This window comes from Populus alba, chromosome 1, assembly GCF_005239225.2.
Source record: "Populus alba chromosome 1, ASM523922v2, whole genome shotgun sequence".
NCBI classification, from domain to species: Eukaryota; Viridiplantae; Streptophyta; class Magnoliopsida; order Malpighiales; family Salicaceae; genus Populus; species Populus alba.
In genome coordinates this window covers 10,803,463-10,872,866 of record NC_133284.1, presented here as the reverse complement: position 1 = coordinate 10,872,866, position 69,404 = coordinate 10,803,463, and the positions used below count along the sequence as shown (strand labels likewise).

The 69,404-nt window shown below is 33.1% G+C and overlaps 10 protein-coding genes across 19 annotated transcripts; 6 read left to right on the top strand and 4 right to left on the bottom strand.

Moving 5' to 3' along the window:
* The first annotated feature begins 8,518 nt into the window (after positions 1 to 8,518).
* Positions 8,519 to 10,621, top strand: LOC118036102 (MYB-like transcription factor ODO1). The gene is made up of 2 exons (XM_035041807.2): positions 8,519 to 9,012; positions 9,666 to 10,621. The coding sequence occupies exons 1-2, from the start codon at positions 8,750 to 8,752 to the stop codon at positions 10,213 to 10,215; spliced, it is 813 nt and encodes a 270-aa protein (XP_034897698.1). The 5' UTR covers positions 8,519 to 8,749; the 3' UTR covers positions 10,216 to 10,621.
* Positions 10,622 to 14,647: 4,026 nt separating this feature from the next.
* On the bottom strand, positions 14,648 to 16,475 carry LOC118036086 (uncharacterized). Its single transcript, XM_035041786.1, has 2 exons — positions 15,728 to 16,475; positions 14,648 to 15,606 (listed from the first exon to the last, which is right to left on the bottom strand). The coding sequence occupies exons 1-2, from the start codon at positions 16,473 to 16,475 to the stop codon at positions 14,648 to 14,650; spliced, it is 1,707 nt and encodes a 568-aa protein (XP_034897677.1).
* Positions 16,476 to 19,099: 2,624 nt separating this feature from the next.
* Positions 19,100 to 20,664, top strand: LOC118036101 (uncharacterized). Its single transcript, XM_035041806.2, has 2 exons — positions 19,100 to 19,254; positions 19,818 to 20,664. The coding sequence occupies exon 2, from the start codon at positions 19,851 to 19,853 to the stop codon at positions 20,391 to 20,393; it is 543 nt and encodes a 180-aa protein (XP_034897697.1). The 5' UTR covers positions 19,100 to 19,254; positions 19,818 to 19,850; the 3' UTR covers positions 20,394 to 20,664.
* Positions 20,665 to 22,559: 1,895 nt separating this feature from the next.
* On the top strand, positions 22,560 to 26,487 carry LOC118036100 (uncharacterized). 5 transcript variants are annotated; one of them, XM_035041802.2, is made up of 4 exons: positions 22,560 to 22,786; positions 23,609 to 23,764; positions 23,915 to 25,585; positions 25,955 to 26,487. In XM_035041802.2, exons 3-4 carry the CDS (start codon positions 23,920 to 23,922, stop codon positions 26,308 to 26,310), a joined length of 2,022 nt encoding a protein of 673 aa, XP_034897693.1. In that variant the 5' UTR covers positions 22,560 to 22,786; positions 23,609 to 23,764; positions 23,915 to 23,919; the 3' UTR covers positions 26,311 to 26,487. The 5 variants fall into 5 exon arrangements, with proteins under 5 accessions (XP_034897693.1, XP_073263323.1, XP_034897695.1 ...); XM_073407222.1 differs by having other exon boundaries at positions 22,995 to 23,764; XM_035041804.2 differs by lacking the exon at positions 23,609 to 23,764 and having other exon boundaries at positions 23,918 to 25,585.
* Positions 26,488 to 32,001: 5,514 nt separating this feature from the next.
* LOC118036099 (flavonoid 3'-monooxygenase CYP75B137-like) lies at positions 32,002 to 34,789 on the top strand. The gene is made up of 2 exons (XM_035041800.2): positions 32,002 to 33,128; positions 34,068 to 34,789. Exons 1-2 carry the CDS (start codon positions 32,190 to 32,192, stop codon positions 34,686 to 34,688), a joined length of 1,560 nt encoding a protein of 519 aa, XP_034897691.1. The 5' UTR covers positions 32,002 to 32,189; the 3' UTR covers positions 34,689 to 34,789.
* Positions 34,790 to 38,944: 4,155 nt separating this feature from the next.
* LOC118036098 (flavonoid 3'-monooxygenase CYP75B137-like) lies at positions 38,945 to 41,067 on the top strand. Its single transcript, XM_035041799.2, has 2 exons — positions 38,945 to 39,993; positions 40,346 to 41,067. The coding sequence occupies exons 1-2, from the start codon at positions 39,049 to 39,051 to the stop codon at positions 40,970 to 40,972; spliced, it is 1,572 nt and encodes a 523-aa protein (XP_034897690.1). The 5' UTR covers positions 38,945 to 39,048; the 3' UTR covers positions 40,973 to 41,067.
* Positions 41,068 to 42,203: 1,136 nt separating this feature from the next.
* LOC118036097 (amine oxidase [copper-containing] gamma 1) lies at positions 42,204 to 45,935 on the bottom strand. The gene is made up of 4 exons (XM_035041798.2): positions 44,492 to 45,935; positions 43,895 to 44,008; positions 43,100 to 43,647; positions 42,204 to 42,695 (listed from the first exon to the last, which is right to left on the bottom strand). The coding sequence occupies exons 1-4, from the start codon at positions 45,833 to 45,835 to the stop codon at positions 42,485 to 42,487; spliced, it is 2,217 nt and encodes a 738-aa protein (XP_034897689.1). The 5' UTR covers positions 45,836 to 45,935; the 3' UTR covers positions 42,204 to 42,484.
* Positions 45,936 to 47,296: 1,361 nt separating this feature from the next.
* On the bottom strand, positions 47,297 to 50,842 carry LOC118036096 (amine oxidase [copper-containing] gamma 1). 4 transcript variants are annotated; one of them, XM_035041796.2, is made up of 5 exons: positions 49,430 to 50,842; positions 48,684 to 48,797; positions 48,027 to 48,476; positions 47,848 to 47,945; positions 47,297 to 47,679 (listed from the first exon to the last, which is right to left on the bottom strand). In XM_035041796.2, exons 1-5 carry the CDS (start codon positions 50,732 to 50,734, stop codon positions 47,466 to 47,468), a joined length of 2,181 nt encoding a protein of 726 aa, XP_034897687.1. In that variant the 5' UTR covers positions 50,735 to 50,842; the 3' UTR covers positions 47,297 to 47,465. The 4 variants fall into 4 exon arrangements, with proteins under 4 accessions (XP_034897687.1, XP_034897688.1, XP_073263236.1 ...); XM_035041797.2 differs by having other exon boundaries at positions 47,297 to 47,676; XM_073407135.1 differs by having other exon boundaries at positions 47,848 to 47,885.
* A 6,672-nt stretch (positions 50,843 to 57,514) lies between these two features.
* LOC118036095 (small ribosomal subunit protein uS8z/uS8w) lies at positions 57,515 to 59,221 on the top strand. 2 transcript variants are annotated; one of them, XM_035041792.2, is made up of 4 exons: positions 57,515 to 57,655; positions 58,315 to 58,452; positions 58,538 to 58,698; positions 59,018 to 59,221. In XM_035041792.2, the coding sequence occupies exons 2-4, from the start codon at positions 58,320 to 58,322 to the stop codon at positions 59,114 to 59,116; spliced, it is 393 nt and encodes a 130-aa protein (XP_034897683.1). In that variant the 5' UTR covers positions 57,515 to 57,655; positions 58,315 to 58,319; the 3' UTR covers positions 59,117 to 59,221. The 2 variants fall into 2 exon arrangements, with proteins under 2 accessions (XP_034897683.1, XP_034897684.1); XM_035041793.2 differs by having other exon boundaries at positions 57,526 to 57,655; positions 58,312 to 58,452.
* A 1,388-nt stretch (positions 59,222 to 60,609) lies between these two features.
* LOC118036094 (uncharacterized) lies at positions 60,610 to 67,467 on the bottom strand. Of its 2 annotated transcripts, XM_035041791.2 has the most exons (8): positions 67,214 to 67,466; positions 66,411 to 66,536; positions 65,265 to 65,363; positions 64,463 to 64,605; positions 62,985 to 63,093; positions 61,869 to 61,976; positions 61,284 to 61,424; positions 60,610 to 61,182 (listed from the first exon to the last, which is right to left on the bottom strand). In XM_035041791.2, the coding sequence occupies exons 1-8, from the start codon at positions 67,283 to 67,285 to the stop codon at positions 60,724 to 60,726; spliced, it is 1,257 nt and encodes a 418-aa protein (XP_034897682.1). In that variant the 5' UTR covers positions 67,286 to 67,466; the 3' UTR covers positions 60,610 to 60,723. The 2 variants fall into 2 exon arrangements, with proteins under 2 accessions (XP_034897682.1, XP_073260052.1); XM_073403951.1 differs by lacking the exon at positions 65,265 to 65,363 and having other exon boundaries at positions 67,214 to 67,467.
* Positions 67,468 to 69,404: the final 1,937 nt, after the last annotated feature.

Genomic DNA, 69,404 nt, shown 5'->3' with positions numbered 1-69,404 from the left:
GTAAAAGTTTTTTTAATTTATATTTTAAATTTTATATATAAAAAAACATATTAAAGCAACCTACATATCTTATATTTTTTTTTTAAAAAAATTATAAGTGCGGGATAAATGACTAGTATTTTCCGAACGAGGGGATTGTAAGCAATGTCCACAACATTATATAATCTTCTCTGTTTTCCCCCCGAAAAAATACCCTCTAATTAAATCTAAAAGGAACTTAAAGGCAGCAAGCTCTCTCCTTGATTTTAATTATTGTTTATTGAAAAGAAACTCCCTAGTTTGGATGATCTCTTCTGGGATTAAGGATTCTTGCATTGAAATCGATTATCCGCTGGAAATTGGATCGCCTTTTGAAATGAAATTCTTGCGTCTCTTCTTGAACCATTGTGCAAGTCACATCGATTCTTATCCAATTCTTCCTTCTAATTTCATCTCCTTCTCTCATTGCTCCAATTAAAACTTCAACATAAATATATGGTTTTCAGATACATCAATTTATTGGTTGAGTGGATTTAATTACAATCATGGCGCTGTTTAGATTTTTAATTAATTTACTTTGCAGCCATAAATTACATTATGATAATATCTATCAACATAACTTGTTTTGTAAATTTAAAATTGCAAAACACTTTAAGGTTTTTGAAAGTTTATATGGTTATTAATATTAGGAGCCTTAAAATTAGTAAAAGTGCTTGCAAGTTAGTCTGAATATTTATATTAATAATAAAAAAAAAAAAAAAAACTATAAAAGACTTGAAATTTAAGAATCTCATTAGATTGTAATTAGAAATGATGATTCTTTTCATAAAAATAAAAATAAAAATAAAAATAAAAATGATACACATGTTTTGGGCAAAGAGCCAAACTTAAAAAAGAGGAAAAAAGATGGCTGAAACGTAAGATTGCTTGTAAATAACGTATTTATTTATTTATTTATTTATTATTAGTACTACTTCATTTCCATGTCATTTCAATGATTGTGTTTAATGCATATGTTGGAAAAAGAAATTGTTTTAGTAAATAAGTTTAAAATTACAGTATTGCACATGTTGTTGCTTCAAAAAAATGCTTCTCTAAAAGGCCGACAAGGAAAAAGACACGTCACCCATTGGGTTTTGCCGACCAATCACATGTCCTTTTTGCGTCAAAGGACTAGAGGTCAATCTCAGATCTTGGAATTCTTTCATCTCAAACGTCTGCTCAATCTTATTCTCTGGATTGAAGTTGAAAGAGAAACGTATTTCTCAATAAAGAGCAGTTTTTATCAATTTTAAAAAATATTTTTGAATAAATTATTTTTTTATGTTTTTAATATATTGTGATATTAAAAATAATTTTAAAAATATAATAAAAATATTATTTTAATACATTCAAAAATAAAAATTATTTCAAAAAAATCCATTGACACGTTCTCCAGCACCTCCAAAATCTCCTTGAGTACCTCTACTTTAACCCTTTTCTATGTGAGCTCCTATACATTCGAGACATGGATCATCGATCGAGTACATTCGTATCGAGAATATCCTTGCCAAGACTACTATGTTAATTAGCCATCAAAACTGTATTTCTGAGGATGTGTTTGAATAGAAAATTAAAGTAGAGTAGATCAAATAGAAATCTTCATAAAGTACGTATACTAAAATTATGGAGATCAAATAGACTTTCTTTAACATAAAGACTCAGCTACCAGGCTAGCCCGCGGCCATGCAATCATCCATGCGAATTAAGGATGGCCTAGTCTTTATGTTAAAGAAAGTCTTGACACCAATCTCATTGCGAAGAATTGACCAGAGATTATGTTAGGGAAAGTCTTGACTCAAAGTTTAAGTGAGAGCAAAGACCAAATCTACCAACCCTAACAAGCTTGTTTTAATTGGGCCTTTACCGAAGTTTACTTTCGACAAGTACATCGAACTCCCTTATCTTTTCTCCACCTAACATGATCGGCTTTTTGAAAAGACTTTTTATGTGCCTTCGAAGAAAAAATGTAGCCATTTTTCAGCTAAATCTAACCCATCGAGAGATGCTGTAGCGTTGCAATGTACAGGTCATAATATCACTGCTTACTGAGTTGAGTGTTCGGACCTCTCGAATGCCTGTAGTTTCAGTCGGATGAGCGAGGTCCCCTCTCTAATGCGTGCTCGAGATCTGTTTGTTGCAACATTGGAAACAAAAACTTTCTAACATCCATGGCATGCCAGCCAACATACAGGCTTTTTTGGCTAGATTTCCTTTTTCTTTTTTTGATTTTGTATTATAAAACTTGATGTGTTTTCTATTTTAATGACGGGGATATTGCTCCATAATTATGCAATAAGGCATTCTAATGAATCCCTCAATTGTCTTCACGACATAGCAATGTTTTTAGTCAAATTATTTGGAAAGTAATTGTTTACTAAATGTTCCCATTAATTGGTAGTTCATAAGTCACTGTGATGTTTGCTTGATGGTGTTTTGAAGTATGATTAATGTGCTCTCCCCTTTTGGACCCTTGTCGGAAACACAAGTGGGATAAGTGGATGCCGACACGTAATTAGCAATAATTTAAAGTAATTAAGGCAGTACTTAAACATGTGATTTACTACATATAATATTATTTACTTCAGCTCACTCTATATAATTCTGGTTAAGAGATTCCTAACTGATCACACTCTGATTTCCTGATATTTTTTCTTAGAAAAGGGGAATCGTTTGTAGTCATAGTATTACCAGACGACATGCGCTCCACTGCAAGTCAGATTGAATATTACATGTTTGAATAAACTGAATGAGGGATATCATTCAGTTTTTACTAGATATATATAGGTCAATTACGCTACGCTTCGGGTTGGGTAAATTTCCCCCTAATATAAAAAAAATGTTATAAATTACAAGACCAGATATGTGTTAAATGTAGAGGATAAAATTAAAAAAAAAATTAAAAAGAAAAAAAGAAGAAAGAAGCTAGCAAATCCTGAAGAAGTTTCTAAACCTAAACTAATATTCTAAATTCACAACCTATAAAATAGTAGACCTATATTTCATCAAGAAACTTAATTTTTTAAAAAATAAAATTTTAGAGTATAAAATAAGATAAAAAAGGAATCAATCCAAAAAAAAAATATAAGGCAAAAAAATTAGCAATCAAAATAACAATGATTAAATTAGTAGGAAAAAAACTAAAAAAAATAAAATTGTAAAAAAAAAATTAAAAATTATCTCAAATAAAACAATTAATAATAAAAAAATTATGAATTAAATGCGAAGAAATAACAAAGTAAATGATTGTTTTTATTTTTTTGCAGGGTCAATATAAAAATCAAGAGGGAAAAAGGAAAAAAAAAAAAAAAAGAAGAATCACACGTGCCAAATCAAATTTCTGTTTGGGACACACGCTGTCCAAAGAGCCCATAAACATTTTGCAACAAACACTGGTCATCTTTTTTTTTTTTTTAAATAATATCTATACAAAATCAATTGATGAATAACCCCTTTTAACATCCACACTATTACAAAAAATCTAATATTAAAAGATACAATGACCTTTGGATCGAAGCTATAAAATTTTTGACTTTAAGGGAAATTGTGTCATGTAACTGCTTTTTTTTTTTTATATATAAAAAAAAAAGATAAAAGCCCCTAGATCTAGGTCTAGAAAACTTTGCTTTTAAAAGTGGTTAAGTAATTTTACTACGCTGAGTAAAAACACAAAGACTATTCTTAAATGATGTTTTGACCATTTATAAAAAACTATTCTACCCCCAATATACGGCTTGGTGATTTTGAAATGAAGGGAAAAATTACTGCTTTGTTATTATAATTCACAATAAATTTAGTCAATTCAAAGTTTGAGTACTTTTTTTTTTTAATGGTTAATGTAATTTTTTTTTAATCTCAAGACCATCGACTAAAACAAAGGAGAAATAATATAAACAAACTCTGAAGAATATAGTTTAACTGGTCAGATTTTTAATTTATTTTCTAGAAATTATTAATTTGAGTCCTACAAACCTCAGAATTATTGAAGGCTTATATGATTATTAATTTTAAGACTTGTAAAATTAGTTGAGATACACGCACTTAATCAAGATATCACGTTAATAATAATAATAAAAAAATAATGTAAACACAAAAGAAAACCTTGGCCATGATATGCAAAATCATTATATAATTAATAAACACACAGAAGAGGAAAACCAGCATGAAGGAATTGAAAAATGTTTGGAGCAATATCTGGTCGTTGAGGTCATCATGAACTCACAACTGCTACAAGTATCCAGTTGTGTGGCTACGCTTAAACCAGACAGACCAAACCGCGCGCACAAGCAATACCACCCTCAGCTACCTTACCACATGGCATAAAAGTTGGTTCATACTTGTCTCTACCTGTATATAAATATTAATAAATTTATTATCTCTATATATATATTCTCTAGCTAGTATACCTACAAACTGGCAAGTTTGGTGACATGCAGCTAATACCTGGCTATTCTTGCTACGGGAGAACTTCGACGTGGTTGATTTTGCATTAGGAGATTATAATTCGATAGTTGGGAGATCCTGAGCACATAGCAAGTGTGTCTTGTTTCACACTTGCATGAACCAATGATGATGATCATCAGCACCCAGTGGTCGATTTTCTATCACCTCTCGAAAGCATGTGTTAATTACACGTACAAAGACAAGTAGGACAAAACATTTAAATTCAAGGTGTACGTGTTGCCTTTCAAGTCACTTGAAGCTTTCCTTTTAAATATTAACACTTGGCAATTCTAAAACCGAGGACCGGACTCAGATTGAATCTGTTACTGTGGGCGCGAGTTAATTACTCGACAGCTTGAGATTAATGTATAAAATAGAGCCTATGGGAGGCAGTGGATAACCCAAAAAAAGAGGGCGTTGGTTGTTCATGACAACTAAGGAAGGGGTGTTGGGGGTAAAGGGTCCACATTTGAACTAAACTCACCTAAGCCAAGAGATAGAAGTCAGAAAACCAGCAAATTGGATCATGAACTGCCCCAGAATCTTACCTATATGTATGTATGTTTAACAAGACAATAATCTAGACATCGCAAGGTCAAGATGTTGATTTAAAGTTTGACACGGAGGTTCCTCTATGAAGACAAGTGTGCCAGGCCAAGCCGAACTGGTCCCATAATCAAACAAAGGCTTACACAACTTGATTGTATATAGTTATCGTATGATTTCCATCCAACTAATAATTAAGAGAAAAATATTAATCATTGGCTAGGATTTGAAGTGGTTTGGCCATTCAATTAACCTTGAACTAGATTCATGTATCGATCGAACAATCTAGAATTACATCCAAAGCATACAAATACGTGGCAATGGGAAATTAAGTAATGGTACGTACAAGTATTAACATATACATGGATGATGTCCGTGTGAAGTGAAACTACACAAAGAAAATAATTTTCTATGTTGTTTTTATCAAAATGTGCACGCATGTGTATGAGAGTGATTGTAATATATGCTTAGCAGCTAATAAAGGTAAAAGTGATGAGAGTAATATAGCTAGAGTCCTGGTAAAGATCAATATTTGATTGCAGCGTTAATAAATAAATCCTAGTTAAGTAAGCTAAGTAAGTAATTATCGTATTGGAATGTAGTTAATTACCTAAGCTAAACTAATGGAAAGGTTTGACGTGAATTCTCTTAAACAGATTATCTTTCTTTTCTCTATGAAAAAAAGAAAAGAAAAAAAAGGTACGTAGAGGATACAAATGCATGTCTCGATAGAAATTGAAAAGAAGCATGGATGCAACACAAGGTTTCTCTCATGGAATGTCATTAAGCTATTGATTGTAGAGCTTAGAAGATAAGTAGATTTGACAAGTTGTTTAATTACCATTGTGCTTTGATAAGGAAGCAACTCGATCGTGTGGAAATTAGAATGAAAAGAAATATGTTTCTTGACAAGTTTCACTTAAATATACGTTGTCTTTAGACAAAAGTAACACTATTTTTCAAACGTCAAATGATGTCTTTTCTCTCCCGAACACAACATCCTTTTTCCTGTTTAGCATAGTCGGAGGTGTAAAATTGAGATTAATGTAGAAACAATAAGAATTCAATTTTCAAATTTTGACTAAAGTTGTGTACTTGCATTTGAACTCATCGTGGAGATAGGCTTCTATCATGTGCAAGACACCTAAGTACTAGAAACCCTCATCGGCTCAATCTCCATATATTATTATAGGATACGTTACCAAATAACTTCGCATCTAGCATGGATGGTAAATGTAAATATTTTTGTAAAGTCATTTTGGTGTAACTCAAGTGCCCTATCTTTTATACGAGCATGCAATTTAATTCTCCATTCCTTGAAAAAAATATTCTTATAAACCTTACTAAGTGTGTGTGTGTGTGTTAATGAATCTCCTAATTATGATACAAGGAAAATTTTAAAGAGCACTGCTCAAATTACAAATGAAAAAAGATTTGCTTGAAGCCCTTCAAATCCCACCAAAGTCACAAATTAGTTGGTCGGATTTCAATTTCAATGACGTGATTTTCCCCAATCATATCGCATTTCGCTGCAATATCTTAAAAGTGCCCCCCTCGCTATTATTTATGCTTTCCAATTACAAGGCACAGAATTGATCGTAATTCTTCTTTCAACTCTATAATCCTGCATATTAGGAAATGGAAAGCAGCTGTAAAAAGATGGATTGGTACTGCTGTGACTTGTAGTCGAAAGGTTAATCAATACAAAAGGAATTGATCGTTAATGGCTTTCAACACCGTCACAATTGCTCTTGTAAACTCAACAAATTGAAGATGGTATTAATTAGGGCTCTTTCTACGAAGACGTCTATATATATATATATATATATATATATATATATAGAGAGAGAGAGAGAGAGAGAGAGAGAGAGAGAGAGAGAGAGAGGAAGGGGGGGGGTATCTTGAACTAGATCCCTATACAAAATAACTTACATCCTGTTGTCCATGACGATCAATATTCGTGAGCATAGAGAGTTGATACATAAAAAGCATACCTCTTGGCTCCATCCACTTTACCAACTTAGCCATCCAATTAATTGATTTGGTCGAATGTTTGTCAGAAATTTTTATTTTGGAAAAATGATTTGCTAACACTACTCTGTTACAAGTATTTAGTAACAGCGTAGTGTCACGTGTTTATGACTAAGAAGTTGTTTGATTTTTTTTTTCAACACATGTTTATGTATGTTTTAAAAGTATATTTAAAATGAAAAATATTAAATTATTGTTTTTTTAGTGTTTTTGATGATTTTAATGTGATGATGTTAAAAATAAAATAATAAAAAAATTATTTTGATATATTTTTAAATAAAAAATATTTTTTAAAAATATCTTGTATCACAATATTAAACGTATACTGTAAGGCAGATTTTTAAAAAATTTCAGGGTAATTGTTTGGTTTAGTCCCTCTTGTCAAAAGAAAGAATAAAAGTAATTATTTTATTTAAAAAGTTTTAATTAGGATATTTTTATGAATTTTTTCTTTTCCTTTATCAAAATTAAAATACATCTCTTTCCTTTGTTTCTCATAAAAAAAAACAGACTTTTAGAAATTAAGAAATATTTTTAAACTCAAAAGATCATATAAATATTGCTCCATTGAACACTTTAATAAAAATAAATAAATCCATTAAAAATAACTTTTTTATTTGCGGTCACTCTCTTCTTTTTACAGTCCTCAATCATCTCGTTTTCTCTTCTTTTCACAGTCCTCAATTATCTCTTTTTCTTAACAGTTGGGTATCCAACTGTAACATAAATAAAATTTTGGTAATTATTGAAAATATTAGGGATTGAAATAGGCATTTTCTTGAAAAGTTGCTAATTCTTTAGGTATTCAGAATAACCATCATGTCAACTCATCGATTACCTAAATTTTATAATTTTTTCTTATGCAATATCTCGACATGACATGGATTTACAAGAGGTTTTTTTTTTTTTTTTAATAAAAGCTAATAAAATCACAATATACTGCATTTGAGATAAACTATACAGCAAAATATCAATTCTATACCATCTAAAAATTATAGTATACTGAAATTTAAGACATTTGTGCTATATATCACCTATGTCTTTCACTCTAGCTACTATTTCTAGATAGCGCGCTGTTCCTTATTTTCATCCAAAGGAATCAATACATGATGCAGTACATAGGTTTTGGTCAAATATTTATCAAATCAAAACCCATCTAAGAGATTTGTGTGCAAATCCAACGGTTAATGTCATTAATGCAAATTAAGACACATTACCTCGTAATTAGCAAATGGGATAACAGACTACAAATATTACAAAGGACACTTGAACGTGGAGATGACGAAATAGCTGATGGAATGGTGGAGTAAGAGTGCATTCAGGGAGTGGGGTTGTGTATGAAAATGGGAAGAGTTTCTTTTTCTTTTTTCTTTTTTCATTTATTATGTTTTGGGCTGTTTTGATGGGGCTCTGTCCTTGGGTCATTTATCATTCTCTTTCACTCATGTTTTGTGCACTCGCATAAACCAGAACAAGCCATTCTAGTTCCCATGTCCCCTTCACGAACCAATGGTGGACCCTGGAATCTCTCTCTCCCCCTCCATACATGGGTGTGCATATTTATTTATATATAAGCACTTGGGGTGGGAAATATAAAGGTGGTTGTGGGGCTTCGAGTCTTTACAAGTAATAACAATATTGGTGAGGGTTAATCTGTTTTAGTGGTGTAAGCTTAGCTATAGTCAGCGAGCTAGCTAGTGCTGTGTGCAGTATGGGAAGGCAACCTTGCTGTGACAAACTTGGGGTCAAGAAAGGTCCATGGACAGCCGAGGAGGATAAAAAACTCATCAATTTCATCCTCACCAATGGCCAGTGCTGTTGGAGAGCTGTCCCTAAGCTTGCAGGACTCCGACGATGCGGCAAGAGTTGCCGGCTTCGTTGGACTAATTATCTTCGCCCTGACTTGAAGAGAGGGCTTCTTACTGAAGCAGAAGAACAGCTGGTTATCGATCTTCATGCTCGTCTTGGCAATAGGTTAGATCTCTTCTCCATGTTATCTCCTTGTATGTTGATGATGACATGCATCAAAGCATACTGTTTAAATATTTTGGTTGTTTTATTAATGGTGTCTGGTGGGTGGTGTGTCTTCGTGGACATGTTTTTCTGCTAACATATGCGGAGGACGTTAAAAATATTACTACTGTGAACAGCTTGTCTTCTATCAGAAGGTTGAAAGATCAATATGCACTACATTTTGAATTGAAGTGTTTGACACGGTAATTAATTAACTTGTAGGCCATTGCACTTGAAGAAAATGCTCCTAATCGTGACCTTAATCAGATTTCCAAAAGATATGATATGCTTGATTGTGATAACATCTCAGGTTTTGAGCAACCAATGGTATCTGAAACAAAATATATCTTGTTGTATTCTTATGACCAAAGAAGGAAAAAAAGTGGAATACATGACATGGTCATAAAGTTTCAATAAAAAGTGCAAGAATAATTATGCCACCGATCATGGTATTATAATTAAATTATTCATCATTTCTTATAGTTCATTGCCTGCTTATATTACTGCTTCCTTAAGATGCAAGTGATGGATAACTTTTAATGAATTTTTGGTGTTTGATTTTGAAATTGAAGCTAAATATAGTGTTGGGTTTTTTTTTTTTTCTAATTGATTAGGTGGTCCAAGATTGCAGCTAGATTGCCAGGAAGGACAGACAACGAGATTAAGAATCACTGGAACACTCATATCAAGAAAAAGCTACTCAAGAGGGGAATCGATCCTGTTACACATGAACCCTTGCACAAAGAAGCCAGGCCTGAAGAAAGTTCATCGTCTCATGCTGATATTTTGCCGGAATCCAGTAACAACAATGTTATGCAAGAAAATGATGGCATCGTTATCAATTCGGACGATAATCCAAGATCACCGACTGAAAATTCTTCTAGTCCAGAGGATTCGATCTTGTTAGATAGTATTTGCAATGATGAAATGTTACTGAATAGCTTGTGGGTGGACGAGCCTCCGCTAGTTGATGCATCATGGAACAATATAATTCCTCCGGCCCCGGCGAATACTAACGACGACACGGGTTATCCTTCATGGGAGGAAAATTACACATGGTTATCGGACTGTCAAGATTTCGGCGTTCACGACTTCGGGCTCGAATGTTTCGACAGCATGGAATTGAGCGCACTTAGCACATTAGAGATGGAACACAAGCACTAGATCATACGTGTGAACGCTAGAGCGATGATGAGAAGATTTTACAGTGTCAAATATGAACATGTTACAAAGTATCATGTGTAGCTGAAGTAGGTTTCTCAGGGTTGAATTTTATCTCTAGTATGTTTCATCAGATGATAGTTATTACCGGGTAGGGTCGAAGTAAACCGGTCGTGTTCAGAGGTTTCTCACCAACCCAGTCAAACAGTGATATCAAACCAAAATCATTAAAAATGTGACATTTATTTGTGCTTGACAGATGTTGTAATCTCATATGTAAGAGATAGGGACAGGCTCTGCCATATATTGTCAAAATGCTAGTGGGGTTTTCTTTTACAGCATTATAATTATTTGTAAATAATGTACATACGATGGAAATAAAGTGGATGCTGTTATTGAGTTTTTTTTTTTTTTTTTTGGCGTTTAAGTATGAAGAAAGTGATTAAGCCAATAATTTCACTCTTAATCTTTTGTTGTTAACTAGCCTGGACATCTTTGATTTTCCTTCAATGCTAGCTACTGGTCTCGACAAGGATTTCTCGTTACCCCGCACATATAAGAATTTACTTCCGCTCATATCCATAGGGAAAAAAAGGCAACTTTATGGACGTACTCATATAGTTTACACTAAAGCAGTTGTATACTTTATACCATAAACGCTGAAGTGTTGAACACTACTAGATTAATAGTTTTATTGATAAAAAAATTTGTTCCTATTTATATTAATATTTTATTTATAATTATTTTATTGATAGATTCATGAACAGAGAAACCATCCATTAAAAAAATTGATAATTTCTAGTTTGTTAACAAATCTATCATTAATAAAAATAAATAAATAAATAAACCCATAGCTTTACTCGTGTGATGCCCTCTCCAAGACACGAGTAATATAAAATTTCTTCGAAGGCTTGATGCCCCCTTCCATATTACTCGTGTCTTTGAGAGTATTGATTGTGCTACAAAATAATCAGCAACTTTCTTGAGTGGCTGGTATATACTAGATAATAAGATATTCCAAGAATGATGTTATATATTCATTTGATACAGTGCCCCTTGTGGCGTGGCAAGGATATGCCTCCGTAGTCTGTGCTGTGAAGATAAATAAAACTTGAATGGGCACAGACTCCATCAATCTTTTTAAGAGCTTGTCACCTCATCATCATTCAACAGATATTCCAGAGAAGAAATGCACTTGAACAGGATGTTTGCACTAATATAATTGCACCTTAAGCAACAGTCTTAATCATGATATCTCTCATCTTGATATGCCCATCAGCTTTAGTTCTTTGGTCGAGCAAGTTATCAGTTCTAAAAAGCACTACAGCCCGCCCGATCAATTCACCCCAGAACCTCCCGACCAGCTACCGACTGATCAGAATTAAGATCTTTTGGTATGCCCCCTTAAAAAATAATGGATCAATGGCCTCTTTATTTACTCTTTTGGATTTGATTTAGTTTCTTTTAGAACAATAAATTTGGTTTAATTGTTTCTGTTGATGATTAAAAGTTTCTGCAATGCCACTGTTTTTTTTCCCCCTTCATGAAAAGCTCACAGATTGTGCTTTTAACGATAAAGCCAAGCGAATAACCACTTCTTTTACAGGAAATTATTACTTCTTGATGTGTGAAGCTAGCTAGAACTGATCAAATTAATCAACTAGCTAGATTGGAAACAAAACCGGCCATTGACAATTTCTTATCCCTGACAAGGAATGCATGATTTAACTTAAGAAATAATACCTGAGTGTGTGTGCAAACCACTGGTCAGTACATTGCCAAAGTCCAAAGCTTTCATGTCACCATGAGCTTGATTGAGAAGATTTTATTTTGAAAGAATGTCTTTGCAAATACAGAAAAAGAAATAATAATCTAATTGATCGTTTTATAATCTTGACTTGATGGCGACATGCCGATAGACCTCAAATTCAACATATGTAACAATCAAGATTCGATGCTTTATAATGAGTTGAAGAATGTTATCATCAAAAAGTTAATTGCAATTTTTATTCAGTGGATAGGAAAATACCAAGCCATCAAGTGTGAGCAAGAAGTTGTTCCTACCAAGTTGCACAATCATGATAAAAGGGTTTGTGTCAGTATGAATTTTCTTAAGAGACAAGCCAGGTCAAATCTTGCAATATAAAAATTACTTATGAAGTCACATAATTAAACCAAACGTTTGCCCCTAACAATTCACCTTAAAGTTGGGGAGGGGGAGGGGGGGGGGCAAAAAAGATTCAGGTGCCGTCCCTGGATCTTCATTGATACATGTACACCATGATGTAAATCGTAATGGGAAGATGCTTTTAGCAGCAAGGGCGTTGGGGTTTGTCTTGTTGGAAACCACCATGGCTCTCTTGGTACTTAGAAAACCATGGTACTCGATCGTGAATATAAACCTCGTGACACGAATATTGTTTTTTTTTACTGGAAAGGAGCAGGGAAGTATGATCTCAACGGAAATAAGAAAAATCTCAAGGAAAAGATTCAGATGAGTGCTTGAAAAGGGTGTGGAGGATGTGAAGACCCTGCACGTAAGATTCTGATCAAGCTCCACTGAATAGTGTCATATATTGGCCTTAAAAAATGAGTGATTGCGAAGTGGAATGTTGAATCATGAGCTAGAATTGTGTGTATGTTTTGATATGCTTTATATATATATATATATATAAACACAATTTAGCTGATGATGTAGCAGCTTTCAAGAGTTCTTCTGAAAAAACAAAAGAGTCCACATTATATAACGAGGGAAAGGAGCCCATCCCCTATCTCCGTGATGTGTATGCGCCATCTAATTGTAATGTTATGGGACTCTACAGTCAAGCGAAGAGCGCAGAGTTTGGACAGAACTGGAAAGAACCATTAAGTACCACCACACACCAATAAAAATGGAAAGTAGTGAGGATGCTAACAAGACAAGAAAGGTAAGTTTATCTGACCAATAGAATATCATAAAGAATTTGATATGGCTTGCACAAGCTATACAGTACCCATGCCAAGATACTACCTTAAAGAAATGGTTATGATACATTTCTGCTGTGATTAGGGTTATTTTTTGTGCGAGATCACTGGTCATTTTGGACTCATTTCTGACCACAACAACAGTAATAATTAAGGAGAGCCTTCTGTTGTAAACAGCTAGAGTCAGGACTCGGAACCTATGGGTCTCTGGCATGAACTGTTGTGTCTCGGGACATCATGAGATCACAGATGACTCGAGGAAAAAAATTGTTTGGGTTACCAAATAGTAGTAGTTCTCAAGCCTGCTTCTGTCCGTTACACAAGCACGAACCTGGACCCAAGGCCAGATTGGAATAGGAACCTCGATCCAAGGCTCGATTGGATGTTTAATTGGACTATTCATATCATCGATTTGGCCAAAATCTAGTGGGATCAAATATTTTTTTAAAAATAATAATTTCCTTGATGATTTGTGTTAAGCCAAAGTAAAAGAAATGTATTAACACCCCAAATATATCTTACCTAAAATAAGCTGTATTGTTTAATTGTTTGATGTATGCTAAGGTGTTATTGTATTTTCTAATTGTTGGTTTGTCTAATATTTAAGAAAAATCCTTTTCAGTAAGGAAATTCTTATCTTATCGAGTAAAAATCTAACCATTCTAATGTCTATATAAAAAACCAATCTTGTTAATATCGGGAATACATCTTATATATAAGTATATAATCTTATATACTAAAAGGTTTTCAACTTTAAACAAGATTATTAATGCAATAATGATTATCGATTTCAAACAAGAATATTGATGCAATAACAAATTTGATTTTAAAAAAATGACACTTAAGACACTTGAGAAAACCTTTCTAAAGACTATTTAAGTGCTTTGATAATTGTCCATTTACAAGCAGGGGTGGAGCCAGGAATTTTTTTTATCCTGGGCTATGATATAAATACATAAATTATTTTTTAAGATTAATCATTCACTTGAATATATAAATTTGTCAAATTAACAATAAAGTTTTAATTCAAATACATAACATAAAATATATAAAAAATAAAATTTAAAGTACATAAAATTCAAAATAAAAATAAACTATACTATCAAAGTTGCACACTTCGATGTTTTATAGAATAAAATTCATTTATGATTGAATCCGAATCAATATCTTCAACAAGCTCTCGTTCAATGTAAATCATCATAGAATCTGCTAAGAACTCCTCTTCCATTTTATTGCGAAGCACAATTTTAACATATTTCATAGCTGAAAATGCCCGTTCTGTAGTGGCAGTGGAAACAGGCAAAGTCAAAACAAGACGAATCAACCTGTCAATCAAATGATAGTGCCGCGACTTATTTGTTTCAGCTAATCCTCAACATAATTCAGAAATGGTAGACATATTCTGAAAGCTCTCATGATGAATCACATCAATATGATAATGCTCTAGCTGAGATCTCAAATAATACATCTCTTATTCATTGAAATCTTCAGGATAAAATTTCTCAGCAAGCTTGTAAATAGCATCAACTTTAAATGATTTAAAGTTGTCTTTAGGTTCTAAAGCAGAGCTAAGTACAAGGAGTTCCACTATCTCATCACTGAATCTAGAATTTAATTCTTCCAACTGAAAATCTATTGTTGAGTTAAATATATCATAATGATAATGCTGGTAAACTGTCACCGAACCTTGTTGTTGACATGAACGACCTGTAGCCTTTTTATACGAAGCATTCATATGTGGTATGTCAATCTCATATTTTGTGCAAACAAATTGCACATTTTCAAGGAGAAGATCAAATTTGGCATCTCTCAAAGTTTGAAGCAATGCTTTAGTAGTTGATACAAGATCCATTGCATTTAAGATGTCAAGAGATTTTTGCTGCAAAGCTCGACAAAGTAAATCAGTAATCCCCATTATTTTATGCATCAAATATAAGATGAATATAAATTCAAAAGATTTCATCACAATCAAACAACCACCAGCTTCTCCACGTATAGAATTAGAAGATCCTTCTTGAACCATACTTTCAAGCACAGTAATAGTTGCACCATACATGTCTATTAAGCTGCAAATAGAATCAAAATGAGAGCTCCAGCGAGTAGTTCCACTTTGATGTAAATTACCAATTTGATTAGCCCCTCTACCAGTCTCACGTTCTCCAGTAGCAACCATATGTGCAATTTCTATAGCCTGAGCATAATGTAACTCGATATGATGTTTGGGAGAAGCACAAATAAGGTTGATAATGGTTGTCAATTTTGAGAAAAATAACCAAATAGAAATCTCATTTCCAGCTGTTGCAACTAATGCCAGTTGTAGTCGGTGAGCAAAACAATGTACATAATATGCATAAGGACAATCTCTGAGAAATAGAGCTTGTAGTCCATTCCATGCGCCACACATATTGCTAGCACCATCATACCCTTGACCTCGCATATTAAAAATATGCAAGTTATATTGAGCGAGCACATCACAAATTTCTTTTTTAAGTGTTGAAGAAGTAGTATCTGAAACATGCACAATACTAAAAAAAACACTCTCGTACAAAACCTTGAATGTCAACAAATCTCAAAACAATAGCCATTTGTTCTTTATTTGATGCATCTTTGGCTTCATCAACCAAAATACAAAACTTTGCATCTCTAACTTCTTCACAAATCTTTTTCCTCACTTTGTTCGCAAGAATATGCAAAATCTCTTTTTGAATAGTCGGCGAGGTATACTTTGCATTTTTCGGAGCTTTTTCTAAGACAACATCATCAATGTCAACATTCAGTCTCCCCATAAGTCTTATCATCTCTAAAAAATTACCTCGATTATTAGAAGTTGAAGATTCATCATGACCTCTAAATGTGCATGCTTGTAAGCTAAGCCATCGAACACTTTCAATTGTTGTCATAAGTCTCAACCGATTTTTCTGAACTTCTTCAACAGTTTGCGCATTCAACACTTTATCAATATGTCTACTTACTTTCATTAAATCTCCAGCAGATTTCACAGCATTATTATGTGGTGAAGTGGGACTTCCCACATGCATCAAAAGTGCACATCTAACTCCATCATTAACCCTCTTCCAACTTCTAAAGCCTTCGGTGGTGAATGTGAGATGACGAGGCACTTTGTTTTCAAAGATAAAGCATGAAAAACAAAATATTGCATCCTTTGATGGAGAGTACTCTAGCCAAGGAAATTGATCAAACCAAGTGTACTGAAATCGACGATACTGTCTCCCTGATTCAGTCCTTGGATACTCTGCTAACTTAGGTTGACATTTTGATATAACCTCTTCTAATTTCATCTTGTTGATTAATAGGATGTCTCCACACTGGAATTCGTAACCCAGGATCTCGTTCAAGAGTATTAACATCAATTTCAACTCTTTGAGATTTGAAAAGGGGTTGTTCACTATGATTTGACACATCAACATTGGAAGGAGAATGTCCTTTACTGGTTGGTGTTTGTTCGTTTGGTTTAAAGAATGAAAACAAAGTTTTTCCTCTCTTGTTTCCTTGATTTTCCATTATAATTTATAACCTATTCAAGTAAAAAGGATTAGGGAAGTCAGATGCAAGATGAAAAGATACTAATGCCACAATAAAATATTTATAAAATACAAAATATACAAGGATAAACTAGTGATGCAAACTACTAGGAGATTTGAAGAATTTAACTTTGAAATAACCAGTAAATTATTAGTACTAGACTACTAGTATGTTAGCATGCATCCATTTCTAGGACACAGTCTACTGTTTACTCTACTAACAATCTACTATAATGAATATGAAACATTGAATTCAAAATGAAAAGTCATGGCTTGTAAATTCTTACCTGATGATTTTACACTTTTGTGGCTCTCTGTATAGATTCTTCTTCAAAATCCAAGCTAAAACTATATATTGTTAAGAACAAAAATAGTTAAAACTTCAAGTTATTTAAAAAACATGTGAATCAATTAATTATTTATATTTAGATAAATTTACTGTAAAGTATAACTAATTAATTAGTATTGGAGGAGAAGGTTGGTGGCTAATTACTTGGGAAAGTAAAGTGGCGGCTGATGGCAAGTAATTAATTTGAATTGCAAGGAAAAGTGGGATGCTAGGTTTGCTGTAAAAGATGCTATATGTTTGCTGTAAAAGATTGGGAAAATGGGACATAAGCTATGTAAAAATTAAAAGGAAAAGTGGGCTATTAATTTTTTTTTTACCCTGGGCTATACCCTCCTTAGCCTTGTAAAAGGCTCCGCCCCTGTTTACAAGTATGGATAAGGAAAGGTCTTCAATCTTGGTCTTGTAAAAGAATTGTGATAGGTTTGATCATGAAACTGTGAAATAATTGAGTTTAATCTTAGACTCATAAAAGAATTTGGTTAAATCCAAACCTATAAAAGGATTGAAAAAGGTTTTTAATCTTTGACCTATTAAAAAAGATCGTGTAAAAGTTTGGTTTCACTTTGAAAAAAACCTATGTGTGATAGTAAATATTTAAACTGTGGTTTAAAAAAAAAAGTAGATAATTATCCGAATCTCTATAAAAATCTTAGTAGACACTCTTTTAACTCTATCTACTTATTTATTATATTGATTATTTTGATGCATTTTTAAGTTTGCTTCTATTATTGTTTAAGCTTATTTGTATTTATCATTATATTAGGCTATATATTATTTTAAGTCAAGAAGATTTATTTTTAATTGGTAACCTAATTCACCCCCTCTTTACCTAGACTTTCACCTTTAACTTATGCTCTGCTTTCATAATGGTAATTTAATTATACTTGTACAAAATTCAAATCTATAGTAGCCTTTGACTTATACTTTGCTTTGACAATGTTAATACAATAACATTTTATTTATGCTATGCTTTCACAATGCTAATGAAGCATTCCATATTTTAACAACTAAATTCATTTCCATTTAAACTTTTCATTTTTATAGCCTTTTATTTATGGTTTATGAATTTTATATTTGGCTTGCAAAATAGGAGCTAGAAATATACAACACGAAGACATTTATTAGTCCTGGGAGGTTATTCATGTCCCAATTACAAAGGAAGCAAATAAAGCATTACTTTCAAAAAAAAATAAAAATAAAAATTGGAGGTATGCTTTCTACAAGAGAAATTAAAAGCTTTTTCTGGTAAGTGATATTTGAAGTTTTATTTTTTGTTAAAATTATATATTGGTTTTTTATTAACATGAGTGTTTGGGTCAGTTATGTGTATCTCGATTAATTTTACAAACTTTAAATTTAAATATTATATAAATTTTAAATAATTTTAAAAATTTATAAAATTTAAATTAATAATTTTTAAAAATTATATTTAAAATTTAATCAGTTAAGGATAGCTATACTGAAGAATTGATATAGTTTCCTTCTGTTACAAGACGTAATGGTTTTCTTTACTACTGACAGATGCAAACGATTTTGGCTGGTAGGACTATGACATGGAAGGAATTGACCAATAGGAATTAAGCTTTGGTAAATTATTGGAAAGAGGAGGTTCCTTAGCATTTAGAGAAATTGATTGGAATTAACTTGTTGGCCTGGGAAAGTATGTTCACTTACTAGAAATATTTTATCATAATATTTTAAACATGATTAGATTAACCTATTTTAATCAAATTTTTCTTTAATTTATCATCTTCGTGATGAAATCCCAATAATCTCTCCACTTCTCATAATGCTTTTGTAGTACATGGTCAACTTTTAAAAATTAATTTTATAAACACCAATGTTATTATCCTCTTTCATTTTTGTTCTTTGTTCTTCATATCTCGGAGATACTCTTTAACTTTTGCCAAAAACTCTTAAATCATCTCAAGGACTAATGCCATCACTTGAAATATCGTGTTAAACTACAGGGACTATGTTGTAATTTACTCTTAAAACCAAAACTGGAATGACACGTCGTTCTAGAAGTTAGAGGGTCGTCTGACAGTTCCAGAACCCCTAAATTCAAAGAAGGACACGACATCGCTTTCTTATGGAAGGAAGCAGACCATTCTAGTGAAGAAGAAACCCGAAATCGAGGTGAATCGTGATCGAGTGCCGATTCTCTGCTTTCACTTTTTCTCCCAGGTCTTTTCATTTGCAATCCTTATTTTCTTAATCTCATTATTTACCTTTAGTAAGTATCGCACTAACTGAGAGGATAGAAAGAAATCAAAACCCTAGAATACATTGATTGAACCATGATTATGGAATTATGTTCTTGTCTCCTTCTTGAATGTGATTCCTTGATGTTGCTGGGTTTCAAGTAATAAACATCTTTTTTTTTTGTTAGAAATCAATTCATTTCGCCATTTACGAAGTCATACATTATAATGAATTGTGTCTTGCACATTATCCATTGTCGTGCCTGGTGGGTTGCCTTCGATTCGTGTTTAAATGTACGTTCTTAGCAATTGATTAGAAGGAATTCCTTGTTCCTTGATTGCTTCTAGTCATTAACGAGCTCCCCCCCCCCTCTAGATTCCTGCAATCTGAAAGCATAATTTTATGTTGCATATGCTTAATCTTTCCATGTGCTTTTGGTTGGCTTTGATGTATTGAAGAAAGTTTTCATATATATTTAAAAAGAGTAGGCAGGAGTTTGAATTATTTGTTTCTAATCTAGCACAAACTTCTATTGATGTTTTCAGGTTTCTTTGTTATATTTTTGGGGAATTGCTGTTATGGGTGATTTTTCTATTCAAATTACTCCAGAACTTGTTAATCGATTTGCTAATGATGGGGAGAAATTAAAGAAGAAAACAAAGAAGACTAAACCTAAGACCCAACGAGAACCTCCCCTGCCCAAACCTAAGGTGAATGAGAAACAGCTGCATGATGATTCTGAGACACGCAAAAGGATTGCTTCTCCAGGATGGCCAGTTCAAACTCCAATGTACCTGCCAGTAACCCAACCTGTACAGCCTGCAAATGCTGAGTTGGATGAGATTCGATCAGTCATTCGAGAGAGTGAGAGGGTTCTAGAAAAGTTGCTGAAGCAGGAGGATAAAATGGTGCAGAAAGTTACAGAAAGAGCCAAGGATCTTCGTGATAAGGAATTCAAGCTTCCATACCAGAAGTCTATGCCCTGTTTGGCCGATTATGAAGCTTGCAAGGCATGCTACAAGGAGCACGCTAATGATATTTTGAAATGTGCCCCCTTCACTAAGAGTTATTATGAATGTGTTCGCAAAGCTAAGCAGCAACAGAATTCAGCAGATAAGTAGACTTTCTTGGAAGAACAAATTCTGAGGTGATATACATGATTCCAACCCAATTGTGGGTTTTGAGAGATGAGAGAAATACATTTTTGCTGTGAAAATAAGCAAAGCACTAATTACCCTTATCGGAATGTAAGCTGTGCTGCTATGGTACATTTAGAATTTTGTTAGAACAATTGTTTGTCACAAAACAATGTTGAAATTCTCATGGCAAGCAGTGCCATGTTAAAATTTCTTTTGGAACATGTGAGTGAAAGTTGACTCCTCTCGTGGTGAATCTCAATTTGGCAATATGCAAATAATTCAATCTCATCATGGAGTGTATTCCTCATATTTGAATGAGTATTCCAATTGACAAATCTCTCTGTTGTTGATCAATTATATAACGAAATTGGAATCGAGTCTGTGGTATGCAGAATTTTCATGTTCCAATGCAGCTTCTTCAGTAGCGAATAATTGGCTGGACCCTCGTGGTTAAATGATAATCTGGACATGTTGATGGAAAGTGTAGCACATAGGAATTCATTTCTCTTCCACTTGATATTATTTCTTGAATTCACTTTGCTTTTCTTAATGTTGTCCACCGTCTAGCAGAAGGCCAGATTAGCTTTCTCGTTGAGTGAGCATTGGGTGGAATGATGAAATACTAATCTTTTTAGAGATGATAATATGGCAAGTAAACTTCCCCAGCTATACTAATCCTTTTAGAGAACATCAAGGTGCTATGTGATGTTATTGTAGTAAAGTTTCTTTTTGAAAAAAAAAATAAAACAGAATACATATGATTGAACTATAACATTTAATTTTGTTTGTAAACAATTTTATAATTAAAATAGAAATTTGGAAACAATATAAAAATATTTTTTTTATTGTTAGAGTAAATTTAACTTGGCTATAACGAGAATCACCTATCTAATATTAATGCTAAACTAATAAAATAAGAACAATAACATTTTAAATAAATTAATATTAGTATAAAAATAACTTATATAAATTTTTTTAAATATAATTGTTATTAATTGACTCAACTAAGTAAAATTGTACACCTTCACATTAATACTATAACTATTTTTATAATTATCATACTATTCATAATATCACATCATCACCATCCATTATTATCACTGCTATTTATCAATAAAATAACAATTATCATTAATTTAATAATACTTTATTACAACTGGCACCTTCACAACCACAATCATTTCAACTTCCAGTACAAATTTTTTTTCATCACCATTCTTGTTCCACTTTCACTACTATAATTAAATCATATTATAATCACTAGATTTTTATATATATTTTTTAACTATAATATATTTAAAATAATAATAAAATAAACGAATTTTCAGAAAAGCATCAACAACAAAACAAGAAATATTTATTTTGGTTTTATGATATATATATAAAGTGATAAGCAATACCAATTACCTCATACAAAAACTTGAAAAATATAATGAAGTTTCATTGTTTTATATCAAAAGTGGAACTCTTCTTCTTCTTTTATTTTTCAATTATACTCTTTTTTTTTTATTCTTCAAATTTTTTTTAACAATCATTAGAGTTATTTGTTAGATTATCAAGTTAATTAAATTGTATCAGAATAATTCTAATATAATTTAATTTTAAACCTGATTTAAGTAAGAAGTTGAGTCAAGAGATTTATTTTCGATCAATTTCATTTTAATTTTTTTTTAATTTTATCCTCATATTTTTTTATCGATCAAATATGATGTTTTTGAATTAGTTAGGTTAAATGGACCACACCAATACAACTTTTACAAAGTTTAATTTTAAAACTAAGCTAGGTAAGAAGTTGGGTCAGAATATTTTTTTTATCAACTTCATTCTCAAGCTTTATTTTACTGACGGACACGTTATTTTTGGACTGGTCAAGTCGACTATATTATGTTATAATAACTCTCACATAATTTAATTTTATACATATTAAATAAAAAATCAAATTTTAATTGACTCATTAGAATTAATTTAATAATAATAATATATTATTCTATGTATACTATATATTTATCAAATAATATTCTGTTTACTCTATATTTTTTTTTGACGTTAATTTTATTTAATAGAATGCGCAGCATAGAGCGGGCCTGTAAATTTGTGAGGCCGTGAATAGAAATCACAAAAACACGAAGAATTGCTCTGCTCCTATTCCAATTCCAATAGGAACTGTTTCTGTAGTACACGTCAGCATAACAGGAGCCACGCACTAATCACGTGAAAGTAGTAAAGACGATTTCAACTAATTTATCGGCGTTGTTTTCCATTTCCTCGTTTCTTACCTTCCTTCCAAATCGCCGATCCACAATTTTCTCCAGATTCCGACCAACCCCCGAATTTTCCTCTGTCCACCCTCCTTTTCTTACAAGAATCGGATCCAGGTAACAACAAAAGGAAAATAATTTTTTTTTTCTTCTTATCTTTACTAGCTTTCTTTCTAGATAAGGATTTACCACCCCTTTTGTTTCTCTAGCTTTCGAGTTTTTGCATTTCATTTTTGTTAATCTTGTAATTTTTTTGATGGTACTCTAAGTCTGTCAAGTGTTTGTACTTAAAGAGATCTAACAACTTGAATTCTATCGTATATAGAAAAATAATGGAAACATTTATCAAAAGGAAAACAAATGGAAAAGAAGAAGAAGCTATATCACCAAGAATTTACGAAGTTGTGTACTTGTTAAAAACTGGGATTTTATGCGGACTGTTATGGTGTGGTATGATCTTTTTCACAAGTCAGTCAGTGTTTAATATGCAGCGTTAATCAAAGGGTTTTTTGTTTTTTTTAAAAAAAGAGTTTATTGCCAGTAAAAAAGGGATTTTTGTTTTGTTAATAGAATTTTAAGTTTTCTTTTTCTGAAGAAAATGAAACTGTCAAGGTTAGAAATGTGAAAAATATGAAGGTCCAGGTTTATCAGAAGATGGTATATGTGAGAATATTGTGTTGGAGCTACCAAATTAGAGTGAAACATTTTTGCAGAGTCAGTTTTATTAATTTGCATATAGATTATTTGCAGCTAAACAAGCTTTTTGGACGATCAGCATTTATTATTATTCTAAACTTGATGTCATCTGCCAGTTGTGCGAGTTACATCTGTGAAAGCAAGGTCTTAACTATTCCTGTGTTTAAGAGCTAAGGTTTCTTTGGCATTGCTTCAATCTAACCAAGTTGTTTGATGCCACTTCATCTGTTTTGCCTTGATAAGAGTGGGGGGAGGGGTAAATTCCTGATGCATTTGCTTGCCCTTTGCTGGGCTCAAATTTGATCCTTATATGCCAAGGCGGTGTGACATCCTTTGCTGGATTACTCTGGAGGGTGATATGCCCACCGTGTTACTGTTCATGATTTTATTGTGCAAAATGTGAGAGTCTTGCATTCATCTTATACATTTTAATTTACATCAAATCTCTATCTTTTTTAATCACTTCTGACCTATAGTGCTGTTGCCTCAAATGTGGTTTATCCTGATGCCTGTTTTTTCATCTAAATTTGATATTCCGATTTGTTTTAGTAGTTATGGTTCGTGGAAGAGATGCATGTTGGGAGCACTGTGTTCTTGTGGATGCCACGAGACAGAAGGTTAGATGCAATTATTGTCTTCGGGAGTTCAGTGGAGGTGTATACCGAATGAAGTTTCATTTGGCTCAAATAAAGAACAAAGATATAGTACCCTGTGCAGAAGTTCCAGATGATGTGCGGGATCACATTCGTGTTATATTAAGCACTCCCAAGAAGCAGAAAACTCCCAAGAAACTGAGGGTGGACCGGGCAGCCATTGCTCAACAAAATAGCTCTTCAGCCAGTGGTGGTTCACATCCTAACCATGGATCTAGTGGACAACATGGTAGCACCGGCCCCTCTTTGTTATTTCCACGTCCTTCACCTAGTGCACAGCCAGAAGTGGATGATGCTCGAAAGAAAAAGCAGGACGATGCTGATAAGAAAATTGGTGTGTTCTTCTTCCACAATTCTATTCCCTTTAGTGCTTCTAAATCCATATACTATCAGGAAATGGTGGATGCTATAGCAGAATGCGGGGCAGGTTATAGAGCTCCAAGTTATGAAAAATTGAGATCTACCCTCCTGGAAAAAGTGAAAGATGACATACATGATTGTTACAAGAAATACAGAGATGAGTGGAAAGAAACAGGTTGTACAATCTTGTGTGATAGCTGGTCTGATGGTAGGAACAAATCAATTATTGTAATTTCAGTCACATGCCTAAAAGGGACGCTATTTTTGAAGTCAGTTGATATATCAGGTCATGAAGATGATGCTACTTATTTGTTCGAGTTGCTTGAGTCAATTGTCTTGGAAGTTGGTGTGGAAAATGTTGTACAAGTAATAACAGATAGTGCAACCAGCTATGTATGTGCAGGGAAGCTTCTCATGTCCAAATACAACTCATTGTTTTGGTCGCCTTGTGCTTCTTATTGTATTGATAAGATGTTGGAGGATATTGGTAAACAAGAGTGGATGGGGATGGTTTTGGAAGAGGCAAAGACCATTACACGCTATATGTATAGCCATGCATGGACTTTGAACATGATGAGGAAGTTCACTGGTGGAAGGGAACTGATCAGACCAAGAATTAGTAGGTTTGTCGCTGATTATCTCTCCTTAAGGGCCATTGTTATTCAGGAGGACAATCTAAAGAACATGTTTTCACAATCAGAATGTCTATCATCCATGCATTGTAGACATCCTGAGGCTCAAGCTATCAAATCCTTGCTGTATCAAGATCGCTTTTGGAAGTCTGCACATGAAGCTGTCAGTGTGTCTGAACCTCTTATTAAAACTCTAAGGATTGTTGATGGGGACATGCCTGCGATGGGCTATATATATGAGGGAATAGAGAGGGCAAAGTCTGCAATCAAGGCATACTATAAGGGTATTGAAGAAAAATATATGCCAATTTGGGAGATCATTGATCGAGGATGGAATAAGCAGCTTCACTCCCCATTACAGGCAGCCGCAGCATTCCTTAATCCTTCAATTTTCTATAACCCGAATTTTAAGATTGATTTGAGGATGAGGAATGGGTTTCAAGAAACTATGATAAAGATGGCTACAACAGATGGAGATAAAATAGAAATCACTAAAGAACACCCAATATACATAAATGCACAAGGCGCTCTTGGTACAGAATTTGCTATTATGGGAAGGACGCTGAATTCCCCAGGTATGTTTAAGCTCATTCATTATCAATCAATTCTTCTCATGGGGATTAAAAGTACTTGGTAAAACGAAATATCCCATTACATTTGCGCCTTGGGATCGGAAAACCAAAGCAACAGCCAACAGGAGATAGTACTTGTTGGCATACGAGGTTACTGTTGATCAGAATAGAATCATTAAGTGATATAGTTTATCCGTTAGAACACTCTGTCAGAATAGGCTGAATCAACTTTGGAGATCCCTGACGTGTCCTTTGGGTGCCTGTAAATGCGGCTCCTTTATCCTGGGCTGTTCCCGTATTTTTCATGTGTTTTGAGATATTTTATAAGTTAGCAGATTAGAATCTCATTTTTATCGCCATGTGCATCTTTAGGTGATTGGTGGGCTGGATATGGCTATGAAATCCCCACTCTGCGGAGAGTTGCAATAAAGATACTTAGCCAACCCTGTAGTTCCCACTGGTGCAGGTGGAATCGGAGCACCTTTGAGAGCGTACACACCAAGAAACGTAACAGAGCGGAGCTTGAAAAATTCAACGATTTGCTTTTTGCGCACTGCAATCTTTGGTTACAAGCCATTACCCAAAGTCATGATGGAAAATGTAAACCTATTATCTATGATGAAATAGATGTTAGTTCAGAATGGCCCACCGAGTTGGAACCTTCGAACCCTCTCTTGGATGATTCGTGGTTGGACAATTTGCCCCTTGATTGCGGAGGTAGTCCTTGAATTTATGTATAAAACAAGATAGCTAGAATCATTGATTATATAATGTTGTATCTAGAAGACCATACAATATGAAGAATGTAGAGTTTCTTTTTACCTCAAGGTATTTATGTAAAAGAATCTCTTGGTTTTGCTCTGAACTTACAACAGCTCTCTTCTCCAGGGAGCCTGAGAGTATCATTTCAGGCTGCGGTAGTGACCTTTTCCTGCGTTTTCTTTGTTGACTTCTGCTATTTGGGTTACCGAAGCACCAAATTCCAGAGTGCTAACTTGTTGAAAAGCACTGTAGAACAAAATGATGGCGTTGGCATTGACTTTTGTCATTTTCTCGTAACCAAGTTGTCCAGTTGGAGTAATCTGTCGAAGGTTTCATCTTCAGCAGGGACTTTTTTTCTTGCTGCTTTATTACAATTATTCTGGTTCTTTTTTCTTCGTATAATGTCAACCATAGCCTCCATTATCACACTATTTTGTTTGGTAAATAACATTATTACACTCGTGTAGAATGAGACTATATGACGCATCATGATTTTGACTTCTTTTTTATTTTGGTGACTTATTATGCCAAGCATTACAATCTCAGATGATGACTGTTAAATCAATACTCAGGCACTGCCACGTCAAAGAGATTATATACGCCAAATAATAATGACCTTAAAAAATCACGGATTCAATTCTTAGAATTGAAATTGTTTACATTCATTGTAAAAAATAATCAAATTAATCTCAAGTGATGTTAAGGATTTCTCTTTGGGAGAGGCAGAAGAATAATTCCTTCTTGATTCTTAAAACCATCTCCTTATTGATTCATGCTCTAGCTTGGAATAATTCCTTCATTAGCTGAGTTAACTGTGTTGTTATTTATTTTGGGACCCCCCAAACATTAATAAAAAATTAGAAAAGAAAATTTTTAAAAAAAATGTTGAAGAAAATAAAAAAAATATATTAGTCAGAAGAATATACCAAACACCTAGAAAATATCTAAGACTAATTGAGGAAGATAAAGGTATATAATATTGAAAAATTTGATAGTGTATTTTTGATTGATAAAGGCTTTATTGGCAAAGAAAAAATCAATGTAAAGAGGAAGATTCAAAATTTGATGTTTAAAGACTCAATTTGAATTTTCAAGGTTTAATTAAATTTATTGAGAACTTAATCAAGAAAAAAATATTTGTTATGTTAATTTAGGCTTTAATTAGAAGAAATTAAAGTCTAGAGGTTGAATTGTAATTTTTAAGAATTAATTTTGGTCAAATAAGAGATTTAATTTATAATAAATATTGAAGTTTGTTGAGTAATTAGATACTTGATTGAAAGAGATCCAATACAAGGAACAAAACTAAAAAAAGATAGGTGAATGTAAGGGCTAAAATTGATCGAAAATAAAGGGTCAGATTGAAAAAATTAAAAGTTTGTTGATCAATTAAGAATCGAAATGTACAAATTCAAAATCAAGGACTAAAATAAAAATAACAGTCAACTTTAGGGTGAATGAGTTTTGCAAAAGTGAAATTGCATGAAATTAAAAGTTTGGAAGTAATTATAGGTACAATTAAAAGCAATTGAAAGAATATGGACTTAATTGAAATTTGTCAAATCCTAAATTAAGAATCCTTAATGACGTTTACTCATTCAGACTTAATGAGAGAAGGTGAATGACACGTTGACTTTTCGTCAACTTGCACCTCTATTTTTTTGATAATTTTGGCTAATCGAGTTGGCAATTTCAAAACACATAAATATGGAGTTATAAACCTGTTCAAATTGAGCAAGGTAATCCAAATGAAAGGTGTGCACCTTCTCTACCGATTTCAAGTGGTCTCAAGCCACGGTAAATTCAGAATTGCTTCGACAAGGCCTCAAAAATAGGTCACTTCGTCAACCCTAACAGTGCAACTATCATGCAAATAACGATTTGGTTTTTATGTGTTCACGCACAAAGGCTTCTTAATGGATTCTTATCAAGGGTTCACAACACTCCCCTCAATATTAAGAGATTAAAAATGGATTTAAGATCTCCCAAAACCTTAATAAAATCCTATAAATACCTCCCTCAAGATTAAGAAAAGGGGCTGGAAAAGAAAAAGAAAAAGAAAAAGAAAAAAGAAAAGGATAAGAAAGATGAGAGAAATATTAGTAAGAAAGATAATGGTATAGGTCCAAAAGGATAAACTAAACTTAAGATCAAGTTCTACAACTCTTGTTATTATTAAAATATCAAACAATATTCTGGGTTGGTTAGACTAAACCAATCAAGACTTTTATATTTATAATGCTTACTTGGAATTATTGTTAGTCGAGAATGTTAACATTTTAAACTATAAGAATAAGGATGAACATAAAAAGGAAATATGCATGTGTATGTAATATGGATTTTCCTTGTTCTTGGTTGAAATAATGGTTAAATGGGAATTGAAATCAAATGTTGATGTTGGTTACATTGTTGATGATGATTGTATTTCTAGGAGTACAAAGGGGCTATAAGGATCAAAAAATAATATAGAACAATAACATGTGCACAGGCTCAAGGTAGGTGCCTGACACCTATACTAAGCAGGCGGTAAAATTTTATAATTGTTAGTTTAATTTTTATAACTTATGATTTATGTGATAGGAATGTCGAAGAAAATGAGAAGAAAAAAGGGTGAAAATGATTTGATTAGCTATCCATATAATGGAAGCTAATGATGTTAGCTAGACTGCTATTGATATTAACCTGATAAAAAAATAAAATAAACTTGATTAGTTGTTCTGATTATGGAAGCTAATGATATCAATGGGGTAACATTGATATCAATATTGACTTGAACTTGATTAGTTGTCCAAATGATGGAAAATAATAATATCAATAGGATAATATTGATATCTATATTTACTTGAACTTGATTAAGTATCCAGGCGATGGAAAACTTGATTAAGTATCCAGGCGATGGAAAACTTGATTAGCTGTCCAAGTTATGGAAGCCAATGATATCAATGCGGTAACATTGATATCAACATTGACTTGAACTTGATTAGTTGTCCAGGTGATAGAAGCAAATGATATCAATAGGGTGTTATTGGCATCGACATTGACTTGAACTTGATTAGTTATTCCGAGTAATGGAAGCTAATGATACCAAGGTGTTTACCTTGGTATCAACATTATCTTAGTGATTAGTCGTTCCAGAATGGAGGCTAATGATATCAATTAAAAATATTACAAGCCGACCTAATATTAATCAAATACATACATTTCAATATATATTGAAACACAACATTTTAACTCTCATTTTTCTTCTTTTATTTTGGTTTTTTCCTCTCCTCTCTGTGCTCTTCCTCTTTTTATTTCACCTCCCCTACCTTTTAGCTCAATCTAACCTCACTTCTCTCGGCTTAAACTTTTCTTTTCATTTATCTCTTTTTAAATTGGAGTGTTCTCTCTCTAAGTTGACTCTCTTTGTTTCTTGCTTTGCCCCTTTATTTATAGACAAAGATTAAGCTATTGGAACCTTTCTTGGTAAAATGATCATGGCCATTAGTTTTCTTATGTTAATCCCAATCTTCCATCGTGGTTATACTCTTTGGCCAAATATGCTTATGTTGTTCTCTTTACACTAGATTTTTAACGTCTTTAGATAATTAGACCTGAGTATATTTTTTTTTTTTAGTTGAAGAATATGATATACTTGTAGGGAAGGAGAATAGTGTGTTGTGTGGCATTTTTAAGGGGGGGGGGGTGGGGGGCCGAGAGAGAAGAGGTTAAAGTATGGCGACAAAACAAAGAAAAAGAAAGAAGTTTGCATGGTCATGCAATGGTAAATTAGTTTTTTTTTTTACTTTAAATTAATATATTTTTTATGTTTTTTAGGTTATTTTGATGTGCTAATATTAAAAATAATTTTTAAAAATAAAAAATTATTATTTTGATATATTTTTTAAATAAAAAATATTGCTATCATATTTATAAACACCTTGTAACTCCCAAAATAATATATGATGTTCATATAAGGATTATTTGTCATTTTCAAGAACAATCACAAAAGAGCACAAAATTAGGTGTCTTGCCTTATTTTGAATTTTGTTTTGAGTCTTAATTCATAAAACAAACTCTATTTAGCAAGTAGTCTAGCGATAGCTGGTTCTATGAAAGAGAAAAAATAGTTTGCAAATGATGAAGAGACAATTAACTGATAGATCGAAATCTTGCCTAACTTCTTGTCCCCATTTATTTAATTTTGCTTTGCCTGAGAGCCTTTTTAACCATCTCAATTTAACTAGCAGCAGTTTCTGAGAGAGACAAAGTTTTGCCTTTGGTAGCTTCGCCTGAGCTGTTGAGGTGGGAGTGTTTTGGAAATTCGTTTCCAAAAGTTTTGAACTTTTTTTATTTAAATAATTTTTTATATATTTTTAAAATTTTTTTTTGATATGTTGATATCAAAAATTATTTATTTTTTTTTTAAAAAAAAAATATATATATATATATTATTTTTAAAAAAGAGAGAGAGTAAGTGAATATATCCAAAAATTCCAAATAAAAAATGCCAACCGCCCGAAAAAGTTATTTATTCAAAATTTTAACTGTTCGATCTCTTCTCGTCTTTCTCTGATTTTTTTTTTTTTTAAAAAAAATTGTTTTTATAACATCGCCACAAGGAGTTTGCATGTCATCGATGCAATTATATTTTTTTAAACCTGATTTGGCTTTATAAGTTTTATTTGAAATCTAACTAATTTAAGATTTGAAATCAAATTGGGTTAAAAAAAATAAAAAATCCGGCTGAGGGTTAACATAGTAAGATCGGTCAAAAACATGGTTGTAACCCGTTAGTTTTTTTTTTTTTTTTTTTAACAATGTTGTTTTGATTTAAATTTTTTCTTTCTTTCTCAATATTATTTTTCAATCACAGCTTTTAATAGCAAACTAGTAATCAATTTATCAAAATATTTTAAGAGTAGATAAATGTTTTTAAAAAAAAATTATAAAACAAGAAGAAATAAATATGCTCAATCTAGAATTCTTAAAAAAAGATCTTTTATTCCTCGTGATTTTAATTTTGATTCAAAAATTAATTTTTGTTATATTTTTTTAATTAGAGAAAAAAAAGAGAGAAAATTTTTCAATTTGATCACTTTTTATTTATGAAAATCATTATTATTGGTTCTAACAGGAGTCATTCAACAAGAAGAATTTGATGTGGTGTTTTTTTGTGTCTAAACTTGCACGCAAAGATAGACGGGGGGGCTCATAATTTTTTTTTTTAATTTAAGTTTGAATTTTATTTTTTTAATATTTTTGGGTTTGTTATTGGATGGTTTAGAAACGATTTGATGGTGTTTTTTTATATATAAAAAAAAAATGATTTGGAAATGAAATTTTTGGATCCAAAAAATCATCTCCATTGATTTTTTACCATCAAAATAATGATTGGATTGTGAATAAATAAGTAATTAATGTATGCTCATTCAAATTAATTTAATATATCAATACTTCAATAATTTTTATATATAAAAAAAAAATGTCATCTTATAATTTTGTGTAACGAATACACATGATTTAGATTTTTTATGATCTAAGTTTTTTTATCATGTAATATTTTTTTTATTAAAAATAATTTAATCTAACTTGCATCAATCGTCGGAATAGTGAAAATAGTAAGTCATACTAAAAGCTAAAATAAATATAGACAAAAGACGAAGATTCCTTGCCTCGTTTGAGAACCCCCCTTTGCCTTCAACTTGATGTGAAATGTCAGCATTCTCAAAGGAGGGGGAATCGGTGTGTTTGATGATCGTATTACAACACAGACCAAGCCTTACATAAAGTGCCGATTTCCGTGTCCATAAAGACCACCTCCTCCCTTTCTCTGAGATTCACTCCCCTGTTGTTATCAAAAACCATGACCCCCCTTACAAATTTTCTTGAAAATTTTAATATAGATGCTTCTACAAGCACAGTAGTCACTCTCTTGGCTCTCTTTGCTATTATTTGGTATGCATGGAGACGTGCCGGATCCAAGAAGGGACGTCCATCTCTACCCCCTGGTCCAAGAGGGCTCCCATTAATTGGCAACCTAGCTTCTCTTGACCCAGATCTTCACACATACTTTGCTGGGCTAGCGCGCACTTACGGACCAATCTTGAAGCTGCAGCTTGGCCACAAGCTTGGCATCATAGTGAGCTCCCCTAATTTGGCTCGCGAAGTTCTTAAAGACCATGACATAACATTTGCTAACCGTGATGTGCCTGATGTTGCCCGGATAGCAGCCTATGGTGGGTCAGATATAGCCTGGAGCCCATATGGGCCAGAGTGGAGGATGCTAAGAAAAGTTTGTGTCCTCAAAATGCTCAGCAACTCAACGTTAGACTCGGTTTATGAGCTTCGCCGCCGCGAAGTGCGAAACATCATTTCTTACATATATGGTAAGCCCGGGTCGCTCATCAACGTGGGAGAGCAAACTTTTCTGACAATATTGAATGTTGTAACGAGCATGTTATGGGGTGGCACGGTCCCAGGTGAAGAAAGGGGTCGCCTAGGTGCTGAGTTTAGGCGGGTTGTGGCTGACATGACTGAGTTATTGGGGGCGCCAAACATTTCAGATTTTTTTCCTGCCTTGGCCAGATTCGATTTGCAAGGCCTTGTAAAAAAGATGAGTGGTTTGGCTCCAAAGTTTGATCAGATTTTTGACAGGATGATTGAAAAACAATTGAGCGCTGATGCGTTGGGGGATAGAGCAGGGGCGAGTAGCAAAGACTTTCTGCAGTTTCTGTTGAAAGTGAAGGATGAAGGAGATGTCAAGACGCCATTAACCATGACCCAGATCAAAGCCTTGCTTATGGTATGTTTTTCTCTTCATGATGATAATGAAATGATCAGATCTGCTTGCGATTGTCGCCGTAGCCATTACGAGGCATCATGCTAGCCGGACGAGTGTTGCGATTATCGTGATTAACTGGTTTTCCTGTCGTTACCGAGACTTGAATGTTTAATAGTTGAGCAGATGATAGTTTAAATATAAGAAGGTAAACCTCAACTAGACGGGTTTTCTTAATTTTAATGATTTAATGGCAACGAGTTTTAATTTTATTATTTATTATTTTATTTAATATAAGATACTAAGGACATATATAAGTTTTAAGTGAAGTTAAATGGTATAAAAAGCATATAAATAATTTTTTAAATCTTACTTAACAATTTAAATTTTTTATTGTTCTTGTTGTTCAAAAAGAAATCTTATTTCACTAACCACATGCATAAGTTTAATTTAATATATCATCTATCTTATATATATTTTTAAGTCGGAATTTTTTATTGCTCTTGTCGTTGAAAAGAAATCATGCAGCACTAACCACATGCATAAGTTTGATTTTCATTTAATATACTTTTCACCGGTGGTGATATTGATTAGGGTGGGTTTGGTTTGGTGGTGCTCCAATATATATATAAAAGAAAAGAATCACAACTAAATATCATTTTAGCTAGAAGGAAAGATGGTTTGAAGGCATGAAGAAATTCTAGAATAGCTGCTTAAGAGAATCGAATCATGTTAAATAATTGGGTATAAATACTAAAGTCTAGAATTGCTCTTATATGATATGATTGTGGAACCAAATTGAGCTGTTGCAGAAACTACAAATAATAGCGAATTTCATGCTAATTCTTCAAAGATTATGTTCTCGTTTCTTTTCAAAATCCTGGTTTTCTAGGGAATTATAGAATCAGTTTCGGTAGTGGTGCCGCAAGGAATTCATTAAAAGATTTGGTTAATCAATGACAGGATATGGTTGTCGGTGGTTCAGACACATCCTCCAACGCAATTGAGTTTGCCTTAGCTGAAGTTATGAACAAGCCAGAAGTAATGAGAAAAGCTCAAGATGAATTGGACAGAGTAGTTGGCGAGGACGACATAGTGGAGGAGTCTCACATACGCAAACTGCCATACTTACATGCCATCATGAAAGAATCATTGAGGTTGCACCCAGTTCTCCCTCTGCTAATCCCTCATTGCCCTAGCGAAACATGCACTATTGGAGGCTTCTCTGTTCCAAAGGGTGCTCGAGTTTTTGTCAATGTATGGGCAGTACACAGGGACCCTTCAATCTGGGAAAATCCTCTGGAATTCAAACCGGAGAGGTTCTTGAACACTAAATTTGACTACAGTGGAAGTGACTTCAATTATTTCCCGTTTGGGTCCGGAAGGAGAATTTGTGCCGGGATAGCAATGGCGGAGAGGATGTTTCTGTATTTCCTTGCTACACTTCTGCATTCTTTTGATTGGAGATTACCTCAAGGTAAGAAAATGGATCTCACGGAGAAGTTTGGGATTGTTTTGAAGCTGAAGAACCCTCTTGTTGCAATTCCAACACCAAGATTATCCAATCCAGCTCTCTACGAGTAGATTGCAGAAGATGTACTTGCAATAATCAATACGCTGATGCTCTGTGTACCTGGGCATTATCTGCTTTCCTATTTAATTTTAAGATTATTATGCCGTGAAAAGTATATTTTTTTATATAAAAAAACATTAAATAATATTTTATTTATTTTTTTATTATATATAAAAAAACAATCTTAAAAACATTAAAAAAAAAAAATCAAATTTTCCCATTAGTTGAAGCCATGATAAGTGGCATGTGTGCGGGTGGATTAATCATGAAACGATAACATCAAAATAATGTTGGTAGCCCAGTGGTAAAAGGAGATCAAAAGTACCATCGCGCAGCTTGTCATGAGGAACGGACTCGATCTAAATTTTCCTGTTCTCAATAGTACACAGAGACCTCCCCACCTGAAATTCCCCAACCCAACTGACCTCAATTTAGATTGGATAGATTAATATCGTATTTGGTAGTATGGTAATGATTATTTTTTAAATAATTTTTTGTATTGAAATATATGTTAATGATATTTTTTTATTTTTTAAAAATTATTTTTAACATCAACACATTAAAATGATTTAAAAAATATAAACCACACTTAATTTTAAAAAAAAAATTTCAAAATTTCCCAAAATACAGGTACAAACACAGCCTAAAAAAATATCCGTCATTTTCAAGAATTCGCTGCATGTTTTCGGAATATTAGGGATTTTTTAAGTATTTTTTAAAAAATTTAAAAATTATTTTTTATTTATTTTAATTTGATATGTTTTTAATATTTTTAAATTATTTTAATATATTAATATCAAAATTAATTTTTTAAAAATAAAAAAATATTATTAACATATATTTTAACATAAAAAAAATTATTTAAAAACTAATTATATCCACACTACATCAAATAAGCTCTCAATCAAATTGAGAGATCCGGTTTCCAAGAAGTTGTGCACGCATCATTATTATCTTCACCATTTTCCAGAGGAGATAAAGCTACTCGTTTCTCCACCTTCTGAATTTAAAATAACATAAAATATATGCATTTTAAAAAAATATCTCCATTCATTTATTGTTGCCTTGTCTTTATCTTCTGATGCATGTGTGTGTGGCTGTGAATTAGCTACTTGATTTCTTTTGATCAGATCAGATCAAGCGATGTGTGGCTCTGTGCATTTGATAGCTTTGCTTTGATAATGTGGGTGAGGCTCAAAAATATCGATGCAAAGATATCTATAATACCCTCCACGGACTTCAACTTCAATGGATTGATGCATATATTTTGAAGTCCGAATTCATTGTACAATTCCTTTTAATTAGATCAAGCGATATCAGCTATATTAATTGTCTCCAACACGATTCCCTAGTAGCCCCATGAAAGCCTTCATGGAATAATTAAAATATTTTTTATTAGTTATTTTTTAGATTATATTTAAACAATAAATAGATATAAGTAGCAATGGAGATAAAATTGATAGAGTCTGGAAAGCTGGTTTTGAATGGGAAATTTATGGAATTAGAGTGTGTTTGAAGTACGATAATAATTATTTTTTAAAATATTTTTTATTAAAAAATATATTAAAATAATATTTAAAAAAAAAAAATTATTTTTGATATTAGTGTATCAAATGATTTAAAAATACTAAAAAAATATTAATTTGAAGTAAAAAAAAAATTAAAAATATATTTTAATGTATATTTTATTAGTTATTGTACACGATACATTTAAAAAAAAAAAAAATCCATGCCATTTGATTTTTTCTTTCTTGTAGACAGCATTTGCACGTTCTTCATTGTCAGTTAATGTGTTGCCTTGTCCTTATTCATTTTTAATGTGGCCCTGTCCTTTTATATATGTGTGTGTGAATTAGCTAGTCGGAGGACCAAAAATCATCCAAAAATCAAATTACATAAAGCGATATGTGTGGCTATGTGCATTTTGACCGCCCTGTTGTGATCATGTGGGGCTCATAAATATCGATGCAAAAATACCTATAATACCCTCCAAGGAATTCAACTTGGAGGGTACCCTCTCTCGCTACCCTTATAATATTTTACAATTTACAGCAAAGGATAGCTATCATTACTCTAATCTACAATATTTTGAATCCGGATAAACAATAAAAGAGATTTTGAGCTCTTTTAATATATTACTAGTTACATGCCCCGTGTGATGTCGCGAGTCAATTATTTTTTGTATTAAAATCTAAAAATATTAGGTTTTTTTGCAAAGTTATACTCAAGAGTCTTAGGTTTGGTTGCAACGCCTGACCCAAGAGTAATATTTATAATATTAATAATAACATTAAACTTGGGTTAACCCTTAGCATAAAAGTGTTTGGATTGCAATACCATACCTAATAGCATTGGACGCGGGTCTGGCTGCAATGTCGTGTCATAAAAGTATGATAATTAAATAGATTAATTAAAAAGAAAAAAAATAAGAATTAATTGGGTTAACCCTTCAAACCAGGTTAACCCATCACACCTTGAATTCGCATCGTGAAAGTTTAATAATTAAAATGAACAAAAATTAATGGGTTAGCCCAGAATTAACTGGGCTAACTCGTCAAATTAGGTTAACCTGTCAAACCCGGAATCCGTGTCATGAAAGTTTGATAACTAAATAGAAAAAAATTTAACATTAACAATTTAAATTAAACAAAAAAAAATTAATTAAAAAAAAAACAAAAGGCATCAGCCTTTTCATTGTGGACTGCACTGTGCAGTCCACTGTCAAAGGCATAAAAACAAAAAGAAAAACTAAAGGTATTAGCCGAGAACTATTTAGAAAAAAATTTAATATTAATAAACTAAATTAATTAAATAAAATAAAATAAACCTCTAAGAAGAAGAAAAAACTAAACAGAAAGAAATTTAACATTAACAAAATAAACTAAACGAAAAAAATAATTAAAAAGAAAAAAAAAGCAAAAAAAAAATTTCAGATTAACTCGTCAAACCAAGTTAACCCGTTAAACCCGGGATCTGTGTCATGAATGTTTGGTAACTAAATAACAAAAAAAGTGAACATTAACAAACTGAACTAAACAAAAAAATTAATTAAAAAAAAAATTCGAGTTAACTCGTCAAACCATGTTAACCTGTTAAACCCAGGATCTGTGTTATGAAAGTCTGATAATTAAATAAAAAAAATTTAACATTACCAAACTAAATTAAACAAAAAAATTTATGAAAAAAAAAAAATTGACGGGTCAACCTAGAATTAACTGGGTTCACCCGTGAAACCAGGTTAACCCTTGAAATTCGAGATATGTGTCATGAAAATCTAATAAATAAATAGAAAGAAATTTAACATTAACAAATTAAACTAAACAAAAAAAATAATTAAAAAGAATAAAAATATATATATATATATATATATATATATATTATAGGTTAACTTGTCAAATCAGGTTAACCCGTTAAATCCGGAAAACATGTTATGAAAATCTGATAACTAAATAAAAAATTAACATTAATAAACTAAATTAAACAAAAAAAAATTGTTAAAAGACAAATAAAATAAAGAAAGAAGCAAAAAAAAAATCCCAAAAGGCATAAAAAAATAATACAACTTAAAAAAAAAAACCCACCTAAAAATTTTGTTATAAAAAAAAAAACAAAGAAAGAAGTTAAAAAAAAATCCAAAAGGCATAAAAAAAATACAACTTAACTTCAAAAAAAAAAAAAACACACCCGCCTAAAGCATCAGTGTTAAAGGAGTCTGTTTGACTAGTTAGATGTCGTGACATGATATAAGTCAATTCTTTTTTATAACAATATTAAAAAAGTTTAAGTACCAAGAATCTTATACCTGTCTATGAAACGAGGTCTAAAAGTATTAAATTAGCTATCAAGAGTTATATTTATAATATTAATTATAATATCAATAGTAATATTTTTAATATTAATAATAATATTAAACCTAACTGATTCAAGTTTTTAAATTTTTTTAAATTAAATTTATGGCTGTTTTTATAATATTAATAATATTTTTTTAAGTTTATTAATTATAATATAAATAATAATATTTATTAATTATAATAATATTATTAAATTTATCTAATTTAAATTTAAGTGAATCCATCTGTAAAATTAGCACCGGACACAGACACAGCAACCTTGGATGGATCTGGCTGTCTCGCTTGATCCGGGCGCAGCCCTGTACCTAACAGCATTACCATGCCTATTGAAAATGACCTCTTGGTATCAATAAAGATTTGAAAGTAGAAGAAGCACGGCACATTGATGTGATAGACTGCTCTCTCATCATTTTTCTGGCTCGAAAGTCATGAAATAAAATGGCAGAAGTTTTAATTTTATATACACTCCATTCTTAAAGGTCTCACTGCTAAGTTTTAATTTGCACCCAAAAATACCAAAATGTTGAACACGGTCACTGGGTTGTGGTCACGGTGGTGGGATGCTAGCAACGAGAGACAAAAACTGTTTCTCATCATGGCAGTCACCATAATAACAATGTTCTGGTTCTTGTGGAACAATATCAAACCAGAGAAGGCAGTCGCTGCTCCGTTTCCGCCAGGTCCTCGTGGCTTGCCATTAGCTGGATACCTTCCATTTCTTGGTAATGACCTCCACAAGAAATTCACTGAACTAGCTGGGGTCTATGGCCCTATCTACAAGCTAAGCCTCGGAAACAAATTGTGCATGGTGGTTAGCTCACCACCACTAGCCAAAGAAATGGCTCGCGACAAGGATACCATATTTGCTGATCGTGATCCACCTATTTCCGCCCGGGTGTTCTCATACGGCGGAAACGATATCCCTTGGTCCTCTTACAGTCCTCAGTGGAGAAAGATGCGCAAGGTTATGGTGCGCGAAATGCTAGGCAATAGACTTGATGCTTCTTATGCACTGAGAAAAGAGGAGGTTAAAAAGGCTATTAGAGAAGTGTATAATAAAACTGGCAAACCTATTGACTTTGGTGAATTGGCATATGTAACAAGCCTAAATACTGTCCTGAGAAGTTTGCTGGGGGGTGGCACAATCCAAGGAGAGAAATGGACTCATTTCGTTGCACTGTTTCGGAGTCATGCAGCAGAGATGATGGTGCTATTAGGAAAACCTAATGTTTCAGACCTTTTCCCCGTTCTGGCTAGGTTTGACTTGCAAGGTATAGAGAGACAATCAAAGCGATTAGCAGTCACTCTCGATCAATTTCTTGAATCTGCAATTGAGCAACGTTTGAATGAAGAAAAGGCACATATGGATGAGAGGGAAGACTTCTTGCAGATTCTCTTGGATCTTACCAAGCATGAAGATGCTGCAATATCAATTACGATGGACCAACTCAAAGCCATGCTAATGGTATGACTACTTTAATTTTTCTTAAGAAAAAATTCTTCTACTTTAATTTCAGTTCTTATTTATACTTTTAAAGCCATGCTAATGGTATGTTTCTAGATCTTACTGGTAGATAAAACAGAAGTATCATTTCTTGGGAACATTGAGTCACTCGTGAATCTGTCTTGGAAACATATGGACCTACAAGCATCAGTAATTTCCAAGACCACCTTAACAAAGGGTGATTAGAAAGTTCAGACCGAGCAAAGCGTGCTTTTCCCAAAATAATTGATGTAGCTGCTATCTATCAAGTCTGCTGCTGATCAAAATCATGCATCTAGCTAGCGTTAAAAATAATGTTATTTTTGATACACAGGACATTTTCGTGGGAGGTACTGACACAACTACAACCATGATCGAATGGACAATGGCACGACTAATGCAGCATCAAGAGGTAAGGCAAAAGGTATACGAAGAATTACAAGAAGTTGTTGGAGCGAACAACGTTGTTGAAGAGTTCCACTTGCCCAAGTTACGGTATTTGGATGCTGTGATGAAGGAGACATTTCGTTTGCATCCTGCACTGCCTCTCTTAGTGCCCCGTTTTTCAGGGCAATCATGCACCCTAGGAGGGTATACCGTTCCTAAGGGCACTACAGTTTTTTTGAATGTTTACGCCATTCACAGGGATCCTAATCTGTGGGACAGTCCCTTAGAGTTTAGACCAGAGAGGTTTTTGAAGGATGAAACCAGCACATTTGATTACTCGGGCAACAACTTTCAGTATCTCCCATTTGGATCGGGAAGGAGGGTTTGTGCAGGACTCCGTTTAGCAGAGAACATGCTGATGTATTTACAGGCTTCATTGTTGCACTCCTTTGAGTGGAAGCTGCCAGTTGGAGGAGTGCTGGAACTATCTGATAAATATGGCCTCGTTATCAAGAAAAAGAAACCCTTGATAGTTATCCCAACACCTAGACTATGTAATTTAGAGCTTTACTAGAGGGTGGAAGGATCTGCAATCTGCTTCTGTCCAACGCATGCAGTCGTTGAAGCATTCCAGCCTACAATAAAAGAAAACTAGTTATGTTTTTTCCATGTATTTTTATAGTTAAGAAAACATTTATGAACAAATCAAAAAGTTTATGCATATGTATTCCATAACCTAATTTTTAAATAAAAAAAGGAATAAATAGTAATTTGGGCCAAGAAAACATAATTTAGAAGTTTAGAGACTTAATTGGACTTGAAATTATTTCATTAATAGAATCAAGGATCTGATTGATAAATGTCAGAAGTTCAGGGATCAAAGTGAAAAATAATCATTCCCAAGGACACAAACGGCCTCGTTTTGAAGAGCTGTTCATTATCCCTTTCATTTCGCTTGGAGAAAGCCTATTCAACAGCTAAAACTACAGCAATTCGATCCTATTATGGACCATATCTTTTGCCCACGATCCCGCTCGTGGATTTATTAACAGTCTTGTAAATGCAGGACTGTAACAGGGACTGATTTTGAGCAAGCTCTCTGGCTCTATAAAAGGTAAAGCAAAGCAGAGACACCGAAGGAGAAAAAGACAAGGGGGTATGCATTATCTTTGTGATCAATTTCACTTAACAAAAAACATGTAAGTGGAAATATCAAGGCTATGGGTTTTTTAACTTCACAAATCTATTTTTCAATTTATTTAAACCTAAAAATCAATCCTAAAACATATAAAAACCAATCTAGCAATCCAATAAGCCCCAAAAGAGGCTCAAATCATAAAATCAAACTGAATAAATTTTTTCATCCTCAACTTAATTTTTTTTTTAGACAATATCAAGATTGAAAACAATCACTATAAGGCTCCTCTCACTGAATGAAATTCATTGACACTAATTTTAAACTATTTTAATAGCCGAAATAGGTTTAAACAACGATTATTTCTCACCATGACAATTTTCTCTTTGTCCTCTAACAATAAAGGACTGGAAAATTAAAAAAAAATAAACTTTGTTTATCAAAATTAAATTTTTAAAAACTAAAAAAATTAATCATCTATTTTTTAATGGGAGATCAAAATAAACATTTTATATGAAATTCAAAGTTACTACTTATTTTAACATCATTTTTATTTTGATCAATTAACTATTGATCCAACTATTTCTTTCAAAAAATTATGCAATTGAATATTAATTTGAATTCAAAAGTGTTCAATTATGCTAAAAAAATCTTGATAACCAAATTGAAATTTCAAGAAAATCTAACTATTTTAATCCACATTGATTCATAAAAGAGTGCACATTAAAATTGCTACACAGAAATGCTTAGTGTTTTGTGCAATACCATCTGACCTAGCCTCGATCGTAGCCATAAAGTGGTCATAAAACACTGGTTAATCCATCACCGTCTCTCTTTTTTTTTCTTCATTTTTTTGCGTGTTATTCTGAAGCATTCATCTACATTATTGATCTCCAGGTTTTTACTCTGCTACTGCATATACATGCAGATGGAAGAGCTACAATTGGCTGTTCAAGCTGAAGCAGCAGGCTTGCAAACAGGCAAATCTTTTTCAACGTTAGGTGGGATCCGGAGAATTGGGTTGCTCTCAAAGAAATTGACGGGCTTCAGATCAAAACTCGATGATACGGTTGGCATTATAGGGAAGTCCTCTTGGCACGGTACGTGATGGAAGCCTAATGTGTACCACAATACAATGTCCTTGTTCTCAATTGGACGATCCCTGAAAAAAGAAATGAAAAATCAACATTTTGTTCAAAAAAGAAATCCATAAGTTGTTAGAAATTGAAATATTTAATCAGATTAGTTCTGTCACGAGATATTATAAAAGGATTCAATGCGTTCTGGTTATGAATTGAGTAGTAAAATTTTTTTTTTTTTTAAAAAAAAACTTTGCATTAACGACCCTGGGGCTCGAGCCCACATAACATTCGAGATCAAATTCCCTCAAGGCGAAGGCGAAATGACTTGCTCCAATTAAGATTCAAGCCCATGACATTTTTTTTCCTTGATTCAATTAGAAAACCGATTCAAGTGGAAATGTTGGAAAACTGGAGATTTCCAAGGATGACAAAAATTAATTGCGAGAGTAATATTTTGATTTTTTATTTGAGTGGAAATCCATACCTCTCAGACCACACTGCAAGAGTGTCTTCACCTTGACTCTGGTAAACAAATAACCCACCAGCCCATTGCTCGCTCTGGTTATATGGAGTGACCCATATCTGGTTATTTGTAAATGCACCACGTTTTTGGGGAGGATCGTCATGATCTAGCAAGCTAGCAGCCGTGCCACCGGGAACCAGCTTGTACCCAACGGGGTTTCCAACCCGAGTCCTTTTCATCGGGTTAACCACATGGAACTCGGATGGGTCATAAAGTTTGAGCTGAATCTGTGCATCCTTTTCTGTCTTTGCCACATTTCTTATAGCTTTCAAGTAGCTCATCCTCGGTGATTCTCCGGGAGAGGTCCGTTGCTTTTGAATGTTTACATTTACAAAGGAATTATCAGAGCCATCTATGTCCATGTCAAGGTAAAATGTGACGTAGTGGTCATGTATAACGCCGATTACGTTTTCTGACAAAAGGGTGCCATAGAGATTTTGTTGACCCGGAACTTGGTTCGTGTTCACGTAGGAGGTGCCTTTCACCATCAAAATACCACTGAGTCCAACCTGTGCCCAATTACATACTTAGCAGCTGTTATGATTGCATAATGGCAAATAGAAGTTCAAACGTGACATCCTCCGACTAGTGGTAGGCATGATGATCAAGAAAAACTCCGACCACTGAAAGATGTCTATCCCTAATATATGTTGAAAATTCTAAAGTGGACTACTTTTGTATACAATATTATTTCAAAGAACAGGAAATAGGATGTCCTCATCCCAGGAAAGAAAGACATTGAAAGTGGCCACTAACCTTGATTCTGATTAGTCCATCAGTTTGGAACTCCCAATCAACTATGTAATCATAGTTCGCAACCGATGCTGCCATTCTAACCACTAGCGTCACCTTTGGTCTAACTTCTCTAATCTGCCAAAACAACGTAAAACAAACGACTTACGGGAGAGGGAAGAAAAAAAAATAAAGTCGACAGCTCAGTAACACGTCTACACGTACGACGACAACTTGGACAAGTTAATAACTGAATCTTACATGTTAAAACAATAAATTTACAGTTTCAATCCAAGTAATATCATTTTAGATTAAAAAAATAATAATACTTAACCATGTTTTTTCTAGCACGCCCAAATCAATATTTAAACCAGTTTAAAATAAAACTCAACTCAAATCAAATTTCAAGTAATTAGATTAACATGGTTTGATAGGATTTACTTCCAAATCATTTTTAAATCAAACTTTATCTAAATAGAACTTTGATTAAAAAGGTTATCCAATAATTTATTGGATTGATCAGTTTCTGGTAACTATAATGGTTTATTTAGTTAATTTATATACAAATGATGAGACACTATGTTTGAAATAAATTAAATTCTCGGATCCAAACCTTCTTACCTCCATACCCGTAATTGGACTCTCCGAGTGCCGCCATCCAATATCACCGGCATAACTCTCGAACACGCAAACCATATGTGATCGGACGTATGGAGTTCCATCACCAGCGGCGAACACACCATCCATGTAATAGGCATTCCTAGGACAATCATTAAGCGGGTCAAGTGGCATGGCCTGCAACCCAAACCCGTATTCACCCGCATCCATATATGTCTTAAAATACCATGCATCAGTGGGGTCCATGTAAGGCACAAACAACTCACTAGTATACCCTTTATACATCACATTCCTCATCTCCCCACTATCTGGGTCCCGGACCTTAGCCCGAGAAATGATCACACCAGCTCTAGGGTCGGGTTTAAGGTGAAATTCCCAATTAGCCCATTTGACCAAGTGCTCATCTTCCACCGTAAAACTCGGCCCTTTTGGTTGCTCCATTGAAATTGGATTGACAAACATCATCTCGGGATTGATTTCCTGTACAGAATAGCGATAATCAGTGTTGGCTGCCTTTGGTATAGGTATGTCCCTCCCCTTATCTGATATCTCCACCACTTCTTTACTATCCATATCAAGCAAAACAGTCAGCCCTTCTATTGGTCTCATGTAAAAGTTTGCAGTGCCCTTCATGGAGTAGCACTGCACCTTAATCAATCTCCTGTTCTCTTCATTTTCACCAAACCAACCTAAAGAGATTGGCAAGCATGCAAGGTCCTGAAGCTCAACTCCACGCTCGATGATTGTACGGTTGAAATCAGCGTTCGATAGAGGGGCCCACGTCGATGATGTCATGTCCTCTATTGTCATGGTGGGGTAACCTGAGCGAGAACCAGTTTCTTGTACAGCCACCTCGCCAGAACTTATGTCCACCGTTAACACGTATGACTTGCCAGCCACGCGTGCGACCACGGCTGCTTTTCTTGGTAACATGGAGTCTCCTTTTTTCCATTTAAGGACAAGTGTTTTATCTGGTTCTTCCAAGACTATAGAGTGGAAAGCACAGGGAGATGATGACTTGAAAAGGGTGTGCGATTTTAGGATTGTACGGACTTTGTTGATCTCTGAGATTGTTAAGGGGTCCAGAGGATGATGGGGAGTGTCTGCTTCGTGGTTGCGGTGCTTGGGATTTGGTGGTTTTTCGAGGATCTTATCGGCGGTGGATGGTTTATTGATAGGCTGAAAGCGGTTCTTGGAGGTGCACCAGGGAGAGTTGGTGGAGCAATCGAGGAGGTCAGTGGTGGAGTTTGGTTGTGGAGCATAGGGGAGATGAACCCATGTGAAGAACAAGACAAGAGATACACTAAGAAAGATAAAGAGGAAACGGAGGAAATTTCTTGATTCCATCTCTTATCTTGGTTTCTGGTTATTTACTGTTAATTTGTTGTTTTGTGAGAGAGTGGAAGAGTGTGTGATATAAAGAGGAAGGAGTGGAAACGAACAGCTAAGAGAATCTACATTAAAAAAAAAAAATGCAAAAACCGAGAAATTAAAAATAAACTTCAGTGGTATCCGAGAAATGAAAAGCGACAAAGAGATGACAATTAACGTGCATTTAGGCGACAAATATTTTTTTATTTTAACATTTTTTTTACCATTGATATCCTCATCCAAAGATTGATACAACGTGAAAATCTTCTATTATACGTATTTAACTTGCTTTAATTATGACCCCTTAATTATTCCTCGTTGAATATCATCAATAATCTCTTTTTAACTCATATTTTTTTATTTTCCATTAAAACATACGTTAAATAAAAACATGAAAAAATATATTAGAAAGAGCTAAATTGTATATAATCTTCTTTAATTATTGGTTAAAGAGGTTAACCATTAAAGAGGTTAATGAGATTAAGATAATCTCATTAAAAAAATTAAAATAAATTATGATGATGAATTTAAAATTAATAAAATATTAAATAATAAAATTGAAAGGAAAAGGTTTGGAAGGTAGAATTTAAAAAAAAGGGGGTTTGAAAAAAATTGAGTTGCTTCGTTATATGTTTACATATGAATAGTGAAGCATCATAATAATGTTTGGTAGTTTTTGTTTTGTAGAGAGAATAATTTTATCCATAACATGCTTCGTTAATTAAGCAATCTAAATATATAGAAATTCGTATGAGATGTTAATTAATTCTTTCAGTAGTTCTCGTTGGGGGAGGCGAATAACAATGTAATCTCACCGATATAATAAACAAATAATAATAATTAAAAAAAAAAAAAAAAGAGTATACCCGACATTTTGATGTCATGTTCTTGGAATCCATCGTCGTGGATGGATCAGAATCATTCCGTGGCAAGGAATCACCAGGATTCCAGATATTTATATCTTGCAACTTGCGAGTTATTTATAATTTATATAATTTATACGATTAAAAAGTTCGCATCGTAGATGTGAATCACTGTAGCTGGAATGAAGAGTATGTAAAGGTATAATAATTATTTTTAGAGTATTTTTTATTTAAAAAGATATTAAAATAATATTTATTATTATTTTTAAAAATTTATTTTATATTATTATATTAAAATAATCCACAAATAATAATTTAAAAAATTAAAAATTAAATTTTAACAAAAAAATAAATTGAAATTCACTCCCAAACAATGCCAAGACGCTCCCTTCTATGCTTTGTAATTTCTTCAACCATGTTTATTAAACTCAGCAGATATTGATTTAATTAAGCTCAAGTGACCCGATCAATCAACTTTTGACTCAATTAATTTAGTTAAACTCAAATAAAATCTAATCGTGTTAGCTTAAAAAAATGTTAGTTTTTTTTATAATTTTAATAGAAAACAATATCATTTAATTAAAAAATTGAAATGTTTTTCCCATATTTTTAGTATTATGTTATCACTAAATTATTTACTTAATATCCGTATCAATAGAGTTTATGCATCAACACACTGAGATATGTTTCATTACAAGTTCACATGAGATAAGAGAGGGATAAATGCAGCAAACGACGACTGATTAAGCAGAGGTGGCTGGCCGGCAAACAGGCAGGTCCTTCTCAAACATGGGTGCTGCCTTTAGAATTGGATTGCTTTCGAAGAAATTGACGGGCTTTAGTTCAAAGCTCGAGGACACGGTTGGCATTATAGGAAAATCCTCTTGGCACGGTATGTGATGGAATCCCAGGGTGTACCACAACACAATATCTTTCTTCTCAATTGCTCTGTTCCTGCTGGCCATGAAAGCAAGTCCTCTATTTAATTAGTTAAATTTGTAGCTTTAGATCAACAGTAAAGCTCTTGCAAAAGATGACACTTCTCTTTTACTTTATAATGCAATGGTGCAGATATGTCGTGTGAGGGTTCATTTGCATGTGCGGGCAGAGTTTCCTCTGTATTACCTCTTAGACCACGCAGCAAGGGTGTCGTCTCCTTTGCTCTGATACGTGAAGAGTCCACCAGCCCATTGTTCATTCCGATTATAAGGTGTCACCCATATCTAGCAGACAAGTTTAAAAAAAAAACAAAAAAAAAATACTGAAATAAAGTGTCATATTCACAGTTATCGTGGCATGGATACCTGATTGTTTGTGAAAGCACTTCTTAGTTGTGGAGGATCAAGGTGATCGAGCAAGCTAGCTGCATTCCTGCCGGGGACGATTTTGTACCCGGCCGGATTCCCCAGCCTGGACCGTCTTGAAGGGTTAATAACATGAAATTCTGAAGGTTCATAGAGCTTAAGCTTAATTCGTGCATCATCCTCTGTTTTCGCTGTGTTTCGTTTTGCTTTTAAGTAGCTTTTCCTCGGTGATTGACCTGGCAAGGTCTCCTCCTTAACTAAATTAACCTTAACAAATGTGTTATTAGTGTCATCAATATCCATGTCAAGATGGAAGGTAATGAAATGATCATGGACAACACCGATGAGATTTTCCGAGATTAAAGGGCCTGAAGCTGCTTCTTGGTTCGGTGTTTGGTCCGCAGTTTGATGTGGAGTGCCTTTCACCATCAGCATCCCTGAAAGAGCAACCTGCTTTGAATAATGTGGTTAGCGTGAGTGGAGGCCATTTTTATAAGGAACAGGGATAAAATTAATGGCTTAATAAACATCCATTTACACACACACTTCCTAGATCTTATCAATATTCACTGATACTGAGTGCCATCAATCCATCAGTGTATTATTTTCAATCACCAAAAAAGGGAGACAAAACTGAAGTATGTTCATAAGATTTACCGCAACATGGATCAGACCATCAGTTTGAAATTCCCAGTCAAATATGTAGTCATAGTTCCCCACCGACGCCGCCATTCGAGCCACAAGTGACACCTTTGGTCTTGCCTCTCTAATCTGAAAAAATCCCAGTGTTTGAAAAGGCATAAATAGTTTCCTTTTAAGCGCAACCTTGAGCAAAAATGTAGCAATAAGATGTAAAATCATGTGCGCAATAGACAGTAGCAGATATTGCATTGGAACTAGGCTTCTTATAATCTCGATTTGGCTAAATACCTAGAGGTGCACCTTGAACATTTTTTATGACTAGTAAGGCAGTTAAGCATGTAGAAAAACCATTTTAATTTAATAGCTTAAGCTATTAGATAAGATTCAATATATGATTTATATTTTTTTCTAATACACTCTCTCAAGTAAAAGCTCTTTGGACTTGAAAATTGTACAAACCTGCATTACCTTGTGCTTGATTTTTATTAAATAAATGGAAGTTCTGAGATTCGAACTCATGATCACTTAGTTATCAAGGCTCTGATACCATCTTGAAGAATCATTTCAATTCAATAGCTTAAATTATTAAATAATATTCAAGATATGATTTATATTATTCTCTAATAAAGCATATCCATCAAGTATATGGAGGATTTTCACGTCTCATCTCATGACATTTCATTTGTTCCTTATGCTTGTTATTCAGGGCAATACATATAAAATCACAGAAATTTATGGGCATCAACAATAATGTCACTTACATTGAATCCATTGACCGGGATCTCCGAGTGCCGCCAGCTAATATCGCCAGCATAACGTTCGAACAGACAAATTATGCTCGGCTGAACATATGGTTTCCCATCCCATGACACAAATATTCCATCCATGTAATAAGAGTGCCTGGGACAATCATTTAGAGGCACAAGTGACAATGCCGTCGCTCCCATACCAAACTCACCAGCATCCATATATGACTTGAAGTACCAATTCTCGTCAGGATCCATGTAGGGCACAAATAACTCTGAGGAGAATCCTTTGTACATGACACTCCTAGGGACCCCAGTCTCTGAGTCACTAACCATGGCTCGTGAAATCACAATGCCAGCTCGCTGGTCAGCCTTCAGATGGAACTCCCAGTTAGCCCATTTCACTATGTGCCCATCTTCAACTGTAAAGCTAGGCCCTAATGGTTGCTCGATTGATATTGGATTTATCGGCTTCATCCTGGGTGGCTCTTTCTGGGACTTGAATCGGTAATCAGTGTCGGTGCCTTTAGGAACAGGAATTCCTCCGCCTGTGTCAGTGAATTTCACTACCTCTTTCTTGTCAATGTCCACTGTCATGGTCAGCCCTTCAAGTGGTCTCATGTAGAAATTGGGGGTGCCTTGGTTTGAGAAGCATTGGACCTTTATGATCCTCCTTCCTTCCTCATCCGGCCCAAACCACCCTGCTGATGGAGTGATGCAGGTTAAATCCGACAGTGAGATCCCACGTTTGATGGTAGACTTATTCAACTCCTTGTGAGAGAGAGCCACTTGCATTGCCACCGAAATATCGTTCATCGTTAACATCGGGTAACCTGAGCCATGGTTGATTTTGTTGCTTGTGACCAGGCCCAAATCCAAGTCAACACAGAGCACATGAGACTGACCATTCAACAGTGCAATCACAAGGGCTTTCCTGGGAGGGAGAGGATCACCTTCTTTCCACTTCAATACCAAATCCTTGTGAGGCTCGTCAAGGGATAGTGAGTGAATAGCTGGGAAAGAAGGCAATAACGGTGGATAGGTTGAGAGTATGGTCCGCACCTTGTAGATTTCTCGCATGGTTAGTGGGTCTAAGGGATGGTGAGGGACATCTTCCATGTGGTCTCTCGGTTTGTGAATTTCGGTCTCCAAAACTGAGCCCAAGTGAGCAAAAACTCTGCTCTCGGAGTTGCACAGCCATGAGGTTGCCTGAGGTGGATCAGAGAAGACCGGTAGGTTTAAAGAGTACCATGAACATGTGAAAAGAAGTATAATTATGAATAAGATGAAGGTTAAACGAAGAAGTGGACGAGTTCCCATGGTCTCTTCTTCCAGAGATCAGAAACGGAGAGGTAAAAGCTCTAAAATATGGGAGGTTCAGAGAGTTCTCAAGTGCCCGTTGACTTCAAAGATGTGCGACGTGTCGCCTCTGCCTACCGAATGTTTGTATTTACTTGAATTTTATCAATTTATATTAAGATAGCCCATGAAGGTTGATTGATTAGTAACATATGCATCATTGCACAACATTTGTTTTTTATTTTTATTTTATTCAATTAATTTAATATGTATAACTATTTTTATTATTTTTTTATTGAAAAAAAAGAAAGAATATTTTAATAAACAAGATTTAATAAATACAACTAGATAAATATATCATCTTGAAAAATTAAATATCTTGAACTATATCTGTCGTTTTAATTTTTCTAGTTTTATTTTTAATTAATATTAATGACTTGTTTTTATTAATACACATAGTTCTTGATTTATTTAATTATAAATATCGTACCTGACATCACGGTGGCTTTAAAAATAAAATCATTAAAAAGAATAGATTTTTGACATCCTATTCTTTGATGGAGAATGATCTTATTTAAAGAGTCGACATCTAGTATTATGATCACTAGGAACCCTGAATGATCAACAGAGATTTTACGGTACGGGATTGGTTACGCAAAATGAAAGATATTATCACCCCTTAAATATCCTGCCTGAAGCAGGCTACATTGCTGGTTTTGTCATAAATTACTAACATTTTGTTGGGTTCATGCTATGATGGTTTGCGTGAAATATTCTTACTCTGGTGCCAATAAATATTCAACTACATATACTTTCAACTTTAGGGTTAGTAAATATTACGTAGCTATAAAAATAAAATAAATTTAAATTAGTATTTTTTTTTCTTCTTGACTCCAACATCAATGAATAAACAAATAAAAATATATTTATTAAAAATATATTTTTTTATCAAGGTTTTGTATCATCATTTTAAACTTGAAATATCAATAACTCCTTAACTAGAACATGTTTTATAATAACAAGTTTTTATAATATAAAATAGCTTTAATTTAAAAAAACCAAAAACGATTCTGTTTACAGTTTTAAATGTTAATCGATGATGGGGCTGTCATTGTTTATTATCATGAACTCTAGAATGCCATTATTTGTGTATGATTTGATGCTTATTACCATGATTCTTTTGCCAATACCATTATCAAGTGCATTCGGTAGTTATTCTGCAAATAAACTATGCATACTATATTGTGTTGAATTTGTTGATGTCAAGTGCATTCGGCAGTTTCAAGCATTTGATGAGATTAGACAATATGTCAAGTGAATTCGGCAGTTTTAAGTATTTTTTTGGGTTGATCCGAGTCAACCTATCTGACCCGTGACCCGCTCACTTAACCGGGTCAAGTTTTAAAACTATGTCCTCCATAGTAATATATTAAAAAAATCAATTATCAATGTGCTACTCACATTGACATATTAAAAAATTAAAAGTTAAGATAGATAGATGGTGTAATATATTGATAGTTTTTAAAAAAAAATGTTTGAAGGATTAGAATATTTGAATCCAAAACCTCAACCATCTTAATTATTAATCATTTATTGAAAGGTAGGGTGGATAGTTGTAGTCATAATTAAATAATTTTACTTGTTAGGTGGTCTGCGCTACGCCGTTAACGAACCTTTTTTTTATAAAAAAATATTAAATAATCTAAAACCTAAGAGTATTAAGTCTATCTATAAAGGAATACCCAAGAGCTTGAGGCTTGGCATTGCAGCCAGACCCAAGCTTGGGTCCAAACACCTGAGCCAAGTGTCTTGGGTCAGTTAAGGATGCAAGATCCAAGGGACTTGAGCCTACGCTACCACCATTTTCAAGCAACTTGGGTCAAGTGTCTCTTTCCGACCCCAAGTTTCTTAGGTTTGGAAGGGAATGCCAAACTCAAGTTAATAATAATTATTATTATTAATTTTACTTCAAATCAAATTTATATTTTTTATGGTAATAAAATTTATTTCAAATTTAATAATTTTTATGAAATTAATAATATATATAATATTAATAAATTTGTATGGCCCAAGTTTTTTATAGTTTTTAATCCCTGCAAATAATATTTATTGTTTTTCCTTAATAGTAATAATATTTTTTTCAAATTTAATAATAATTTCTCTTTACCAGTGTGAAAAAAATAAATAAGAAAAAAGAAAAAAATTACAATATTGGGTCTTGCTATTGGCAAGACCCAACGCTGTTTAATGGTTCCCGTTGATCACAGGACCCAACGCTGATGGGTCCAGTAGGACCTAGCGCCATTGGGTCCTGGTGGTAGTATGACCCAACGATAATTTTTTACTTACAAATAGCAAAGACAATGTCCCCCGGGCGCTACAATATTTATAATACAAATAATAATATTAAACTACTCATGTTTAAGTGGGTCTGGCTGCAACAACTAGCCTAAAAGCTTTAGGTCCATCTTAAATGCCAAACCCAAAAGTCTTGGGTCTAGCTGCAACATCGAACCCATTAGAATCAAGTGTCTTAGGTCAGACGGTGCTGCAAGTTCCAAAAAACTTAAGTCTGCACTCCTACCACTTCCAAGTAACTTGGATTAGGTGCACCGTTCCAACTCCAAGTTTCTTAGGTTCTGGAAGGTGATGTTAGACCCAAGTTAATAACAATAATAATAACAACAACAACAACAACAATAATAAAATCAATAATTAATTTTACTCTTAAAATCAAATCTATATTTTTTATATAGTAATAATGTTTAATGAATTTAATAATATTAATAATAATATTTAACTTATCTGTACAAGTTCTTATATTTTTTTAAAAAATATATATATGGTTTTTCTTCGATTGTAATATTTTTTTTTTCAATTTACTAATGATAATATAATAATTCTTAATTTTACCCTTCAAATCAAATCTATTATTTTTTTTCAATATTAATAATAGTTTTTTTTCAAATTTATTATTTATTAATACTTTTAATTATAATAAAAATAATAATATTTAAAATACAAATAATAGTATTTTTAATATCAATAACATTAATTATAATAAAAAACAATATTTTAATATTAATAATAATATTAAACTTACTCATGTTTAAGTAGGTTTTGCTGCAACACCTAACCCAGGAGCTTTGAACCCATCTTAACTGTCAGACCAAGAAGCCCTGAGTATGGCTGCAACGCCGAACCCATTAAACTTGAGTTAGGATGCTGGATCCATTTGCCTTGGGTCTGGACGCCTGACCCAAGTGTCTTGAGTCAAGCGTGCTTCAAGATCCAAGAGATTTAGGTTTGCATTCTAGCCACTCCCACGCAACTTGGGTCAGATGCATCTTTCCAGCCCCAAGTTTCTTAGGTATGAAAGGTGAAGTCAGACCCAAGTTAAGAACAACAACAACAATTAATTTTACCCTTAAAATCATATATATATATAGTAATAATATTTATTGTAAATTTAATAATATTTATAATAATATTTAACTTGTTTGTCCATGTTCTTATATTTTTTATATTTTTTTTTTAAAAAATATGGTTTTTCTTCGAAGGTAATAATATTTTTTTTTTCAATTTACTAATGATAACAATAAATAATAATACTAATAATAATAATTCTTAATCTTACCTTTCAAATCAAATCTATTATTATTTTTCAATATTAATAATAGTTTTTTTTCCAAATTTATTAATTATTAATACTTTTAATTATAATAAAAATAATAATATTTTTAATATCGATAACATTAATTATAATAAAAAATAATAATATTTTTAATATTAATAATAATATTAAACTTACCCATATTTAAGAGGGTCTTGCTGCAACATCTGGTCCAAGAGCTTTGAGTCCATCTTAAATGTCAAATCCAAAAGCCTTGAGTTTTGTTGCAACGTCGAACCCATTATACTTGATTCAAGACATCAAACCTATTTGTCTTAGGTCAGGCGATGCTGCAAGACCCAAGGGACTTAGGTCTGCACTCCCTCCATTCCCAAACAACTTGGATCGGGTGCACCTTTCCAGCCCTAAGTTTCTTGGATCTGGAAGGTGATGTCAAATCCAAGTTAACAACAACAATAATAACAATTGATTTTACCCTTAAAATCAAATCTATATTTTTATTTATTGTAATAATATTTATTGTAAATAATGGTAATTTTAATATTAGTTATAATAAAAATCATAATATTTATATCACAATAATAATATTCTCAATATTAATACTTTTAATTATAATAAAGATAATATTATTTAGAATACAAATAATAATATTTATCATATTATTAATAATATTAAACTTTTCAAACTAAAATTTTAATAGTAATAATTAAAAAAAAGTATTACCTAATAATAATAATAATAATAATAATAAATGTTATTTTTTTTCATTTCCCTTCTCTGCAGCCCCAGCCACACAAGTCTCTAACCTCTAGGGGGGTCTACCGAACCCAAGTGCAGGTCAAAAAAAACCTTGGTTGGCGAGTTTGCACCCAGCACGCGGGTGTGCATACTCAATCGAGCGGGTCTGCAGACCCAGAGAAGGAGGTTTGCAGACCTGCTCACCGAGGTCTGCAACCTTACCATTCTCCGCCAAACAAATTTGTTATTCTTCATTGTGGGATCTATAGACCTAAGGGAGCAGGTCTGCAGCCAGGCGCTTGGGGTCTGCATACTCACCACTCTCCACTAATTAATGCAATCCATAATGAAAGTACTCACAGTTCACAGTAATTCACGCTACAATAAATCACTGATCCTTTTTAGTTATAGTTAATGTTATTTTTATTTAATTTTTTAATTTTACTCTTCAACATCAAAATTTTTTTAAGTATTTTTTTATAAATTTTTTTTTAATATTATATTATTTTTTATATTTTCTTTTTATTAGGTTATATATTAGTCTTATTAATTTAGTTTTTTTTTTCTCTCGTTTTCAATCTTCTACATCAGATAAGTTAGTTATGAAGCTTCATAATTTTTTTAATTTGCTTTTCATGAATTTATCTTATTCTCATGATCTAGATCACAAGTTTAACAAGTTAATAATTATATTAAAAAAAATTGTTTTAAAATGCAGTGTGACACAATCCTATAAACTAGTTTAACATTTGTATTAGGTTGCGTTTGTCTTACACCTACTTTTGCGTTTGCGGTGCAACAAATACAACAAGGTATTCAGTAACAAACTAAATTGTGTTTTATATTGCGGGACACATTAAAAAATTGAGTTTGAAACACAGTTTTTGTGAAGCAGTTTTTACATGCTTTTTTAACTAAGTTTTGTAAAATCATGTTTATTTTTGTATTTCAAAAATGCTTTTAAAACAATTTTTAAATCATTTTGATGTGCTAATATAAAAAATAATTTTTTAAAAATAAAAAATCATTATTTTAATACATTTCCGAGTGAAAAATATTTTGAAAAATAATCGCAATCATACTTCCAGACATACATGTTTAGAGTTACAGTGATGAACACTGTGGTTCATTTTTAATTTATTTTGTCATTATTGTTAACCACTCCTTTTCAATTTATTATTTTTTAAAATTTATTTTATTGAAAATAAGCATTATCTTTTTATCTTTCAATTAAAAATCATGATTCATAAAATATATCTATAATATTGAATTTTGTTTTTTTGTTACAACTTTTTGCTCGTCTTTTATTATCCATCCTACCTCGTCTGCTTGCATCTTTCTCATAATTTCATCAATTTGTTTTTAAACGGGAGAGGAAGTGGACACTTTCTATGGACTCTAGATAATATAGAATTACGAATATTTTGCGTTTTCTTTGAGTTTACACACACACACACCTCATGGCCATAAATATTATTTTCAATATAAATATGTTATAATATATGTCATTAAAGATATAATTTCATTTTTAAATGATTTATGATTTTCAGAACACGTTCAGTTCTATTTTTCTTCTAAGACCTTATGTGTTTCATGAGAAATAATTTTATGAAAATCACTTTATAAACTTTCATGCGTTTGTTTATTATTAAAAAAATTAATTAGCGGACAACACTTTCCAGTTAAAAGAAAAAATTAGTCTGGTTTCCAGAAAAATATTTTCCTTTTATTTTGAGCGGAAAACACTTTTTAAAAATTATATATTTTTTTAAAATATCATGTTATTTGCTGATTATATCAAATTTGATCCTCAAACTTTTAATTGTTATATATTTTGTTTTGAATTTTTTTTTTCAATTTCATCACTTAGAATTTAATTTCATTGGATTTTTATATCAACTTTGATCTTTATTTTTATGATTATTATTTGTTTTTTTTTTCTTATTATTTTATTAATTAAATTTTTTTATCTATCATTTGATCTTTATTTTTTTAATTATTATTTATTTTATTTGAAATAATTTTTAAAATTATATTTTTTTTATTTTATCGTCTTTGAACTTTTTTATTTGTTAGATTTGATATCTATTATTTTTATTTTTATTTATTTTATTTGATATAATTTGTGAAATTAAATTATTTTTTTAATATTATTCTCATTCAAATTTTTTATTTGTAAAATTTGTTCTTTATTATTTTAATAAACTTGAAAAAATATATAAACAATTTATTTTTCAGCTCATTTTCTTTTATATAGATAAACACTAAAAAATATTTTTTAATTTATTTTTTATAATTCTATCAAACATTAGAAAACAATTTACTTTTTAAAAAATATTTAAAAACATTATTTTCCAGTAAATAAATAAATAAAGAGCTTACGAGACGGGCTAGAATGGGCTTGAATCTAGGATGCCAACCCATTCGTGTAATGCTGGACTTGTCACAGAATGCCCGAATACCTAAGCCTCATTTAAAACCCTATTTCTCATCAACGTTTCACAGCTCTACTCACTCAAAACCCTAGCTAGGAAGGCGCCTCTGCAGATCGCTCTCTGCTTTTGCTAGCGGTACTTCTTTTATTCTTTTCTTTCTTAGTATGATTTTGATTTTCCGTCATCTATGCTTCTTTCGATCTGTTCTCATCAATAAATCGAATGTCCCTTTTAAAGAAATCTATCATTTTTTTTTTTTAATTTCTCACTCAATTTTGCTCAAAAGAATTAAGCTTGACTTTTGATTCTTATAAGATCGTTTATGTTTCATTACTTCACAGTCCGGAGCTCTAGGTATGGATATGGTGATTTATGTTTTGTTTGGTTGCTGGGAATTGAAAAAAAAAGGTGAAAATATTGAAGGGAGTCCTGGAGCTTGATTTGATCGGTTTGGATATAGCTACTTGATAGGTGTAACTTAAAAACAATTTCTTTATTGGGTTTACTATGCTTCCGAAGCCTCGAATGTAGTCGCTGAATGGCTAAAGATATTAATTATTTAGATTAGCAAATAGCTTGATTCAAGGTTGGCTGATAAGCCGCTTATATCAAGAAAAACTAGGATTTTATGGTGGGGCTTTGTTCATCCTCTGGCCTCTGTTGAATAAACATTATCTCAAGAGTGGAAAACCAAAGGTCGTGTAGCCATTTTGGTTTTAGAATGTTAATTTGTATTCTCTTAGACATCTTTTGCTAGTTGTTAAACATTTTTTCTTAACATGCATGTGTAGCAGCAACAATGGTGCGAGTTAGCGTATTGAATGATGCTCTGAAGAGCATGTACAACGCAGAGAAACGTGGGAAGCGTCAGGTCATGATAAGGCCTTCCTCAAAGGTGATCATCAAGTTTCTTTTGGTGATGCAGAAGCACGGTACAATGTCATTTTAACCAGATTCTATTTCTAGTTGTGTAATTACTTTAAACCAGAGCCCATAGTTTATTTGGTTTTACTGCAGGATATATTGGCGAGTTTGAGTTTGTTGATGATCACAGGGCTGGTAAAATTGTGGTCGAATTGAATGGAAGACTGAACAAATGTGGTGTTATCAGTCCACGTTTTGATGTGGGTGTCAAGGAGATTGAAACCTGGACTGCAAGGTTGCTCCCTTCAAGACAGGTCAGCTCCAAACTTTCTATTCAGTTCAAATTCAATATGTAGATTCAGCTTCTTGTGTGAAATGTGAATGGTAAGATATTGTAAGTTTATGAATGGATGTTCAGAATCAAGTTGTTTAGAGTTTACTGTCTGCCACCAAGTTACCTCTTTTCAGCTTTATAAGTTTATACCAACTTCAATTTTGTCAGGGTGTTTTATTGTATCCATTTTCATGAAATATGTTGCTCCTGTTTAGAAATATTTGTTCATATGGGTACTGAACTAGTTCCTCGTTGTGGAATATCTTGCATGACCTCATATTATTGGCTGAATTTTACAGTTTGGATACATCGTCTTGACAACTTCTGCTGGCATTATGGACCATGAAGAGGCCAGAAGAAAGAATGTTGGTGGCAAAGTGCTGGGTTTCTTTTACTAGGATAACTCTAGTTGCATTGAAAGTGAGTGAACTGTTCCGATTATAAGTTTTAGCTTGTACTCTGAAATTTCTCTTACAATACAAGTCGTTCTATGCGTTGCTTTATCTCATGTTTTTTCCTTGTTCTGGTGGTAGTTCCTTATTATTTTAAGACAGTGATGTTTTTGTAGTTTCTGTTAATCGAAAGGCAGCTTGGTTTTGATCATCTAAAATGCCATGGTTGAACCTCATTCCAGGTTGAAATTACACTATTGAATAATTTTTCATCATACACTATTGAAATCAATTCATCATACACTATTGAAATCAATTTTTCATCATTAAAGAATACTTTACTGAACAAAATTTACAAATATATATATTAAAAATGGCTAGGTTTCACACTATAAAACTGAAGATTTGAACTGACTGTTTCTGTTCAATGAAGATTGCTCTTTTTTAGTCCGTATGTGATCGGATTACGTTTTTAAAGAAAGTTACGAATGCTCTCCCCCTCTCCTGTACAAGTAAGCTGGATCATGACCTATACTCCAATTTTTAAATAAGCACTGAATAAGTTGAGAAGGATCAATGCTCATCTCGCTGCTAACAGTTTGGCTAGGATTTGTTTGTTAAGACTAGGAGCCCGATACGAATCTACTTTTAATTGGTAGCTTTTATATTTCCATTTTTTATTTAATTATAGAAAAAAAATTATTTGGTTAGTTAAATATGTTTTGCTTTTTATATTGGGTCTATTGATTAATTGCATTTCAAATCTTGATTCTGTAAAAGTTAAAATAATGTTTTTTTTTTTTAAGTTAAAATAATGTTTTTTATTAATGGAAACTTGCTTTTTAATAATTTTATATGTAAAAATATATCTCATAATAATTTTAACCAAATATGTTTTTTAAAATTACAATTAAAAATATATTTTTGAAAAAAAAACCTATTTAAACCACAATCTGTAATCCCGAAACACTCGCTAATAACCTAAACTCAATTTGCATATAACCTAAACTGCTTGTGTATATATATAAATTGGTCTAACAAAATTATTATATAACTTATTAAAACCAAAAAATTATTTATTTTGAATTTTGACAATCAGTTAGAGAGTTTTTTTTAAATACATAAATTATTTTTATTTTCAAATTTGGCTTGTAAAGAATAAAACAGAAAGCAAGAGCAATGTCATCCTTTATATAGTTTATTACAACTTCAAGCCACAACACCCTCTTTCCAATTGCAAAAAAATAGTTACATATCAGCTAATTCATTCATGCTACATTGTGATTTTTATAAATCCAGTTTATCCCTCCACTCCACCTCTTAAGAGGTATCGAATCTTATCTTCCTTGACAAATAAACAAATTCAATCATATCAAACCTTCTCTTTCATGGCCTGCATGCCTCCCCATTCCAGGGCTTCCGACTGCAGGGCAGCAATAAATTCAGCCAAACTTGCAACCAACTGGTGGCAAGCTAGTTTAAAAAATCTAGGCATGCACTGTATTCAATCGACCATTTTAATAATGAAAAAAAATCTCGAACGACAATTTTACAAAAATATCAAACTGTTCCTTCGACCAAAACACTAGTAACCTCCGGGCAATCGTATGATCTTATACAACCACGTGAGCAGCCATGCAAATATCTACTTTACACCAATTCTCTAGAGTTTCTGGAAACAGCTTGGAAATGATGTACAATGATCCCACACGAATGAAAAGCAAACATTGAAGAAACATTTCCACAGTAAATCGTGAATGGAGTTCAGAGGCTATGATCTGTTGTTTACTCAACAGTTCACAGAGACGTAGTCTCTCTTGCTGACCATTGAATGGATATTTTGCATTATTGAGGAGCTGCTCATCTAAACCATGAGATTCTGAACTTTCTGGAGCTGGAGATGACTCACTTTCCCTGGATGGACTTTCTGAGTTTCCCCTGCCATCTTTGGGCTGATCATCTCGATCTCCTTTACCATCCTCACTTTCACTATAGCTCCCACCGGTGCCATCATTTGGGATGCCCCGGACCAAGTCTGGTCGAGCTTCTACCCCAACCCGTCGCAGGTGTAGCTGCATGTTGCAGATAGCCAATCACGGAATACAGTGCAGTGTCAGCAGGCAAGAGCAATAAACATAAAATTGCTTGTGAGCAAATACAGATATTTGTTAACCTGAAGGTGCAAGTTGACTTCATCTGAGCGTGAAAGAAATGGAAAATCTCCTCCAGTCTTCAACTGAGCTCGCCTTGCTTCAGGATATCTTTCACTCAATTGATCTTTGAGTTGTTGAGGAATTGCACAATAATCATTCGTCTTCAGGAGGAAATGGTAGCACATGTCAAAAAAACCCATAGAGCATATACTTTTTTCCCCTAATTTCCATCTTACGGCATTAAGTTAAAAGAAACCTTCAAGTAGGAATACTGTATTATAACACCAAGAACCATTAAGAATTCAAGTATTTGCAGTGCCCAGAAGCAAGATGCAAAATAAAAATAAAATAAATTGCACTTGGAAAAATGGCACTAAGCAACATGGCTTCTCAGTGTCCTAGAAACTCAGATCATAAAACATATTAACTGAGGGAGAACATTATTGACTTAAAATTAGATCGAGTATCCACAAGGGAGAGCATCTTATCCACTCGAAATCATCAACAAGAACATGGGTAGCAATAGAAAACTTCATGTTATGGCTGATGGGTACTGAAAGGAATCGAAAAGCAAACCTGTAGAAACAGTTTTCTGATAAACTTACATCCATTATAGTGATGAACGAATCTGAAAGTAAAAGAGATCCAACAGAAGCAGCATCAACATTCAAAGTCAGCCTCGAGGCTAATTCATCTCTTGAGAGTGTTTCGACCTGAATTGAAAATCACATTTCATAAAACCAACAGATGAACCAGGTTCTTCAATGTAGCACATGTTTTTCCATTTAAAATGGCAGCCTTTGGACAAGACAGTTGAGGATTCAGGAAGTGCCCACAAAAGGTGGCTGAGGTCCAGACTGGTTCCTAGGTTAAAAAAATATTGAAAAAGAGAGGGGGGGGGGGTGTGAACCAAGAGGGAAACTAAGAAACAAAAACAATAATCAACATGACAACATTCAACCTTTTTTTCTTGGAAAGAAAAAAGGAACCTTCATTCAGTCAGAATTTCAGCATTCATAAACAACACAAAAAGGCCATACTACACCACGGTATTGTTTAAAACATAAGACAGAAGCAGTGATGACAGCCAAGATAAATGACAAATCAATTCGGTTCAAGTTAAAAAAAAGTGTAAAACTGTACTCAATATGCTACAGTATAGTAAATAATACTTCTAAGATGTTTTGAACAAAGATGCTTCTGTTGCAAAGCAAATTTGCCCCCCTGTTCAAAGGAAACTGAGGTCAAACCTACATTAGTTTACAACTGTAAAAAAATATTCTCAATGCCTTGCATAAATAGTTGGAGCACCAACCCACTAAAAGGGCATTCAGCATTCAGCACCTAATGAGAGTTCAAAACCTACATGATGCTGGGTACCCAAGACCAGAAACACACACTGATTGCATGGCAATCTCTAATCACAGTTCCCAATCCTGAAGAGTGACTTGAAGATACTACAACATGATAAGGAACAATATGGACACACAAACAATCTCACTTAAAACAAGGAAGTTATACTGTATTCCAGAAAACAAAACTGTACATGATTTTCACCTCATACTGCTCCTCCGTCAATAGCTATGTCACTTAAAACAAGGAATTTATACAGTATTCTGGAAAAAATAATGATTCCTAAATGCATAAAGGAGATTGCTTCAAGAAATCATGGTCACTTGCTTAAAGCCATCATAGAAGTAACTGGACAATTGAGACTTTACCTGAGAAACAACAAAGTCTACTGAATCCGCAATAAATGGTTCATGAGGACCATCACGAATTCCAGTTAGGACGTATCTTTTAAGCAGAAAGGAAGGGGTCCAACTAACACTGCATAACCAATACAAAAATTCTGAAGTCAATTTGTTAAGAAGAGTAGATTTACAGATTACTACAAAGAACATACAACAAAAATAATGAAAATAAAATTCATTGAGGTTAAAATCTTAAAAAAAGTAGTTGATAACCTTTACATATCATGGAAGGTGAATGTTTTCAGCATTTCTGCGAACATAGAAAACTCTATGCTGGGTAGTTATGAATTGCCAATAGATGCAATAGAAACTTAACTAAATTTCAATCTCACAATAGTAGGAGTTGGTGGTTAAATGCATCAACAGTTATGAAACCTGATTGTTATCAACAACTCCCTCAATAGCAACTTACATAACCTGCACCTTCATCCTTGACCAGTTCAATTATCATAAGAAGTATCCTGTTTGTCCCATAGTATGATTGAGAGATTAGAAAACTAAATTCTTTTCTCTTGCTTCAGAGCTAAATTCTTTTCTTTTTACTACTTCAACCTAAGTGATTCTCAAGTTACTTTTTCCTCTCTAATTGAATGTAAATCATTATATAAATCATAAGAAGCACATGATTCAATTATCTAACCTGTCCTCTAGAAACTTGTTTGTCAATTGGTCCCATCTCCACCTTGAGTGGGATGCATTCAATCTATGATATTCTTGCATCCAAGCACGCCTACATCTTATAATCCTCATCTTCATTTTTAATCACACTCCTTTTAGGTATATTTTGTTCTTTATCATCATGCATTTGATAGCTAGCCTTATAACCATCGTTAGAATCTCCTCATCCACTCCAACTTGACAGACATTTTCCATCACAATCGGTGCTGAAATATCTCCACTCATGGAGAAACTAATGCTATATAAATATATACTTTCATTACAGAAACAGAATACTTATTCCAGCAATTCCAGGACTGTTGAACACCTTTTCATGTTTTCTATTTTAAGGTAAACCCGGAATTTCATGTTTTCTCTTGGATGTGGATACCCCTGTTCAAAAAACAATTTAGGTCTAGAGCCTCATTTTAGCTCAGTTACAAGTAAATTGGCAGATTTTGTGTCAAATTTACATAACACAGTCTGAAACTAATAAAATCACTGCCTACTAATAATTGTGTTAGTCAATTGCACCTGCTTATCAACAAACTCCCTCATAGACCATTTTTTCCCTATCATTTTAGCGTGTAACTAGAGTTGCATCTAGTTTGTTTTTACAAATTTGGCGCTACCACTTTTTTACTGATCATGATCACATAATTTCTTGTTCAATTTATATTGTGTGAATATGCAGTATTTTTTATATGAACACCACAAATGGCTTTTGTGGTTTGACGACAGGAAAAGGTAATGCATCAATAAACATAAGCAACATGATGACCACATACACAGGAGCCCAAGGCATGGCAGCTGCAAAACTGCGTGTCTCCAGAAATGTGTTTGATAGTATCAAAGACCTCACTCGCCTTGGACGGTGTTGTGCAAAAAGTTGGGCTAAGAAGCCTCCAAGAGATGTACCATAAAGATGTATCTGTTAAGATAACCAACGCACACACAAATCCTCAGTAATTAATGCTACCAAACAATATGATCTAAATGTACAGGTTTCATGAACTCAGATTCTAATCATGCCACTTTCAGGTTATGATATAAGCTATGATTACTATTAAATATAGCTTTGTAAAATCTACTGAGATCAACTCCTTGTGCAGTGAGCTCTACCAAGACAGGTTTGCCTTTCATCCAATTAGAAATGCAAGCCCAAAAATATTCCCATTGAATATGTGCCTCCAAGCCCAGACTTCCAGTTCTTTTGGAACATATCGATCACAACCAAAATGGGTGCTGGTACAGGAAAAAAGGCTGTTACCATAAAATGTTCCTGGCAAAATGGGGGTGGCTGGTGCTATGATATTATAATGTATAGGTTAGCAAACCCGTTTCAAAATGGATTCCAAATCCAGTGTCTGCAGACAAGGGATACCAGCTAGGCAAAGGATGATCTAGAGGTTGGTTCCTTTAAGTATTTGAAGTACCATGTTCTATCCCAAATATAAATATTAAGCCACATGAAACAAAAGGCAGAAGATTCTAAAGCAAAAGTACCAGTTGAAAAATTGCATGTGACAAACAATAATATATAGTAAGCATGAAGAGCAGTAGATGCCATATACAAATGAAGGTTCTTACATGATGAACATCAATGACATCCAAAAATTTTTCAAATGCTTGAATCCACTCATGATGATTCCATACACGTGGAATATCAACAGAAATTACCCGGTAACCCTGAAAAATAGCAAAATGTTATACTGGATGACCTTAATATGAACACCGCCAACTATCAACAACATTGGAATCACAAACCAGAAACAAGTAACAATTGTGGTGACAGAAAGGGCACTTTACTTGCTACCAAAAGGAAAATAATCAAAGTAGAGATAAGTGATTCCTTTTAACAATGACACATGCATATGATGACACCTGTTTGACTTTCTAAAACTATAGTTTCCAAGTATGTAGAGATAATTTGGGAGTGACAAATTCTATAAAATGATAAAGATACTCTCTGACAGTTGGCACAAGGAGTTCAAGCTGACACTCTGACAGTTGGCACAAGGAGTCCAAGTTAACACTCTGACAGTTGGAAAATGGAGTTCAAGCAGTCCACAGAGTGCAAAATGATTCAGCACGGTCTTGATTTTTAAACAAGCTAAAATTCAATTTAAGGAATAAGTAATTAAATTTGCAATTGTTGCAGATACAAAAGGTAAGATTCACATGCAGACTTTGTAAGGTATAAAAGAGGTCATATTGCAGCCAATTTTAGTAACACATGGGTAAGATGGGGAAAAGGAGAAAATCTACTCCAAGGATACAACTTTAGGGCTCATAATTAAGAAAAAAAATATGAATGCTGGCCATTCACAATCTTCCTCCTCAAACTGCAGAAATACTAACTTCATAGTACATAAATACTAGATCATGCAAAGAATAAACCTTTCCAGGCGAACAAATTTAATAACTCTTTAGCTGATTTGTCTATTTTCTTAAAGAAATAGCATGCCTATAGATGTTATGACAACTATAATTCCCATCCAGCATTAGGTCCAACATGAATTCTCCACACTTCAGGACATGACATCACACTCCAAAAGTAAGTGCTGGTGGTTAGAGGAAGAAGATGCCCAACATGGGAAACTAGAGTTACTAAGCCCTTGACAAATTCTTCAAAAAAAAAAAAAAAAGCAAGGAGAAAAGGGAAAGAAAATAAAATTAAAACACATCCAAGTACTTGTATGAATGATACTATCAGGAGCTATAATACACAGTTACCTTCAAGGACAATGCCATGATCTGCTTATAGTAAACATCTGCTGTTCCTGCTATTCCAGGAAGACAAATGAGTGGTGGGACCACTTTTGGACCAAAATCGTAGTATCTCCATTGCTTTGTGCCAATCTAAGAGGAAAACACAACCGGAGAAAATGAGCTACATGTTCAATCTATGAGCCAATGCTAAGAACAGAATAATCTAAAGAAGCGGCAAGAAAATAAACTGTCGTGCCACTTTTCTGTGCTTTAAGAAACAAAAACAACAGGTGAAGATAACCTAGTCAACAAAATTGATGCAATAAGTTGCAAAATTAGTACATAAAATAAAACCAGCATTCATATGATTGAATTATTTCTAGCAAACCAAGCTCATAAGAAAATTTAATAAAACACTCATCAACAGATCATCAAAATGAGGATAAGGGAGCAAAAACCTGAAGCAGTTACAGAGCACGAAATTCCTATCTCAAGAATTTTCATTCAAATCAATCCTAGTACGAGGACAGCAATACACATACAAGCTCATCAGCAACCTCAGCATTGACTCAAAACGAAAACACACCGGGTGAATTAACAAGTAAAACAGTCAATAAAAAGCAGCAAATAAACACACCCAGATCAAGCTATAACATCAAAAGTGTAACACAATTTCAACAATTGATCAAGAGAATTAAACTGGGGAAAAGGAGATCATCGATAAAACAAAGACATACCCAGTAGAGTGCTGGAAGCTAAAATTAAAACCCATGTTATAGAAATCAGATGGAGAGAGAGAATTGAGAGAGGGTAGAAGAGAAAGTTACAGGGATCTTGTGGAGAGGAACTTGAGACTTGAAGTAGACATAATCTCCGGGCGCCGAGAAGACGCCTTTCATTTTCTAAATTACAACTCTATTTGCTTTCGATCATCAAGAGAGGAGAAAGTTGCAGTGTTTGAATGGATTGAATTTATAGAGATCAATGACAAGTCTTTTCGATTATTTTTAATGATGTCTTGATCGAATGTGTTGGCATTGGCTTCTTATTTTGGGAGGGTGGGGGTTAGTAAGTAATAATTCTTTTGTAATTATTTTCGATTCTTATTTTTATTGGTGGGTTAGATTAGAGAACAGAAGGAAGCACGTGCCTTGTTCTTAACAGTCAATTGACGGCAACTTTCTTCAACTCCTCGCCAGCGTTAAGTTGTTGGACGCAGGATTATCCGGTGCACCTCCTTACATGATTGCATTGCTCATTGAGATTTTACATCATTCTGGTTCCCCGTCATAAAATATACCCCGTCGAGAATGTATTTAAACTCGTAAACTCTCGATGACAGGGATAATCATCCGAGTCTTAATTTGTCAAACCAAAAAAGCACCTTAGTGTTATTGTTAAAATTATGAGTTGATTATTAAAATTATATGATTTTATGAAATATATATATATATATATATAAAAAATCAAGTTAAAAACTCGAAAATTAATAAACTCGATCAAATTCAGTTAAATCGATAAACTCAAACTGAATTAACAAGTTTGGTAAAAATAAAAAAATGATTAATTGACTCCCTTTCTTGTATGGTCATCACTTACACTCCAGTCACTAGTCTCCTTTTTCCCCTTTGTCTTTTCTCAAAACTCAAGTTCTTCCTAGCTGGTTCCGCAACTCTCTCTTTCTCTCTCTCTCTTTTCTACTCTACTCTCCATCTTCTGTGCTCTTGTGTCCCACCTTTTTATATTAGATTAGTTTTTTTTCTTGACATATTTGATTCTTGAAGACTTGTTTCTGGAGATGGGTTTGCAATAAATTACTTAAATCCTGTCATTGTTCTTCCTAAATTTAGATTCCTATCATTGCTTTTCATTTGCTTAGTTTTGTTTTTTTTTTTTTTATTTCGATGTTGGGATCTTTAAGGTTGTCTTGCTGCCATTTAGTTTTCTGTCATTATTTGAACTATTGTAGGTGAGGAGAAGAGCTAGATAGTCTAGAAGTGGAGTTGATTATGTGTTTATGTGTTGGATTTTCATCAAAGCATGTCTTGTTTTTGTTATATTGTTTTCTTTTAAGCAAAGTGTCAGCTTCATGGTTATTGTGAGCACTTTGAACAATGGCTCTTAGTTGCAACTTTTGCATAACACAAATACTTAGAAAAAAAAGTTTTGCTTTTATCTATCATTTACCTGTTCGAAAAGGTACTTTATTCAATTGCATAAATGAATAAAGCAATGATATATTGTGAACTCTTTAATTTTGCATTGTTTTTTTTTTTTTTTCCTTTTGATGATTAAGTTATATGCTCTGCATTGTTGTTTTTTTCCCCATTTGATGATTAAGTTGTATGATCATAATTGAATTATAGAACTAAAGAAATGAATAATATGTTTAAAGCGGTGTTATATAAATGATATGTATTATGTAGAATGGTTATGAATGTAAAGGTAAGCTTGATTTATTCCTTGTTTAGATATCAATTAATTCTATGGTGGTTTTACAAATACTAGACCATGAGCTGTATTTATTTCTTGTTTAGATATTCGTTAAAACTCTAGGACAAGGAACATGCAACATTCATCCTGAGATTGCAGATATTCTGTTTGTAGAAATGAAATATTATGGAAACAGAAAATATTTTTAAACCATGTATGATTTTTTATTTGAACTATGTATTTTAAGATGTTTAAACTTTTGTATTGTTTATTTCACTTTTATTTTAATTGTGTTATTTACTACTTGATTGGAATTCTAAATATATAATTAGTTAAAATATTTTACTTACTATTTTACAATTCAAGTTTATATTGTATATTTCTTATTGTGTCAAAAAAATATTTTTAATAACCTCACACCTCACCACAACCGGTGAGTTGGTTCCTCTATCATCATTGGGGAGTTTTTGGTGAGAAGAATGTAAAGTAAATATCAATCCATTCAGTATAATTTAGGCGTGGACACACTTGAGCGAATTCGGATAACGACTATAAAAGAGAAATCAAAAGGAATATGTACCCTAC

Bases quoted from the DNA above. Each gene is read 5' to 3' on its own strand.
- LOC118036098 (XM_035041799.2), top strand. From the start codon at position 39,049: ATGTTGAACACGGTCACTGGGTTGTGGTCACGGTGGTGGGATGCTAGC. The intron at 39,994-40,345 runs GTATGACTACTT...TTTGATACACAG, and splicing joins AACTCAAAGCCATGCTAATG to GACATTTTCGTGGGAGGTAC.
- LOC118036101 (XM_035041806.2), top strand. From the start codon at position 19,851: ATGGGTGATTTTTCTATTCAAATTACTCCAGAACTTGTTAATCGATTT.
- LOC118036086 (XM_035041786.1), bottom strand. From the start codon at position 16,475: ATGAAATTAGAAGAGGTTATATCAAAATGTCAACCTAAGTTAGCAGAG. The intron at 15,607-15,727 runs GTTTTGTACGAG...TTAATATGCGAG, and splicing joins GAGATTTGTTGACATTCAAG to GTCAAGGGTATGATGGTGCT.
- LOC118036099 (XM_035041800.2), top strand. From the start codon at position 32,190: ATGACCCCCCTTACAAATTTTCTTGAAAATTTTAATATAGATGCTTCT. The intron at 33,129-34,067 runs GTATGTTTTTCT...AATCAATGACAG, and splicing joins AGATCAAAGCCTTGCTTATG to GATATGGTTGTCGGTGGTTC.
- LOC118036096 (XM_035041796.2), bottom strand. From the start codon at position 50,734: ATGGGAACTCGTCCACTTCTTCGTTTAACCTTCATCTTATTCATAATT. The intron at 48,477-48,683 runs GTAAATCTTATG...TATTCAAAGCAG, and splicing joins ATGGTCTGATCCATGTTGCG to GTTGCTCTTTCAGGGATGCT. The intron at 47,680-47,847 runs GTAATACAGAGG...TTTCATGGCCAG, and splicing joins CTTGCTGCGTGGTCTAAGAG to CAGGAACAGAGCAATTGAGA.
- LOC118036094 (XM_035041791.2), bottom strand. From the start codon at position 67,285: ATGAAAGGCGTCTTCTCGGCGCCCGGAGATTATGTCTACTTCAAGTCT. The intron at 65,364-66,410 runs GTAACTGTGTAT...GCTATTTTTCAG, and splicing joins TCATGGCATTGTCCTTGAAG to GGTTACCGGGTAATTTCTGT. The intron at 61,977-62,984 runs GTAAAGTCTCAA...TTTTCAATTCAG, and splicing joins TAGACTTTGTTGTTTCTCAG to GTCGAAACACTCTCAAGAGA.
- LOC118036100 (XM_035041804.2), top strand. From the start codon at position 23,920: ATGGTTCGTGGAAGAGATGCATGTTGGGAGCACTGTGTTCTTGTGGAT. The intron at 25,586-25,954 runs GTATGTTTAAGC...GTGCATCTTTAG, and splicing joins AAGGACGCTGAATTCCCCAG to GTGATTGGTGGGCTGGATAT.
- LOC118036097 (XM_035041798.2), bottom strand. From the start codon at position 45,835: ATGGAATCAAGAAATTTCCTCCGTTTCCTCTTTATCTTTCTTAGTGTA. The intron at 43,648-43,894 runs GTTAGTGGCCAC...AATTGGGCACAG, and splicing joins ATGGACTAATCAGAATCAAG to GTTGGACTCAGTGGTATTTT. The intron at 42,696-43,099 runs GTATGGATTTCC...TTCTTTTTTCAG, and splicing joins CTTGCAGTGTGGTCTGAGAG to GGATCGTCCAATTGAGAACA.
- LOC118036102 (XM_035041807.2), top strand. From the start codon at position 8,750: ATGGGAAGGCAACCTTGCTGTGACAAACTTGGGGTCAAGAAAGGTCCA. The intron at 9,013-9,665 runs GTTAGATCTCTT...CTAATTGATTAG, and splicing joins CATGCTCGTCTTGGCAATAG to GTGGTCCAAGATTGCAGCTA.
- LOC118036095 (XM_035041792.2), top strand. From the start codon at position 58,320: ATGGTGCGAGTTAGCGTATTGAATGATGCTCTGAAGAGCATGTACAAC. The intron at 58,453-58,537 runs GTACAATGTCAT...GTTTTACTGCAG, and splicing joins TTTGGTGATGCAGAAGCACG to GATATATTGGCGAGTTTGAG. The intron at 58,699-59,017 runs GTCAGCTCCAAA...TGAATTTTACAG, and splicing joins GGTTGCTCCCTTCAAGACAG to TTTGGATACATCGTCTTGAC.